Below are 72089 nucleotides of genomic sequence, written 5' to 3'. Positions count from 1 at the left end.
GGAAATGGAGCCTTGATGGAAGTGAAAGGCAAAGGAGATGTGGTGATACACACCACTAAAGGTATCAAAACTATCCATGATGTTCTCTATGTACCTTCTTTATGTGAGAACTTACTTAGTGTAGGTCAAATGCTTGAGAACAAATATGCATTACACTTCTCAAACATGACATGCACTATAGTTGATCCACATGGAAATGAATTAATGTGTGTTGGAATGAAGAACAAGAATTTTAGGTTGAATATGGATGAAAATGGTGCATCGGTTGCATTGAACACCAAAGTTGAGAAAACCTCTCAACTTTGGCATAAAAGACTAGGCCATGCTAGCTTTAAGTCATTGGTAGGCACACATGAACTTGTTAGAGACATGCCATTGGTGGAGAAGCAAGAACATGTGTGTGAAGTGTGTCAAAAAGGAAAGCATACTAGGCTAGCATTTCAATCTTGTTCTTGGAGATCAAAGGAGAAGCTAGGACTTATACATTCGGATATTTGTGGTCCTATGAGTGTTCCATCCTTAAATGGCAGCAAGTATTTCATAACTTTCATTGATGATTACTCAAGAATGTGTTGGGTGTATTTCCTTGAAAGAAAATCACAAGCTTTGGAGAAGTTTGTAGAATTTATGAAGTTAGTGCAAAATCAATCCGGTTGCACTATAAAGGTGTTAAGGACGGACAATGGTGGGGAATACACAAGTGAGGCTTTCAAACAACTTTGTAAGGATCATGGTATAGTTCATCAATTCACTACACCATACACACCACAACAAAATGGTGTATGTGAAAGAAAAAACCGTACCATCGTGGAGATGGCTAGATGTTTGTTGTTTGAAAGTGGCTTGCCAAAGAAGTTTTGGGCCGAAGGAGTTAATACATCCATCTACATCCAAAATAGGCTTTACTCCAAGTCTTTGAGGAGTAAAATCACATTTGAGCTTTGGTTTGGATATAAGCCTTCTCTTGATCATCTAAGGGTATTTGGAAGCATTTGTTACATCCTAGTACCACAAGAGAAGAGAGGAAAGCTTGATGAAAGGTCACAAGTTGGTGTTTTGGTTGGCTATAGTGATGTAACCAAGGGATATAGAGTGTATAACTTGGAAACCAAGAAACTTGTGATAAGTAGAGATGTGAAAGTTGATGAGGAAGCTAAATGGGTTTGTAGTAAGGAGGAGTTGGCTAGTATGGATGAAGATAATCGGCTTGAAGCTCATGATAATGATGAGGAACAAGGAAATGATGAAGGTGCTGCCCATGATGATGAATATGATGAGAATGAGCTAGAAATCTCCATAGGGGCTGATTTGGAGATTGGTGATGGTGTGAGAGGCACAAGACCTCTTAATGAGATTTATGAAAGGTGTAATGTGGCATTGAGTGATCCAATCAATGTCCATGAGGCTATGGCAAGAAAAGAGTGGAGACAAGCCATGCAAGATGAAATCGATGTGATAAACAAGAATGACACTTGGAGCTTGGTAACAAAACCGAAGGGAAAGAATGCTATTGGGGTGAAGTGGATCTTTAGGACCAAGTACAATCCGGATGGGTCCATAAATAAGCACAAGGCAAGACTTGTTGTCAAAGGATATGCACAACAAGCCGGTGTGGATTATGGAGAGACTTTTGCACCAGTTGCAAGGATGGAAACCATAAGACTTCTTCTTGCAATTTCGGCACAAAAGTCTTGGAAAGTATATCACCTTGATGTGAAGTCAGCCTTCTTGAATGGAATATTGAAGGAGGAGGTCTATGTTGTGCAACCCGAAGGTTTTGTGAAGAAAGGAAGTGAAGAGAAGGTATACAAGCTACACAAGGCCTTGTATGGCCTTAAACAAGCTCCTAGGGCATGGTATGCCAAGATAGATGGTTTTTTGACAAAGCATGGATTTAGGAGGAGTCCTAATGAGCCTACATTGTATATTAGGACTCATGGTTGCATGGTGTTGGTGTCTCTTTATGTTGATGACCTTCTAGTGACCGGTGGTAATGAGAAAGAAGTGAGCAATTTCAAAAGTGAGCTAGAATTGAACTTTGAGATGTCTAGCCTTGGAGAGATGAAATACTTTCTTGGAATTGAAGTTGTCCAATCATCCAAGGGCATCTTCATCTCTCAAGAAAGCTATGTGAAGGAGTTGCTCAAGAAGTTTGACATGGAGGATTGTAATAGCGTTGCCACACCTATGAATGAAGGCACCAAGTTGGTGAAGGATGATGATTCTCCAAAGGTAAATCCTTCCATCTATAGAAGTTTAATTGGTAGCCTTTTATATGTATGCTCTACTAGACCGGATATCATGTTTAGTGTGGCTGTTTTGTCAAGATTTATGCATAGTCCATCACAAAATCATCTTAGTTGTGCAAAAAGAATCCTAAGGTATTTGAAAGGTACTAGTGATTTTGGTATATGGTACAAGGATGGCATGAATGAAGCTTTGCTTGGTTATAGTGATAGTGATTGGGCTGGTTCTTTGGATGATAGCAAGAGCACATCGGGCTACATTTACACTCTTGGAAATGGTCCTTTCTCATGGAATTCCAAGAAGCAACAAACCGTTGCACAAAGCACCGCGGAAGCCGAGTATATTGCTTGCTCAAGTTGTGCTAATCAAGGTGTTTGGCTTAGGAAATTATTGGAGGACTTGAGCTTGAAGCAAGAGGAAGCCACAGTAATATTGTGTGACAATACTTCAGCAATAGCAATTGCACAAAATCCAGTCCAACATGGGAGGACCAAGCATATACCGGTCAAGTATCATTCCTTAAGGGAATTTGAAGCAAGTGGTGAAGTGAAGTTGGAGTATGTGACTTCCGAGGAGAACTTGGCGGATATCTTCACCAAGCCATTGGGAAAGAAGAGATTTGAGATATTGAGAGGACTTCTCAATGTCTCATACAAAATTGCCAAGGAGGAGTGTTGAAGTGTGGCAATTTTGCCACTTGATGGTGCATGTCATCAGCTAGCATGCACACCTTGGTATCAAATCCTTTCCTTTTATGAGTTTATATTTCTTTGTATGTTTTTAATTGATGCAAGGTATATTTTGATACTGTTTTGTGCCTAAGTTATGTATGCAAAATTATAGGCAAAATTATGCACAAAAGAGTAGGAATGTTATGCTTGAAATGCCTATGGTGCTGGATTCATAATTTCCAGCAACATAGCTCCACTATTTATCTTATATCTCAGGTTTTAAATGGATTTTTGGGCTGAAATTTTGAGGGATGTCTACAGACATATATAGAAGAATATGGTTCAAATTTCAGGTCCAAATGACATGGGAAAGTCTATTTTCTATTCCAAACAGATTGCTGTATCTGATGGGCCCAGTATGCAGAGTATGGGTCAGCTTTGGAGCTGTTTGGCCCATGATCCGGTTCCAGAACATTCCTAGCTCTTGGAACAATATTTATTGATGACCAAGGATGCTTCAAACCAAGTTTCATAAGCAGATACAAAGGGGAACTAAGTAGGTGAAGCTAGTTTGGTTGTTTACCCAAACTAGTTAAATAATAGGAACTTAGTTCAAAACCATGTGCCACTTTTTTCTATATTTGGAATAGACATGTTGCAGCTGGTTTTTGACTCTTTTGTGTATGAAAAGTTAGGTGTTGACCATTTTACTTTTTAAATTTCAAATATTTTACTCATTTTGTAAGCTCACATGCTTGGCATGTGTGAACTAGTTGTAATTTCAAGCTTATATAGTAAAATGAATGAAATGGCTACATATCCAAGCCTTATTTTCAAAAGCCAACGTGTTCCTCTTCTTCTTATCTCTTCTTCAACACCTTAGAACACTCTAGGAACCCTAAAAACCAGAAAATACCATAACCAAAACCTAAAAACACAACTCACACACAACCATTCCCAAGAGTATCACCAAAAGCTTGCTTGTTGCTAACACTTCAAGCTAGCTTGCTCTTGGTCATAACCTTCTCACCCCAACACTTCTTTCATATTGTTGCTCACTTAGTTTCTGCAAAATTATAAACACATATACATATTAGAAAATTAAATAATTAAGTATATTTTTGAGTAATTAATGACAAAATAATTATATATGTACTTAAATTTTGTGCATTTGATAAATACTTATAAATATATATTGAACTCTTCTGTCAATCTCTGTTTTAAAAATTCATTCAACATCTCTGGGACTATGAATTGATACATTTTGGATGGATGCTTAAATACTTCGGGTGTCTCAAAATATGGTCGACCTCATTACTTGATGATGATCTATCATCATCATTATATGGGAGGGCGTGTTGATCAAACGAGTCCATAAATCTACATCAAAAGAATAAGAACAAAAAATAAATTAAAACAATAATAAAAAAACCAAATTCATAAATTAAATAAGCACAACTAAATTTTGCACAAATTAATCGAAAACAATAACAAAAAAAAAATTAATTAAGCAAATTAAGCATTTGTGAATGTACACATAATTAACAAAAAAATATAATAACAATGGAAAACATATAATGACAATGGAACAAAAAATCAAATAAAATAATAATAACAAATATTATTATTTAAACATAAGTTAATGAATCTAATTACGAATTTGTTTAGTAGATGGTATGTTTTTTGTCCATATCCCCTCACAATCATTACGAACATAACCATTATCACATTCTTCCTCATTATCACTTTCAACCACACTTGTCAACTGAAAGACAAATGGTTGTGAACCATCGTAGAATCTCTAAGACCATCTTCTGCAACCAATTCATCGTCAACAAAAGTACCATGTTGTAGTGGATCTAGAATCAAGTTGATTCTCAACATAAACTACTTGTTGAACTTGTGAAGCCATAATGAATGGGTCAAATTTATATCCAATTTTATTTAAGTTAATACATATAAAGCCCATCTCATCAACTTTCACACCACTATTGTCAATCAAATCACACTTGAATATGAGAATTCAAAACACATTGTAATTGACATCCCAAAATTCTATTAGTGTCCTATAGTATGTCATCTCAGCTAAAATAAGGTTATTGTTCTAAGCACTAGCAAAATGCTCACTTTTAGCAACTACCTTTACCCCACAATTCTAGGTGACCCGCTTATTATCCCTATCCAAAGTGTTGAATCAAACTCCTTTAATCGCATATCCTTCATGTTTCGTTACCAACCATTGTGAACCATGTACATTCTATCTTAATGTTTTGGAAACTATATGATTTGGCTGACTTTGCATTTGTTCAATCTAGTAAATGGAAATACAAGTATACATTATTTACTCACTAAACCTAAAGTTAAAACCTTGATATTAACAGTTTATTTTGAACTTATTAAAACCTTGATATTAACAGTTTATTTTGAACTTACCTTATCATGTAATCAATACATAAATGTACGTTTGTGTTCATCTTGAAACCATTTTGCTTTTTTTCCTCGATTTTTTTTCTTAACGTCAAGGCTTCAAAATTAATTCTAAAACAAATAAAAGTTTTCTTATTTAATAAATATATTCAAAATAATTACTAATTTATACTTTAACATGGATATATGTATCTCATGTACGGTTCCACCTCCGGGACATTTGATAGTACACATATATGGACTTGCTCCTAAAGTTGTTGATTAATTGATTGGGTCTTTCCACCCTTAACAGGGGCACTGACATCGTCCTCATCATTTGGTTTTTGATACCTACCCATGATGTTTCCAATTACATCTAATCATCTTTGATATTCACTACAAAACTTTCTAGGCGATTTTTGTTCTACACATAATCTTTCAATACTTTAATATACTTCTCAAATGGGTACATTCGCCTTAAATATATTGGTCCACACAATCTAATCTCTCGTACTAAATGCAAGTTAGATGAACCATTACATTGAAAAATGATGGTGGGAAGAATTTCTCTAACCGGCACAAAGTTGTACCAATATCATTTTGAATTATGTCCAATTCAGCAAGAATGATGGACTTCTTGCAAATGGCATTAAAGCAAAAACAAAGTCTTGCAATTGTATGTCTCACATTTCTAGGAAGGATTGAGCAAATTGCAAGAGGCAAGAGTTGTTGCATCAGTGTATGAAAATCATGAGATTTCAATCCTACCAATTTTAACTCCTCCATGGAAACCATTACAACTCAAATTTCCCGCGGATATTATAACAACTATACCTTTAATTTAAAATTATAAACATATAATAAAAATATACAAAATGAATATTTTTATCCAATTCAGACTCATATAATAATTCAATTTCATATTATCAACCAATAAAATAAAATTAAGGGTACATTTTTCAATGACGCCAAATCTGACACAATCCCAATAACTAAACCCAAACACAACTTGAGGCCAAGTTGATCACCCAATGGAGCAAACTTCGGACGATGTGCTAACCCAAACCACTGCATAAAGAGTGACCAAAATCAAAATGAAAACCCAAGCCCAATGCAAAATCAAGAACAAAACTCTAATTCTAAGCAAAATCGCGACAAAATCCCCAATCCCAAGCAAAATCACAAACAAAATATCAACCCTAAAAATATTTAGAAAAACCTCCAATTAAATTTGAAAAAAAACCCACTACCTAAGTTTTTTCCACCTACAACCCGTGCAACACAGCAATACAGCAAGCATTAACCTAGCAATCTAGCAAAACAGCAACCCTGCAAACCAACAACAAACACACCAAGAAACCCAGCAGTGACAGCAACCCAACAAAAAAAAAAAAAAAAAAAAAAAACAAAAACAAAAACAGAAAAACAAAAAATGGCTGAAAAATATAACTCACCAGTTGATATGAACCTAGGTCGACTTGCTCTTAAACCCATATTATATTAGCCCGGATCAAAATTAAGTTCAGATTCTAATGGCCACCTTGACCCCTAATCAATTTATGATTAAAAATATTGGTATATGTCGAAGATGCCACAATAGGTTCTGGATTGTCCTATTGGTAAGTCAAACTAAAACACTCACTCTCTATTCCATTGTTCTAGGTGTTCTAAAGAGAGCAAAGAGAAATCTTTTTCACAGTAATTTTTATGAATGAATGATGTAGTATCATTTATTGAGAAATAAGCCATTAAATAAGCTAAAGTGACAAAATCAAAAAGGTAAAACAATAGGTAAAAACCACCCAATAAAACTTAACAAAAAGTGTGGTTGAGTTTTATATGTCTTTTCTAATCTAATTTGTATTAATTCATTTCTTAACTTTTAAAGAGGAATTAATTAATTTACAATCACAATATTAAAATTTAGCCTTCCTAAATTAATTTGTCCACCAAATAAAAGACTATTTCCTAAAAAAAAAAGTCAAATTTTAATATTTGGAAAATAGTTTATTAATTTTCCAAATAAGCTGTACTTGTCCAATCTCCTGCTAATTTAGGCTCCAAATCTGATTTGATTAGTTTTCCAAATAAGTTGTACTTGTTAAATCTCCAACTAATTTAGGCTCCAAATCTTATTCAACATGCCATGTAGGATGCCTAGTACGATTAGAACTGGTCCCCACACGTTGCCATTGATTGAAATTATCAAAGCATGCTTGAAATGCAAGTGAGCTCCTTCCCAACGCCAAACTAGCTAAATCCAGCCAATGTGGAAGCTTGGACGCTAATGACATACTTGGGCGCCCTTGCTCTACGCTGATATGATTTCATGGCCTCTTAGTGAGCTAAAACACATTCATAGGCTAACAAACTCGCCCTTTACTGCTTAGTCCTTAAATGCACCAAAACAGCTTCCCGGGTCCATTTCTGCCTTCACAAGTTAGATGCTCAGCACGGGCTTAGAATCTTCTGATACTAATATGCCCTCTTGAGATTTAATTACATTTTGTATGAAGCTAACAAGATTGTCCTTAAACATCTTATCTTGAGCCTTAGTAATTGGCCTGATCTTCAGTTGTACAGGATCAGCACCCCAGCAAATAGTTAATTGTAGGGTACGGGCGAATTCTCATCATTCCCCTCCTTTTAAGAATGATTTGTCTTCAAATCAAAATCATCACTTGTGGAAAAAAGAAGATAAATTAGAAACATTACAAGTAGCACTCACGTTATACTCAACTAGCAAATCATGCTTGTTGGCGTTTTCATTGACCCTCCCCAAAACTTGAAAAGGTCTATCTCCTTGAGACATAAGCTTTGACTTGCGTTGTTCAAAAAACCACTCATTTCTCAAGTATAACCAAACCCAATCTCCTGGTTCGAACACTACCTTAATCCGACCTTGATTAGTAGCTTTAGCATACTGTATAGTCCTCCTATCAATGTTTACTCTAGTCTTTTTATGAATTTGCTTAACAAACTCAGTTTTCTATTTACCATATAGATTAGCATGTTCATGTAAAGGAAAATGTGTTAAATCTAATGGAGTTAAATGATTAAAACCATAAAAAATTTTGAATGGTGAATATTTAGTAGCAGAATGTATGGTTCTATTATAAGCAAACTCAATATGAGGCAAACATTCTTCCCAAGTTATCAAATTTCTACTAATTAATGCTCTCAACAATGCAGACAAAGTTCTATTCACTACTTCATTTTGTCCATCAGTCTGTGGATGACAAGTAGTGAAAAATAAAAATTTTAGTACCTAACTTAGCCCATAATGTTTTCCAAAAATAACCTAAGAACTTAGCATCCTTATCTGAAACAATAGTCCTAGGCATGCCATGAAGTCTCACTACTTCCTTAAAGAGCAAATTAGCTACATGAGATGCATCATCAATCCTATTACATGCTATGAAATGTGCCATCTTAGAAAATCATCAACAACCACAAAAATAGAGTCCTTACCCATCCTTAACCTAGGTAACCCCAATACAAAATCCATAGATAAATCTACACAAGGATAAGAAGGAATAGGTAATGGCATATACAAACCATGTGGTTTTAGCTTAGATTTTGACTTTCTACACATGATATACCTCTCTACATCTTTCCTCATGTTCAGCCAATAAAAATATTATTGTAATATGGACAAAGTTTTTGCTACACCAAAGTGTTCTCTTAAACCCCCACCATCACCTTCCTTAACAAGTAATTCCCTAATGCTACAACAAGGCACAAAAAAGTTGACTTTCCTGAAACAAGTACCCGTCAAATATATAGAATTTACTATAACCATGTTTAGCACAATTTCTATATATTTCACCAAAGTCAATATCATGCTCATAAATTTCCTTACTTGTTCAAAACCAAACAATTTAGCATCTAAGGTTGAAAATAAAACATACCTTCAGGATAAAGCATCGACTACCATATTTTCTTTAACTTTCTTGTAGCGTATGACATAAGGAAAAGTCTCAATGAATTCAATCCATCTTCCATGCCATCGGTTAAGCTTCTTTTGGCCTTTAATATGCTACAAAGATTCGTGATCTGTGTTAATCCCAAATTTCTTTCGCATCAAGTAATGTTGCCATGTCTCACTAAAGTATGTTATAGGTCTTCGTTCCTGCATCAACACCGCTCCAATACCTACACCTGAAGCATACATTCAATCTCAAAAGTCTTAGAAAAATTAGGTAAAACCAATAAAGGAGTATTAGTTAATTTTTCTTTCAACAAGTTAAAAGACTTTTCTTGTGCCTCTCCCCGTTGGAATCCCACACTCTTCTTGATTATTTCGGTCAATGGTGCTGCAATAGTACTAAAGTCCTTGACAAATATCTTGTAAAAACTAGTCAAACCATGAAAACTTCTTACTGGGTAATAGTAACAGGCTTCGGCCAATCTTAGATTGCTTTGACCTTGGATTGGTCAACCTTGATTCCTACAGCATTCATAACAAATCTTAGAAACACAAGCTCATCTTGACAAAAATCACACTTTTTGAGATTAGCAAACAATCCTTCTTTCCTAAGTACTTCTAAAACTAATCTAAGGTGTTCTCATGTTATCTAAATTCCTACTATATACAAGAATATCATAAAAAATAAATAACCATAAATTTTCTAATGAGTTGGCGCATAATGATACGAACCTAGGACGACCTGCTCCTAAACCCGTATTATATTAGTCCGGATCTTAATTAAGTTCAAGTTCTAATGGAATTGACCTCAACCCCTAACCAACCTGTGGTTAGAAACCTTGGTATAATGTAGACGCCACAATAGGGGATGGAAAACCTATTGATAAGTCAAGCTAAAACAACCAATTCTCTAATGGTGTTTTAGGTGTTCTCAAAGAACAAAGAGATAATTAATCTCACAAGTATTTTCTCAATCAAATCAAAGTTTTCTTATTATTGAAAAATAAGCCTTTAAGTAGGCTACAAAGCCATGAAATAAAACCCTAAAAACAAAAGAAAAACCGGCCACACACATAAAGAAACCTAGTTGGCCGAAACTATACTTCCTTTCCTAATCTAAGTTTGATTAATTAATTCCTTTATATTAAATTAGGAATTAATTAATTTACAATGGAAAGAATAAAATAAAAACCTTCCTAAAGTTATTTGTCCAGAAAATAAATAAATAAAAGCCAAAAAGTAATGGTAGTTTCCTAAAACAAAAAGTAAAAACAAATTAGGAAACTAAAAATGCTAGCCTTTTGATCAAGTTGACTTTGATCAATCTTTGACCTCTTTGAGCTTCAAATCAGCTTCTAGATTCTTTTTAGAATGCCAAATAAGCTGAATATGAAGTCCCACACGTTTCCCATGCTTGGAAAAATATGAAAAGGCTAATACAGTAAAATACAGTAAAGCCAGCAAGTAATACAGCAAATTCGACCAAATTGTTGATGCTGTTCATACAAGCCCTTTTTGATTGCATTTGAGGCTGATTTAACTTGATTCCATGACCTATTAGGCATATGTATTTAACCCATAAAGAATTGGAGCCATTTCATGCTTCCCGGACTCCAAAAATGTACCAAAACCGTCACCCGGGTCCGTATCGGCTTCCACCACATGGATGCTTAGAATAGGCTTTGTATCTTCAAGTATGGACAAGCTCTATTGAGATTGATTACCCCCTGTATAAATACTCCCAGGTTGTCCTTAAATCTCTTAATTTGAGCTCTTGTGATTGGCCTAGTCTTCATCCATGTCGAGTCAGCACCCCAGCGGGTTATCTGTTGAGCGGGCTCGGGCGGAATCACATCATTCCCCTCCTCTTGAAAAGGATTTGTCCTCAAATCAAGATCATCACCTACAGAAAAAGGAGTTAAATCATGAACATTAAATGCAGCACTCATGTTATACTCAAACGATAAATCAAGCTTGTAGGCATTCTTGTTATTCGGCTCGAAAACTTGAAAAAGTCCATCCATAGGCGGCATGAGCTTTGACTTTCTTTGTTTATGAAACCTTTCCTTTCGTAAGTGCAACCAAACCAATTCTCCTGGGTCAAACAATATTACAACAAAATCTAGAAATACATGCTCATTATGGTAAAAATTACACCTTTTAAAGTTAGCAAACAATATTTCCCAAATTTTCAAATTACCACTAAGTAAAGCTCTCAACAATGCAGATAAAGTTCTATGCAATAAAGACATCTTTAAATAAGTATCTTTAAGAATCATGGTCAGCAATGATTTCTTATTCATAAATACTTTATTAACATCACCAAAGCTAAGATAAAAATTTATATTTTTCCTTTCTTGTCTTCCTTTTCCTTTCTCACTCACGGCCATCTCACCTTCCTCATTCTCGGCTTTTGCACCAAATTTCTCACTCTTGGTTTTATTAAAATTTTTCCACACAACCTGAGTATTAGAAGACTTACCTTGGACAGCAAGCTCACCTTTTCCCTCTTGATTGGATGGTAGTCCACTTGGAATTTCATTTGGGAAGACATCTCCAAATTCCTTCAAAGAGAAATCATTGAACTTGGCAATTCAAGTTCTTCAAAGTTAGTTTGATCATTAAAATAATTTTCTTTATAAATCATGACCAGAAAAGGTTTCTTACACTCAATAACCTTATTAATATCCCCTAAACTTAAATAAAAGTTGCTACTTGACCTTTCTTTTCTTTCTTTTTCCTTTTTGCCCTTGGATTGGTGCAAACCTTCGGATTTCTCTTCCTTCTCCAAGCTCTCGGGTTTGCCACTTTCTTTCCCCTCTCTTTCGGCTTTTCCTTGATCTTTCCACTCAATATGAGTCTTAAAAACCTTAACTTGGTCAGCAACCTCATTCTTACATACTTGAAAGGATGGTGAAGCCGTTGGTGCCATACTTGCTTTTTCCTTGAGCTTTTCGGCTTTTCTCCTTTGCTGCATTTGTAATTGGTCTTTGTAAACCTCTTTAAAAGATAATGGTTCCAGCTTGACCTTCTTCCCTTTAAACCTGAAAACAATACTATGTTCTCGACCAAAATGAGTAGCATCTTTGTCAAATTGCCATGGTCTACCTAATAGTATATGTCCAGCAATCATGGGTACAATATCACATAAAACTACATCCTCATATCTACCTATATTAAATTTTACTTTGGCTTGTTTATTCACTTTTATTTCACCACTATCATTAAGCCATTGTAATCTATAAGGTTCTGGATGTTTAATAGTTATTAAGCCTAATTTATCAACTACAATGTTACTAATTACATTTGTACAACTTCCACTATCAATAATCATACTACAAGTCTTACCTTGAATTTCACATCGGGTGTGGAAGATGTTCTCTCTTTGAATTTCATCCTCATCTTTGTATGCAGCAAGTACTCTCCTAGAAAGCAAGTTTAATTCAGCATTGGATGCTTGCAAGGTTTCGAGTTCATCCTCCAAGTCCTCCTCCTCTTGCTTGGCTTCATCCTCACTTTCTTCACTCTCCGATTCTAGCTCGCCATTGGCCTTTAACACCATGATTCTTCTACTCGGGCATTGGATAGCAATGTGTCCTTGTCCCTGGCACTTAAAACAAATAATTTCTCTAGATCTTGAAGGTTTAGGATCAGATTTTTACCTCATGTTTAGGTGCTTGGACAGATTCGGCTTTGGACTCCCTTTTTGGCCGAATGGAGCTTTCTTCTCCTAGTTTCAGTTTTTGTCTTGCTTCGAAGGTGGGATTGTTTCTCCAGCCACTTGAACCTGTCCTTCCACTGCTAGAAACTCCTCCAAACCGTGTACTAATACCCCTCCACTTGAATTGGTTCTCAAGCTTAATTGCTACATGCAACATCTCCTCCAATTCCAAGTATTGTTGTAATTCAAGCTGGTTAGCAATGTCACGGTTTAACCCTCCAAAGAATCTTGCCATTGTTGCCTCCCTATCCTCCCTCATGTTTAACCTCATCACGAGCATCTCCATCTCTTTGTAATAATCCTCAACAGACCTAGTTCCTTGAGATAAAGATTGAAGCCTTTGATGCAGCAACCTATGGTAATGGGATGGCACAAACCGTTTCCTCATAGCTCCTTTCATTTGACGCCATGTCGAGATTAAATCATCACCAACTCTCCTTCTGGTATTTTGCTCATTGGTCCACCATTGGAGTGCATAATGTCTAAACTCCATTGCTGCCAACTTCACCTTCTTACCTTCCGAATAGTTGTGGCAGCAAAAAATCATCTCCATTTTTTTTCCCACTCTAAATAAGCTTCGGGATCACTTTTACCCATAAAAGGTGGGATGTTAAGCTTGATATTTCCCAAACCATCATCTGTATCTTCCCTCCTATATCTTACACTGCCAGCTCTATCTTGAACAGAAAAAGTTTCGTCCATACCTTCCTCAAAGTCTCCACCGAATGGCTCCTCATCAAATCCTTCTCTCGGTCTCTCGCGACCTCCTCGTCCTCGGCCTTGCCCTCCATGGAATTCTTGCCTATTTCTTGTATTTGGCATTCCTTGTGAGGCTTCTAGTCTTCCCACCCTTTGATTCACATGCTCAACTTGAGCACTAACCCGCTGTATTGACTCCAAAACAGCTCTCATGTCCACTTGGTCTCCACTCCCGGTAGCTCGGGCATCTCCATGGAATGCTACGGACTCCTCCTCATTGATCCTCAAGGGTGGCTCTCCTCTCCTCATTCGTGATTCTGTCATGTTAGTATAATAATGCAATAGAAATAAAATAGGACCTTACAATTTCACTCCCTTACGTGTTTCACTCAAATGAGGACTCGACACTCGTGTTTGCACACTTGTTTCGGCTTTTACCCTCTTTTAAGCTCACACACTCTTGCCTTTTTCCACTCAATGAGTTATCTCAAAGTTCTAATTAAAACACCCATAAAATAGCAATTAGATCACTAGTATGTTTTAATTAAACTTATCAACAAACAGTAAGCAAACAAGTAGGCAATACCGAAAGAATCCAACAAATCCTAATTTTTCTGCTTTCTAGACAAGAAAACACAAAATAATGGGTAAACGTTGGAATTTTTGGAAATTGCACCAGATGGTAGTAGATTATGAGTTCAAGAATAAAATTCCAGAAAAAGAAATTCAAATACGAACAAGAATCAAATTGAACAAAAATATAGAATAGTTGTTGGTTGTTGTTCTTTGTAATTCAAGTTTTGTATCAAATCCTTTACCTGATTTTAATCCAAATAATTTAAGCACCCAAAATCCAAATATCCAGCAGCAAAAATAATTTCCCAGCAACTCAAATATTGAATAAAAAAACCAGTAGCTCTAACAAATTTCCAGCAAACAAATCAAACTCCAACAAACTGAAATATATATTTTTTTTATTTGGCTTTACCTCTTCTTTTTTTTTCTTTTTTTTTTCACTCACAGATCATAAACAACTGCAGTAGCAAGAATAATTACCAAAATTGCAATTCCAACTCCAAAACAAGCACCAAACCCGTGACCTCCCAATCAAAAATTCAAATTGTGTGATATATATATATATATATATATATTTTTATATGTTGCTGCAAACCCTTCTTCTTTTTTTTTTTTTTTTTTTGAATATATGAATGCAAATATCTAAGACTAAAACAGCAAAGAAAAATCAACAAAAACCAAAATTATCAAGAACAATGATGAAAAACAACCAACAAACTAGGAAACAAAAAAATACGGTAAAACTAGGAAATCCTAATTCAACTAGGAATGAATTTTTTTTTTCTAAGATGTAGAACGTGTATGGGATGGATGCAACCTTAACCTAATGCTAAAATTGCAGAACAACACAAAAAACAAATAAAGCAAATAAAGATAGATCAAACCTGAACAAAATTTAGCTCTGATACCAAATGATACGAACCTAGGACGACCTGCTCCCAAACCCGTATTATATTAGCTCGGATCTTAATTAAGTTCAAGTTCTAATGGAATTGACCTCAACCCCTAACCAACCTGTGGTTAGAAACCTTGGTATAATGTAGACGCCACAATAGGGGATGGAAAACCTATTGATAAGTCAAGCTAAAAGAACCAATTCTCTAATGGTGTTTTAGGTGTTCTCAAAGAGATAGTTAATCTCACAAGTATTTTCTCAATCAAATCAAAGTTTTCTTATTATTGAAAAATAAACCTTTAAATAGGCTACAAAGCAATGAAATAAAACCCTAAAAACAAAGGAAAAACCGGCCACACACATAAAGAAACCTAGTTGGCCGAAACTATACTTCCTTTCCTAATCTAAGTTTGATTAATTAATTCCTTTATATTAAATTAGGAATTAATTAATTTACAATGGAAAGAATAAAATAAAAACCTTCCTAAAGTTATTTTTCCAGAAAATAAATAAATAAAAGCCAAAAAGTAATGGTAGTTTCCTAAAACAAAAATTAAAAACAAATTAGGAAACTAAAAATGCTAGCCTTTTGATCAAGTTGACTTTGATCAATCTTTGACCTCTTTGAGCTTCAAATCAGCTTCTAGATTCTTTTTAGAATGCCAAATAAGCTGAATATGAAGTCCCACACGTTTCCCATGCTTGAAAAAATAAGAAAAGGCTAATACAGTAAAATACAGTAAAGCCAGCAAGCAATACAGCAAATTCGGCCAAATTGTTGATGCTGTCCGTACAAGCCCTTTTTGATTGCATTTGAGGCTGCTTTAAATTGATTCCATGACCTCTTAGACATATGTATTTAACCCATAAAGCATTGGAACCATTTCATGCTTCCCGGACTCCAAAAATGTACCAAAATCGTCACCCGGATCCGTGTCGGCTTCCACCACTTGGATGCTTAGAATAGGCTTTGTATCTTCAAGTATGGACAAGCTCTATTGAGATTGATTACCCCCTGTATAAATACTCCCAGGTTGTCCTTAAATCTCTTAATTTGAGCTCTTGTGATTGGCTTAGTCTTCATCCATGTCGAATCAGCACCCCAGCGGGTTATCGGTTGAGCGGGCTCGGGCAGAATCACATCACATAACATGGTTCATTAATCTCATGAAAGTACTAGGTGCATCAGTTAATCCAAAAGGCATTACTAACCACTCATAAAAATCATGTTTTATCTTAAATGCAACCTTCCATTCATCTCCCTCATTCATTCTTATTTGATGATACCCATTCCTAAGGTCAATCTTCGAAAACAAGCGTGCACCATATAATTCATCAAGAATATCATCTAATCTAGGAATAGGATTCCTATACTTGATAGTTATGTTGTTAATGGCACTACAATCTACACACATTCTCCACGATCAATCTTTCTTATGCATTAACAATCAAGGTATAGCATATTGACTCATGCTTTCTCTAATGGAACCTTTGTTTAGCAATTCACTTACCTGGCATTGAAGCTCCTTTGTCTCCTCGGGATTACTTTTGTATGCAAGCCTATTAGGAATTGTGGCTTCGGGGATGAAATCTATTTGGTGTTCAATTCCTTGAATAGGTAGTAAACCACTAGGAATCTTCTCCAGAAAAATGTCATCAAACTTCTGAAAAAGAGAAGAAATAGAGCTTGGCAATGCAGACTCTTCAGGGTTAGCTAGATGATTTAAAAATGCATCTTTATATATCATGACCAGCATAGGTTTCTTATTTAAAAATTCCTTTTTAACCTCACCTTGACTAAGATAAAAGTTGATCTTTTTCTTCTCTTCCTTTTGCTTCTCACTTTCGGGTTTAGAAAGCTTACCTAAGTGATGCGGCTTGGCCTTGCCCTCTTATTTGCTTATTGAAGTTGTGGGTGGGATGATGGTCTTCTCCCTTTGCTATTCAGCCTCCCTTCTTTTTTACTTTTGCACTTGATTTCTAAACACCTCCCTTGTGTCAACGGCTTAAGCTTAAATTTCTTACTTTTAAATAAGAACACAATGGAATTTTCCCGATTATAGTGTATGGTATTCTTGTCAAATTGCCATGGTCTTCCAAATAAAATATGTCCTACATGCATAGGTAGAACATCACATAAAACCATATCCACATAGTTATCAATACTAAACTTTATCTTAGCTTGTTTATTTACCATCTCTCCACTATCATTAAGCCATTGAAGTCTATATAGTTCTGGATGTTTGATTGTTGTTATCCCTAATTTCTCCACCACAACAGTGTGTAGAAAATATTTTCCCTTTGCACTTGCTCCTCATCCTTAAACACAGTCAAGACTCTACGTGCCAAAAAACTTAACTCAACCCTTGAAGCCTTCTGAGTCATGGGTTCATCATGCCTTCTTTTTCAGATTCTTCCTCAGAATGCTCAATCTCAGCTTCTGACTCCTCACTGTCTGATTTCAGCTCTCCATTATCCTTCAACACCATAATTCTTCTATTTGGACATTGGTTGGCAATATGTCCACGACCCTGACATTTAAAACACATAATATCATAAGCTCTAAATGGTTTAGGATCATTCTTACCTTTGGTTTTGGTTCTTGTATAGGTTCAGCCTGGTTGTATCTCCTTGGCCAAATGGCACTTCTTTCCTCTTGCTTCAGCTTTGGTCTTGGCTCGAATGCGGGATTGCTTCTTCCCTTTGATCGCTACGTGCAGCATCTCTTCCAACGCAACATATTGTTGTAGATTCACTTAGTTTGCAATCTCTTGATTAAGCCCTCCAAGAAACCTAGCCATTGTTGCCTTTTAGTCTTTATTCAAACCCAACCTCATCATGAGCATTTCCATCTCCTTGTAATAATCCTCTATCGACCTGCTTCCTTGAGATGAAGATTGTAATCTTTAATGCAACATCCTATTATAATGGCTTGGTACGAATCTTTTCCTCATTGCTCTTTTCATTTGTCTCTAAGTTGTTACTAACTCATCACCAACTCTCTTTTGGGATATTTTGTTCATTGTTCCACCACTGTAAAGCATAATGTCCCAATTCTAAGGCTGTCAACTTAACCTTTTTTGCCTCTGAATAGTTATGGCAATAAAAAATCATCTCCGTGCATTCTTCCCATTCCAAGTAAGCCTCCGGATCACTCTTTTCCAAAAATGGTGGTATACTAACCTTGATATTACCTAAATCATCATCTTCCTCCCCATTGTGCCTACTACACATTTGCCTTCCTTGGAGTGCAAATATGTCTTTGAAATCCTCCTCAAAATTGTCTCTAAAGTCTCATTCTCCAATTTCCTCCCGATAATGTCCACGGTCACCTCTTCCTCGACCACATCTTCCTTGTGGTTGCATCCTAGGGTTCGACCTTCTCTATTGGTTCTAAAACCTATCCATCCTTTGATTGAATTGATCAAACAGAGCATTCATCCTTTGCAATTGCTCCAACACCGCCTGCATGTCAGTAGGTTCTGCATAAGTCCCTGATGCTCTAGACTCTCCCTTGAACCCCATAGAATCCTCTCCAAGGTCTCTTAAAGAATCACCTCCTCTTTGTAATCATGAATATTTCATGTTAGTGAAATAATGCAAGAAATCTCACTAAGTTCACTCCTTCATGTGTATCACTTAAATAAGGTCTCGTTCACTCGTGTTTCACACTAATTTTGGCTTTTAACCCTGTTATAAGCTCACAATCTCTTGCCTTTTTTCATTCCAAAGATTATCTCAAAGTTCTAATAAAACACACTTAAAACCAGCAACTAAATCACAAGTATGTCCTAATTAAACCTATCAATAAACAGAAGCAAGAAGCAAGCAAATTTCGAGTGAATTAGAAAACCTAATTTTTGGCTTTACTATCCAAAAACAAGGAAAATTTTAAAGCAATTTCCATATTCAATAAGGAATCAAACCAGAATATTAAAAGACCATAATTCAAGGATAAAATTTAGAAAAGGGTTCAAAAATTTAATAAGAACACAATTCGAACAAAATATGAGATAGACGTTGGTTGTAGTTCTCATAATTTAGGGTTTTGTTTCAAATCCTTAAACCAAATTTAATCCAATCAATTAGCACCAATATTCCAATATCCAGCAACCAATATTGAATAAACAGCAACTCCAACTATCACAATTCAATTTTTCCCAAATCCGAACAAACTCAAATTTGCAATTCTCAAAACCGGCCTTTTGCGCAATTTTTTTTTTTTAACTTCGGATTTTTTTTTAATCACAAATCGAATAATATCACACAACTTCCAGCAGCACAATCACACAAAAATGCAACTCCGATGCCTAACAATTTCTCAAAATCGAATACACCTTCCAAACAAAACAAATTGAAAAAATTTAGGATTTTGCAATATATTTTCCGAAATTCCTTTTTTTTTTAATATATAAGTGCAACTAATTACAATTAAAAACAACAAAGGAAAATCAACAATATACCAAATTACTAAGATCTAACATACAAAACCAACCAACAAACTAGGAAGCAAACAAAAATTTAACTAGACAAAAAGAAACCCTAATTAGGCTATGAATATATATATATATATATATATATATTTTAAATATGCAGCACATGTATGGGTAAAAAAAATCTTAATCTAATGTTAAAATTGTAGAATAACACAAAAATAAAATAAAGCAAATATGATAAATCAAACCTAAACAGAATTAAGCTTCGATACCAAATGATACAAACCTGGGTCGACTTACTACTAAACCAGTATTATATTAGCTCGGATAAAAATTAAGTTAAGATTCTAATGGCCACTTTGATTCCTAATCATCCTGTGATTAGAAACTTTGGTATATGTCGAAGACGTCATAATAGGTTATGAATTGTCTTATTGATAAGTCAAACTAAAACACTCGCTCTCTATTCAATGTTTTAAGTGTTCTAAGAAAACAAAGAGAAATATTTTTCATAGTAATTTTTCTGAATGAATAATGTAGCATCATTTATTGAGAAATAAGCCTTTAAATAGGCTAAAGTGACAAAATCAAAACCCTAAAACAATAAGCAAAAACCGGCCAATAAAACTAAACAAAAGGTGTGGCCGAATGTTATATGTCTTTCCTATCTAATTTGTATTAATTGATTCCTTAACTTTTAAAGAGGAATTAATTAATTTACAATCACAAATATTAAAATTCAACCTTCCTAAATTAATTTGTCTAGTAAATAATTAAATAAAAATTAAAAATTAAAAACTATTTCCTAAAATAAAAGTTAAATTTCATATTTGAAAAGTAGTTGACTAATTTTCCAAATAAGCTGTACATGTCCAATCTCTAGCTAATTTAGGCTCCAAATCTGATTCAACATGCCATGTAGGATGCCTAGTAGGATTAGAACTGGTTCCCACACGTTACCATTGATTGAAATTATCAAAGCTTGCTTGGAATGCTATTGATTGAAATTATCAAAGCTTGCTTGGAATGCTAGTAGGCTCCTTGCTAGCACCAAACTAGCTAAATCCGGCTAATGTAGAAGCTTGGATGCTAATGACATACTTGGGTGCCCTTGCTTCTACCCTGGTATGATTTCATGGTCTTTTGGTGAGCTCAAACACATTCATAGGCCAACAAACTCACCCTTTACTGTCAGGAGTCCTCAAATGCACTAAACAGCTTCTTGGGTCCATTTCTGCCTTCATAACTTAGATGCTCAACACGAGTTTAGAATCTTTTGATATTAATACACCCTCTTGAAATTTAATTACAATTTGTTTGAAGCTAACAAGATTGTCCTTAAACCTTTTAGCTTGAGCCCCTAGTAATTGGCTCGGTCTTTAATTGCACAGGATCAACACCCCAACGAGTAGTTGATTGTATAGATATGTGCGGGGTCTCATCATTAGTGAACCCAGTACGGCTGATGATAAAAAATGGAAGAAATATCAGTGATATGTGCTCGTTGACGATGACAAAGGTGAAAGAAAGTAGAAGCCCAGAAACGCAACCAACCCGACCATTCAACTCTTTTTATTTTACTTCGTATTGCTAATTTATATATTTAATAATATATATATATATATATATATATATACATATAAATAAAACATAAAATTAAATATAATTTCAAAAATTAAGAGAATATGCGATGCTTTTGATGTTAAAAGCATCGTCTAGCTCTTTTAAATTAAAAAATAATTAATTTTGCCAAAATTTTATTAGTTCAAAAAATAACTAAATAAGAAATGAAACACAAAAAAATTAAATAAATATATTAATTATTTTGCTTCATATTGCTAATTAACATATTTAATATTTATATACATAAAACAAAAAATAAAATTAATTAAAACACAAAATAAATAACTTAACAGCAACACTTTTGATGTTGAGAGCTATACCTGATTATTTTCAATTTTAAAATAACTAAATTTATCAAATATTTTGTTAAATTAAAAAAATCATTAATTTAAAATTGACACACAAATAAATTAAATGGATAGATTAATTATTTTGCATTATATTACTAATTAATATATTTAATATTTATATGCATATGAATAAAAGTTAAAATTAAATAAAATTCCAAGAATTAAGACAATAGAAAATGCTTTTGATGTTAAAAGCGTCGTATAATGATTTTCAATTACAAAATATTTAATGTTGTCAAACTCTTATTAATTTAAAAAAATTAATTTCAAATTGAAGTGTAAACAAATTAGACGAATAGATTAATTGTTGTGCGTCATATTACTAATTAATATATTTAATATCTATATACATATGAATAAAACAAAAAATTAAACACAAAAAATTAAATAGAATACCAAATATTAAGACAATAGGCGACGTTTTTTATGTTAAAAGCGTTGGCTAATCCTTTTAAGTATAAAATAATAAATTTTATGAAACTTTTTATTAATTTAAAATCAAAATACAAATAAATTAAATGAATAGATTAATTATTTTACTTCATGTTGCTATTTAATATACTTAATATTTATATACATAATATTAAAAGAAAAAACTAATTAAAATACTAAAAGTTACACAACAGGTTACGCTTTTAATGCTAAAAGCGTTGTCTAATACTTTTCAATTTTAAAATAATTAAATTTATCAAACTTTTTATTAATTTAAAAAATCATTAATTAAAAATTGAAACATGAATTAATTGAAAGCATAGATGAATTATTTTACTTCATAATGCTAATTAATATATTTAATATATATATATATATATATACATGAATAAAATATAAAATTAAATAAAATTTCAAAAATTAAAAGAATAGGCGATGTTTTTGATGTTAAAAGAATTACATAGCGCTTTTAAATTATAAAATAATTAATTTTGCCAAAATTTTATTAGTTTAAAAATAATTAATTTAAAAATGAAACACAAAAAATTAAATAAATATATAATTATTTTACTTCATTTTGCTAATTATATTTATTTCATTTTGCTAACTAATATATTTAATATTTATATACATAAAATAAAAAATAAAAATAAAAAAAATAAAAAAAATTAACTTAACAGCGAAACTTTTGAAGCTGAAAGCGATGCCTGATTGTTTTCAATTTTAAAATAAATAAATTTATCAAACATTTTATTAATTTAAAATTGAAACACAAATAAATTATATGCATTGATTAATTTTTTTGCTTCCAATTGCTAATTAATTTATTTAATATTTATATCCACATGAATAAAACATAAAATTAAATACAATTCCAAAAATCAAGACAATAGATAATGTTTTTTATGCTAAAAGCGTCGCCTAATGTTTTAAATTATAAAATATTTAATTACATCAAACTCTTGCTAATTTAAAAATAATTAATTTTAAATTGAAGCACAAATAAATTACATGAATAGATTAATTGTTTTACTTGATATTACTAATTAATATACATATGAATAAAATAAAAAATTAAATAGAATTCTAAAAATTAAGACAATAGGCAATGTTTTTTTATGTTAAAAGCATCAGCTAATCCTTTTAAGTTATAAAATAATTAATTCTGTTAAAAGTTTTATTAATTTTAAAAATAATTAACTTAAAATCAAAATACAAATAAATTAAATGAATAGATTAATTATTTTTCTTCATGTGGCTATTTAATATACTTAATATTTATATACATAATATTAAAATAGAAAATTAATTAAAATAGCAAAAGTTAACACAACAGGTTACGCCTTTGATGCTAAAAGTGTCGTCTGATGCTTTTCAATTTTAAAATAATTAAATTTATTAAATTTTTAATTAATTTAAAAAATCATTAATTAAAAATCAAAACACAAATTAATTGAAACATAGATTAATTATTTTGCTTCATATTGTTAATTAATATATTTAATATATATGCATATGAATAAAACATAAAATTAAATAAAATTTAAAAAATTAAGAGAATAGCAATGTTTTTGAAGTTAAAAGTATCATCTAGCGCTCTTAAATTATAGAATAATTAATTTTACCAAAATTTTATTAGTTTAAAAATAATTAATTAAAAAATAAAGCACAAAAAAGTTAAAAAGATATATTAATTATTTTACTTCATATTGCTAATTAATATATTTAATATTTATATACATAAAATAAAAAATAAATTTAATTAAAATACAAAAAATTAACTTAACAGTAATACTTTTGATGCCTGATTGTTTTCAATTTTAAAATAATTAAATTTGTCAAATATTTTATTAATTTAAAAAATAATTAATTTAAAATTGAAACACAAATAAATTAATTGCATAGATTAATTTTTTTGCTTGAAATTGCTAATTAATATATTTAATATTTAAATTCATATGAATAAAACATAAAATTAAATACAATTCCAAAAAATAAGACAATAGACAATGTTTTTTCTACTAACAGCGATCTCTAATGCTTTTAAATTATATATTTAATTTTATCAAACTCTTATTAATTTAAAAATAATTAATTTAAACTTGAATTACGGATAAATTACACATATAGATTAATTGTTTTGCTTCATATTACTAATTAATATATTGAATATTTTTATACATATCAATAAAATAAAAAATTAAATAGAATTCCAAAAATCAAGACAATAGGCAACATTTATGGTTGTTTTCAATTTTAAAATAGTTAAATTTATTAAACATTTTATTAATTTAAAAAATTATTAATTTAAAATTGAACACAAATAAATTAAATGCATAGATTCATTATTTTACATCATATTGCTACTTAATATATTTAATATTTATATGCATATGAATAAAATTTAAAATTAAATACAATTCCAAGAATTAAGAAAATTGGCAATGCTTTTGATGTTAGAAGTGTCGCCTAATGATTTTAAATTATAAAAATTTAATTTTGTTAAATTTTTATTAATTTAAAAATGAAGCACAAACAAATTATATGAATAGATTAATTGTTTCGCTTCATATTACTACTTAATATATTTAATATTTATATACATATAAATGAAACAAAAAATTAAATAGAATTTCAAAATTTAGGACAATAGGTGATGTTTTTAATGTTAAAAACGTAGGCTAATCCTTTTAAATTATAAAATAATTAATTTTGTGAAAATTTTTATTAATTTAAAAAAGAATTCATTTAAAATCAAAATACAAATAAATTAAATGAATAGATTAATTATTTTGCTTCATGTTGTTATTTAATATACTTAATATTTATATACATATTATTAAAACAAAAAATTAATTAAAATACTAAATATTAACACAACAGGTTACGATTTTGATGCTAAAAGCATGCTTGATGCCTTTCAATTCTAAAATAATTAAATTTATTAAACATTTTATTAGTTTAAAAAATCATTAATTAATTGAAAGTATAGATTAATTATTTTACTTCATATTGCTAATTAGTATATTTAATATACATATGAATAAAACAGAAAATTAAATAAAATTTAAAAAATTAAGAGAATAGGAGATGCTTTTGATGTTAAGCCTAGCGCTCTCATATTATAAAATAATTAGTTTGTCCAAAATTTTATTAGTTTAAAAGATATTTAATTTAAAAATAAAACATAAAAAATAAATTAGTTATTTTATTTCATATTACTAATTAATATGTTTAATATTTATATACATAAAATATAAAAAATCAACTGAACAGGCGGCAATTTTGATGCTAAAAGCGATGCCTGATTGTTTTCATTTTTATAATACTTAAATTTATTAGACTTTATATTAATTTTAAAAAATCATTAATTTAAAATTGAAACACAAATAAATTAAATACATAGATTAAGTATTTTGATTTATATTACTAATTAATATATTTAATATTTATATGCATATGAATAAAACTTAAAATTAAATAAAATTTCAAAAATTAAGACAATAAGCAATGCTTTTGATGTTAAAAGCGTTGTCTAATGCTTTTTAATTATAAAATATCTAATTTTGTCAAGCCCTTATTAATGTAAAAAATATTTTATTTAAAATTGAAAAACAAATCAATTACATGAATAAATTAATTATTTTCTTTTTCATATTGTTAATTAATATATTTAATATATATATCTATATATATATACATATGAATAAAATATCAAATTAAATAAAATTTAAAAAATCAAGAGAATAGGCGATGCTTTTTATGCTAAAAGCGTCGTCTAATACTTTTAAATTTTAAAATAATTAATTTTGCCAAAATTTTCTTAGTCTAAAAAAAATTAAATGAATATATAATTATTTTATTTCATATTACTAATTAATATATTTAATATTTATATACGTAATAATAAAAAATAAAATTAATACAACAGGCGACACTATTGATGCTTAAACCGTCGCCTGATAATTTTCAATTTTAAAATAATTAAATTTATCAAATTTCGTTATTAATTTAACAAATCATTACTTTAAAATTGAAACACAAATAAATTTGATGCATAGATTAATTATTTTGCTTCATATTGATAATTATATATGTATATATATGAATATAATATAAAATTATATAAAATTCTAAGATTTAAGACAATAGACAATGCTTTTGATATTAAAAGTATCGTCTAATACTTTTAACTTATTTAATTTTGTCAAGCTCTTAATAATTCAAAAAATATTTTATTTAAAATTGAAAAATAAATAAATTACATGAATACATTAATTGTTTACATATTGCTATATAATATATTTAACATTTATATACATATGAATAAAGCATATAATTAATTAAAATTTCAAAAATTAAAACAGTAGGCGACGCTTTTGATGTTAAATGTGTTGCCTAATCCTTTTAAATTATAAAATATTTAATCTTGTCAAAATTTTATTATTTTAAAAAAGAATTAATTTAAAATTATAACAAAAATAAATTAAATGGATAGATTAATTACTTTGCTTCAGATTGCTATTTAATATGCTTAATCTTTATATACATAATATTAAAACATGAAATTAATTAAAATACTAAAACTTAATAGAACGGGCTATGCTTTTGAAATAGTTAAACTTATGAAAATTTATAATAATTTAAAAAATCATTAATTTAAAATTTAAGCACAATTAAATTAAATGCATATATTAATTATTTTGCTTCTTATTGATAATTAATTTATTTAATATTTATATGCATATGAATAAAACATAAAATTAAATAAAATTTTAAAAATCAAGACAATAGGCAATGCATTTGATGTTAAAAGCGTCGCTTAATACTTTTCAATTTTAAAGCAATCAAACTTCTCAAACTTTATTTTAATTTAAAAAATCATTAATTTAAATTAAACACAAATAAATTAAATGCATAAATTAATTATTTTGCTACGCTTATGTATGTTAATAAATTTAAGGCATTAAAATGAAAAATATATATTGATCTACATCTATATCATGTGTGTACCATTGTGTGGTAATGTTAAAAATTTTAGTAATGATAAAAATATCAAAAGCTCAAAATATAGAAATATCTATAAAAATGATCAAATATCAAGAAAAATAAATTAAAAAAATGATGGAAATTGATAGAAATTTATTTAGAAAATAAAAATTTAATTGAAAATTTAAATTTAGCTTATTTAATTAATTAATTAATTATCAAATTGACTATTAAAATTGTAAAAATATTGGATGGATATTATATTATTTTTAATCAATTAATTAATAATAAGCTTTAATAGTTAAAAATATACTATTATTAATAAAAAAAATGCAAAAGTGCATATTTAATAAAATTATTTATTAATTAAGATATAAAAAACAATTATTACAATTACATTATATTTTATAAATGTCATTTCAATACTATAAATAACTCCTAAGTGGTTGAGAATTGTTTCCATCTTCTTTATTCATTTTAAAATGTAAAATGTATGAAGTAATAATTAAAATATGTAGTTTCTTGATAATTTTGCATGTAGTTATTAATACACCATCGGTATGAATATTTGAGAGTTAAGTTTGCATGTATCAAATACCATCAATACCAAATTTTGAACCTTGATTTACAGAAAACATATTTCTTGTATATCTTTCAATTTTTGTCTATGTTATAATTTTTATCTACTTTGTAATATTTATCTACTATGTAATATTTATACAAATATTAAAATTATTATTGTAAAAAAAAATAATAAATAGGAAAATTTGTAACTTGTAATACTAATTTTCCTTAAGAATATGATAGGTAGAATTGTCTAATGTAATTTTTGAATATTGATTGTTAAATGTGAACTTTTTTATTTTTATTTGCCTAATTATTAGAAGAAAATTAAAAGTTAAAAAAGAACTATCAATAATATTAATGTTGCAAAAAGTTTTACTAACTATCAATAATATTTATAAAAATTTTTGAAAAAATATTTAATAAAAAATCATAGATATTTTCAAAATTTCTATAGAAATTTATGAAAATTTCAAGGACATTTTGAAAATATCATTGGAAATTATGGATTTTTTACAAAATTATGAAAGATTTGATATGGATATTATGATAAAAATTCCTATGAAAATTATGAAGAAATATCATAAATTTCGGTGGATATTGTGGAAATTATATCTGTTTCTACTTGGAAGCTAAATTTTCTTTCAATATTCCTAAAAAATGAAAATTTCGAGGAAATTTTAAGAAAAATTTCAATATTTTAAACTATGATGTATGGTAGGTGTGGAAATTTTGCTGAAATGAATTAATTATCTAGCCACTGGGGCCGAATCCAAAGTTTTTTATTTGTGAGCATATACATTAAACTATTTTCTTGGTACGTACTAAAAAATATAGTAACTAAGCTAGCACATCCAAGGCATGGCCACTCGCGGTATATTCACATCTGGCCAAATTTTTAATGGCATTAGACAACTTATAATGTATAATGGGCAGCACCATGATTGCTCCGATGGCACTGAAGATGTTCCATACCCACCAGATGTTAGCATTGGAAAGCGGCATTCTCAGCATTGATTAATCATTTGCTCATTCATCAGGAAGCTTCATCTATGATGGCGTGAATGATAATAGAAGACCGATTCAATGGATTGTGGCATGTGACAATACAATCAATGTCCCAAAAAATCAAATAACTATATAATTAAGCTAGCTAGCTAATATATATTATATTTAAGTTAATATTGTATTGGTTTACTTCTCTATTTGTCTATATATATGTATATAAAATCATGCATGCATGCAATTAGCATTTAGATTTATGGTCACATGATGATATGAATATATGCTATTAGTTTTATGGTCTTTCAAATGAAATATTATTAAATCGTGTTATCCTTTGGTTTGCGAATATTTGAGAACCAAATTTTCTTACGGATGTTACCAGGGATGGAACCTTGCGGGCAAAGATTTTTTTTTTAAAAAAAAAATTTACAATAAAAAATTGTAATATACAACATTTGATCATAATGAAAAATAAAAATAAAAATAAAAGCCATATATTTTAAATTTAACAAAACCATATAAAAAATACATGTAATAAATAAATAAATTATTTAAAATAATTTTCTAATTTTTCTTTTCAATTTTATAAATAACTTATCATTTTATTCTTTTTATAGATTCTTTTTATTTTATTTTTTTGTTGAATAACAAAGATGCATAATTCATAGTTGCTGAACCGTGGTACGTATGTACATAATTGATATTTTAGCAAGAGATATATTATTTTAGTATATTTTTATTCACAATATGTATTTTTTTGTTTAAATATAATATAAAATATTATATGAGATTGAATCAGTTAATAAAGTACTTACATCTATAACTTAGAAGTTTAAAATTTAAAATAGTGAACTAAGAAGAAATATTATTTTATATAGTTAAAAGAAACACAGTATAAGACCGAAGAAAATTTCAACATAATTTCTTGGACACCTCACACACATGCACTCCACTGCTCCTCTGGCAGTCCATAATTTAATGCCATGTGTATTAATTTTTTTGTCCATGTTGTTGATGTCATGCACCATGATGTCATATACTAATTGGAAACTAAGTTGCTCATGGTAAACATAAAAGAAATACTAAAGAGTTTGCAGTCCTCTATAGCAAACAAAATTTTTTCAATTTAATTAGTCTTAGTATAATATTTTGTTAGCTAATGTGTCGATGCAACTATCTCAAAAACTTATATAGAGTAATTAAATTATTTAATCATGCAATCGTCAATTGAAAAAGTAATGTATCTAATTTTAGATATGAAAATAAAAAAAATTAAAAAAATAAAATATATCTTTTGTATGTTTTTTCGTTGTTAACAAAGATGTACAAATCATCATTATTAATTTTTTGTTGAATAATAGAGATGCATAAGTTTTAGTTCCTGAATCGCGGTATGTATGTATGTAATTGATATTTCATTACATAAAAAAAAATATATTATTTTAATATATTTTTATTCATAATATATATATATATATTATTTAAAATAGTATAAAACGTTAAACAAAATTGATTCGATAAATCATTTATATTTATAATTTAAAAATTATAAATGTGAAATATGAGAATGAAGGAGAAAATATTATAAATAGTTAAAAGGACCACAATGTGAGATAGGAGAAAATTATATCATATTTTCTTGGACACTACTCACCACACCTCATATGTATGCACTCCACTGCTCCTCTGGCACTCTATAATTTTAACATATTTTCTTGGACGCTACTCATGACACCTCACACATGCATGCCACAACTCTTCTGACACTAATTTTAACATAATTTTAAATTAATTTTTCAATTTAATTAATTTTAGTATCATATTTTATTAGCTAGTTTGTTGATGCAACCATCTCGGAAACTTATTTCTAGAAAAATTTAGGGAATTCAAGAAGTTGGTTAAAAATCAAAGTAGGTCCACTTTGAAGTGCTTAAGGACCGACAATGGTGGTGAATATACTAGCCTAACTCTTGAAGATTTTTGCAAAGAAAATGGAATAATTCATTAATTTACCACACCCGACACACCACAACAAAATGGTGTGTGTGAGAGAAAGAATAGGACATTGATGGAGATGGCTAGGTGTATGATACATGAAAAGAAAATGCCAAAGAAATTTTGGGTTGAGGCTATCTATACTAGTTTCTACATTCAAAATCAATGCTTCACCAAATCCATTGAAGGCAAGATACCCTATGAGTTGTGGTTTGAAGAGAAACCATCTTTAGAGAATGTTAAAGTGTTTGGTAGTGTGCGCTTTCTCCATGTTCACTCATACATGAGAGATAAGTTTGACAAAAAGGCTAATGTTGGTGTCTTGGTGGGATATAGTGAGGTTACCAAAGGTTTTAGGGTCTATAACCTAGAGACCAAAAAGCTTGTGGTAACAAGAGATGTGAAGATTGATGAGAATGAAAAATGGGATTGGCGTAATGAGAATAAGGATGAGCCGTATAATTTCCTTTGGGTTGAGCTGACATCTGTTATGGCCGTCGTTCGATTCAAAGAATCTCCGTTTCAGAACCATACATGAGATTTTCATCTCATATTGCTCCTCCTTTATGTGCATAATGAGAATAATACATGGAATCCACAAAGATTGAAATGAAATAGTCTCATTATAAACTGAGTGGGCCTAGTGTTCTTACAAGAAATCTCTAGCCAACCTTCTTGTAAAAAACCTTTCCTTAACATCAAGAATGTTGGTACTGGATAAAATAAAAAAGGGTGACTCCAACAATTTCTTTGTCTTCAACACCTCTTAATTTCCAGGAATTAGTCACTTCAACAGTCTTCGATGGTTATATGGGTATCCAAAATACGAACAAGATGGATGTTTGTTGTCCCAACCATGCTTGTTAGTCCCGATCCTAATAAAGAAAAGGTATAATTTATACCAAAGTTTTCATGTTGTTGATTCCTAGGAGTAGTGCCTCTTCCCCCATGCCCCCTATTGGTACTAGTGGAGTAGGTTTGACCTAACCCATAGGGTAACCTTTCGCTCAATACTCTAAAATCGACAATTGAAGCATTTGAGGCTGCATTAATCGGGGATACACGTCAGAAAGGCTTGTTTTATTTACAAACTTCACCTTCAACATGCGTAGATTTATTTCAACAATATTTTTTTCTTTCTATTATGAATGTCTTTCTCCTAAGATTGAGAGCGGTAAAATAAAAAAAGTATAACTATAAAAAAGAAAAAATTAGAAAATATATAAAAAATATAAAATTGATTTATAACTTTATAATTGATAATTGTAATTTATTATAATTATATAATTATTTATAATTATAATAAATATATTATATATATATATACAAAAAATAAATATATTATTTATTAATTATAATTTATTATAATGTAATTAATTTATTTATAATATAATTAATTTATTATATATTTTTATAATTTATTATAACATAATATTTTATAATATAATAACTAATATAATAACTAAATAGGAAAGAAAATAATAATAACTAAATAAAAGAATCAAATCGCACCATCTCGGTAATAGGTGAATGCCTCTTTCTCTCCTGAAGTTGTCGGAATTATTTGCAATAAGATATTGGCTACAATTGAAAAGGTCTTATCAATAAAATTTCCATTTATTCCAGATCTAGACATAGGTAGAAATCCATTCTATAATTTCTTTGAATTACCCTTCGTGTTGTGAGAAAATAATCCCTAAACAAAGGGAATTGGATAATACGAAATAACATAAAAACAGACTCATTAAAAAAGAAGACCTTCTACTCAAAATTCTTTCTTTTTCTTTTTAATAGGGATCAATAAAAACTAAGAAATATTTGAATCTGATTATATTTCATTCAAATGTAAATATATAAAAATATACTAATAAAAATATAGTAGTAATATAATAGTAGTAGTAAAGAATGAAAGGAACTATTCCTATTTCATCGAAGGTGAAGAATCAAAGAATTTTTCCTTTAGATTAGGATAATTAGAGAAGTTTTGATCAAATTATAATCCAAAGAGAGAAGAAAAAGAAGCGAATAATCATTCTATGATGGATGAAAATAGACTAACCATCCATTTTGTGTTTTGTGTATTATGTATATAACGGGTATACGCTATACAATCAAATATAAAAACCCCAGGATGTTGCCTGAATTTGGAATAAATCTATGGGTCCAAAGTTAGGATAAGGGGTTGAAAGATCTAAAACTAGATTTTTAAGAAAATGGACGAATAATCTAAACTAAATATAATAATGACCTAAAAGTATCCATTAAACATAGTCAAAAAATAGATTGCTCGGTGTATTCGTTCCAATTCAGTGATTTAATCCTATATAAAGATTAGAAAAGGGCGGGAGTGCCGTCTTCGCAAACATAAATCTTTATCTATTGGTTTTCACAAAAAAAAAAAAAATTCTTTTTCCCCAGCGTCGAAGGAAAGGTTTATCTTTAATTTAATAAAAGTATTTCTATTAAAAAAAAAAAATAGAGTGTACATACCTATCCAAAAATCGAATATGAATAACTCACTATTCACTTGGTTTCTGAACCGTAATCGTTATGTAGGAGAGATGGCCGAGTGGTTGAAGGCGTAGCATTGGAACTGCTATGTAGGCCTTTGTTTACCGAGGGTTTGAATCCCTCTCTTTCCGTACCCTTTACCTAATTCACCAATGTTACTGATCGCAATAGCAAATAACAATGGATACCATTATTTAAACAGTTAGCCCTCTCTTTGATATAGATTCTCTATTCCTAATACTAATTTCTATGGTATGGAAAATACTGTAATGTAAAGAAGGGACAATGAATGAAAATTGCCCTACTAATCTATGATACATGAATGGGAGAAAAATCCCCGGATCAAAACCCCTTAACTCGGGTCTTTTTACTTAGCAGGAGGTGTCCGAACCCCTGTTCTTGTTATTTTAGTTCGGTTTAAGTCTGAGGAGAATAATATTCTACAACTAGCAATTCATTTATTTTCAAACCGACCCATTTACTATCTATTATTTGATTGATTAATCCTTTATGTTGAAATGGGTGAAGTGTCAAATGTTTTGGCAATTCTGTAGGGAAGGCTGAATCAAGATAATTTTGAACCAGAGCCCTAGATTTTTGTTCATCCCTTACTGTAATAATATCTCGGGGTTTGCAGCGATAACTTGGTATGTCTACTATACGAACATTAACTAAAATATGTCTATGGTTAACCAATTGGCGAGCTTGGGGAATAGTCGAAGCCATACCCAATTGAAAAAGTATGTTATCCAAATGTATTTCAAGTAATTGTAGTAAAACCTGACTCGTTGACCCTTTGGGTTTTCCAACGATACGAACGTATTTAGGTAATTGCTGTTCTATAAGACCATAGTGAAAAGCGCAATTTTTGTTTTTCTTCTAAATGAATACGATATTGGGATTTTTTACTGGGGCACGATTGGTTTCTAAGATTGCTTTCCGCTCAAGGTTTTGACTAGTTAGTCCCGGTAAAGCCCCTAGATGACGTATTTTTTGAAATGAGGTCCTTTGTAGCGCGACATAAAGACTCCTTATTTTATTGAAATTTCATAAACCTAAATGCATTTAAAACTAAACTAAATGATAAATGAAGTGAAATTTACTGAAGTCTTGGACTACAAAGAATAATTAGATGAATAGTATCAATATCCAGACCGTATTGTATTGTATTGTATATATAATATATGTGTATATAAATATGATTTATTATTGTGTATAATTTTTATACAATACAATAATAATTTTTATTATATATTTTATAAAAAAATATAAATAAGCAATATATAAATAAATAATAAATGTTCTTTTCTTTTCTTGATTTGTTTTACAGAGATCGAACTTCTATTTTTTTTTTTAAATAATTGGGAGTTTCTATGAGATAATAGAGAGATAATAGATTGGTGACTCTTGGTAAGATAAAAGGGTACGAAGCCTTTTCAATATTCATATTATCAATTTTATCAAAAAAAAAAAAAATTCAAACAGATGGAGAAAAGCCAGCTATCGGAATCGAACCGATGACCATCGCATTACAAATGCGATGCTCTAACCTCTGAGCTAAACGGGCTCGCATAACACAAATTGTACATGCATAGGAATTTAGTAAACTACTAGAATCTTAGCTATTAACTATTCATAATTCATATGACTGGAGAGAAGAATCTAGAATAGAAGTTCAAAGAAATATTGGATATTTGAATATTATAAAACATAGCAATTAACATATCAATTAATATAGCGCTATATAATTTCGATTTTTTTTATCAACTATATGTTTATCAATAATCAATATCTTGATTAGATAGTAAGATTTTTTTTGTGAATTAAAAAATGACTTTGTAATTATTTTTGAATATTATAATATTAATGTTTATAATATGAAAAAGATTAAAAAAGATTATAATTATTATAATAAAGAATTAATATTATAATAAAAAATTTCCTTTTTATGTTATTTATGTTATTGTTATAAAAGGTCTGCCCTAAGAAAAAAGGAAGAGGAAGAAAAAAATGGAAAAGAAAAGTGCAATCCAATCTATATAAACGCAATCCAAATCATAATGAAGCATTCCGGTGTTTTCATGGAAAGGTGAAAGCTAAAACGAAAAAAAAAAAATGAATCAATCGTTCAAGTATTCAAAATTACATGCTAAAAATGATAGAAATAGGGGCATAGCATGTTAGCTTCTACATCTACCACATATATATTTATGTATAATATTATTATGTATAATAAATATACATAACATATATGTGGTATATATCCATATATATATATATATTGTATATTGAATTTAATTTTATATTGAATTTAATTTCAAATATAGAACTGATAGAATCTTTTTTGATTAGACCAAATATGAGTATCCGATAGAGATGAAAGAAGATAGACAACAAATCCAAATTAGGAGAAAACGCCTTTTAATATGAAACTGCTATCTAATGAATTCAACAGTTCCGACCCAATATAAATAAATGAATAAAGAAGAGTGGCATCAAGACCCTAATAAAAAAAGGAGGGGTGGATATGGCGAAATTGGTAAACACTACGGGCTTAATTGGATTGAGCCTTGGTATGGAAACCTACCAAGTGATAACTTTCAAATTCAGAGAAACCCTGGAATTATAAATGGGCAATTCTGAGCCAAATCCTATTTTCTAAAAATAAACAAGGATTCAGAAATTGATAATAAAAAAGGATAGGTGCATAGACTCAATGGAAGCTGTTCTAACAAATGGAGTTGGCTGCAATGCAATAGTAATGGAATCCTTCTATCGAAACTCCAGAAAGGATGAAGAATAGACCTGTATATACGTATACATACTGAAATACTATTATATACGTATACGTATTGAAATACTATCTCCAAGCCAAATGATTAATGATGACCCGAATCTTTTTTTCTTTATTTATATGTTTATATGAAAAATGAAAGAATTGCTATAAATCGATTCCAAGTAAAAAAAATGGAATATTCATTGATCAAATCATTTACTCCATCGTAATCTGATAGTAAAAGGAAAATCCGTCTACTTTAGAAATCGTGAGGGTTCAAGTCCCTCTATCCCCAAAAAGGCCCATTTGATTCCCTAATTTTTATCCTATACTCTCATTTCCTTAGCGGTTCAAAATTCGTTATGTTTCTCATTCATTAATTTTTTTTCTTTTCACAAGCCTTGTGATATATATGATACATGTACAACAACATCATTGAGAAAGTAACCCTGATTGTAAATTGGAATGATCATATTATCGCTCGTACTGTACTGAAACTTACAAAGTCTTTTTTTTTTTTTTTTTTTTTTGAAGAAGGCCTGGATAAGAGTTTGTACTCCCTTTTTCATCTTTTTAATTGACATAGACCCAAGTCATCTATTAAAATGAGGATGATGCATTGTGAATGGTCGGGATCGTTTAGCTGGTAGAGAAGAGGACTGAAAATCCTCGTGTCACCAGTTCAAATCTAGTTCCTGGCACATGGATTGTTTGTATGATTATGGATTCTACAAATTGGTCGACATACATATTCATTAATTAATAGTATAGATCATGATACATGTTTATCCATCTAAGCAGCTGGAGAGATACCCCTTCTATTTAAGAAATAGACAATATTTATAGATGAGTATTTATAGATTAGTAAAGCGTATCTAAAGATACAAATAGATTTTGTTTCCTCATTTTTTAATTTATTTGTTCATACAGTGTCTCCTCTTGTTCCCAAAGAATGGTACTACTTCTTCTATATTACAAGGGGAGTTGAGGGGTATGAATAGCCAAGTTTCATTTCAGATATAATACAAATAGAATATGATCCCTTTACATTCATTTCTTTCGATTTTATTTTCATATTCTATTTTCCCATTTCCCCTTATGTTGTTACTTTCTGGAACCCATCTAAGTGATGTGCACAATACATAGTTCTGCATCATTAACTCTTTCATCCTATTGACTCAGCTCAGCTCATGTGGAAAAAGTATCTTTCAAAATTTGAAAATCGTATTGAATCCCTCAAATTTAATTATTTTTATTTTTTTATTTAGGAATTTTTTTTTTAGCCTATCCTTTTTTTAACTTATACATAATATATGAAATGAATGAAACTTCAGCTCTTTGATCTATAAAAAAAGTACAAATATCTTTGAATATCTGGAGTTGTAGAAGTGAAAATGAGTTCTGATTATTCAATGAGCATCTTGTAGTTCATAAAAATTAGGGGCAATATAATCCTTACATAAAGGCCATCCTATCCAACGTTTTGGCATTAAGATACATTTTAGACGTGGATGATTATTATAAGAGATTCCCAACATATCATAAGATTCCCTTTCTTGAAAATCCGCACTTTTCCAGACCCAGAAAACGGACGGAATTCTAGGATTCCTCCTTGGGGCAAATACTTTTATGCATACTTCTTCTGGTTGATCTATACCATACTCTATTCGCGTAAGATGATACACACTGGCTAATAGTCCACCTGGTGCTACAATAGGCACATTGGGAGCATACATAATTGTAACCGTATACATATAAAATGACAACAATGGAATGCCAATCCATGAGCTTTATTTGTAAAGTCTCTATTCCTTAATAATCAAAGCCCAAAGATTTATGAACTAGCCCATGTTTGACTAACCAAGCAGACAAATGACCCTGCATCTTTTTTATCTCTCCTGCATTTTTATTTGTATTGTATTTTATTTGTATTGTATAAGTAGTTTATCTACATAGGTATTATAAATATTTGACATTTACGATTATGATGAAATTTATGAAGATTGGCTTGCTGTTTGGTATTCTATATGTGTACAAAAAAAAAAGGGTCCTGCCTAATTCACTAATTCGTGGGAAGATATTGAACTTTTGTATTTGAAAAATGTTTTAGAGGGGATCTCTGAAGTAGATGGTGTTTGATAGAGTAATCCTTGATTATAATTTCCTGTATGAGTGCTACGTCCAACACGAAACTTGTGGCTGGTAGTAAAACACTGATTCGACTGTTGAGATCTAATTCGATCTTCATAGATTTCTCGAGATATTTTCTTCCAAAGTTTTGTTATAGCATCTATAACGGCCTCTGGTTTAGGTGGACAGTCGGGCAAATAGACATCTACGGGAATTAGCTTATCGACCCCCTGAACAATACTATAAGAATCGATACTGAACATCCCCCCCTGTTATTATACATGCTCCCATAGCAATAACATATTTTGGTTCAGGCATTTGTTCATATAATCTCACTAAGGAAGGGGCCATTTTCATTGTTACTGTACCTGCTGTTAAAATTAGATCTGCTTGTCTAGGACTAGATCTTGGCACCAGTCCATAACGATTAAAGTCGAATCGTGATCCTATTAATGAAGCAAATTCAATAAAGTAACAACTGGTACCATAGAGAAGCGGTCATAAAATGGAGAGTCTTGACAAACTTGAAAGATCACTTGATGTAGTTGAAATAACTGAATTTTGGATTGTTCGATAAAGGAAGGGAAACTCAATAATGGAATTCATAATTGTTTCAATTTTTTTATTTTTTTATTGTCTGATGAATATTCAAGAGCTAAGACCATTCCAAAGCTCCTTTTCGCCATGCATAAATTGAACCAACAATTAGGATAAACACAAAAATTAAAGCTTCTATAAAGACTAATCCCCCAAATACATCAAAACTCATTGCCCATGGATAAAGAAAAACCATTTCAACATCAAAACATAAAAAACGAGAGCAAACATATAATAACAGATTCAAAATTGTAACCAAGCATCCCCCATTGGTTCTATTCCTGATTCATAACTTGAAAGTTTTTTGGGTCCTTTGCTAATCAGGGCTAAAACTCTAGAAATTAGAAATGCCCAAATAGGAATAACACTTGATATTATTAGAAATGCCCAAAAAATATCATATTTGTAAAGTAGAAATATAAATGTACTCCTATTAATAATGTGGAAAATATACCGGATTAATTGATGCGAATTGGAATTAATTGTCAAGTCATCTATAATTGTTCAGTGTTGTGGTATATGTCTCATTTCGAGATTATCCACATCCACTATAAACTATAATTCTAATTCCATTTTATTTCTATTACCTATTACATTTATTTCGATATAGATAGAATACATATTTGTTTATATTGCTCTTATACAAATAAACCTCTCTTGGTTTTGCCTCACTTCAGATAATCTGATTAGATTATCTATCTCTAAATCTAACTAAATCTAAAGAATTAATTCTAAATTAGAATATAGAATAGTATATAAATTATTAAAAATTATTAATATTTTAATATTCTATAAATATTAATTTTTTTCATTTTTATATTATAATTATAATTAGAGGTTTTAGGTTTATAGGGCTATACAGACTCAAACCATAGACCTTATTGGTAAAACAGATCAAACTTATTATTATCAAAATGATTTGAACTGTTTCAAAGACCTAACATGCATTTTTGAGCATTAGGCTCTTTCATTAACCGATATAAATATCGGTTAGTCTACCATATTTTTTGAATGATAGAGAAATAAAAAGATGGCTCCATGTGCTCCAATTCATTATGTGAATTCCAATTCGAGAGCACTACCAAAGTGTTTCAAAGAAAGGTTATTCTGACGTAGGTTTGCTTTTGGCCTAGATCAACTTAAGCTGTGGCCGGAGCGGGATCGGTCAAATCGTCTGTCGGTACATAAACTGTTTGAATAGAAGTTATGGACCCCTCTTTGGTAGAAGTAATTCTTTCTTGTAAAGAACCCATTTCGGTACTAAGAGTGGGTTGATATCCCACAGCGGAGGGCATTCTACCCAACAAGGCCGATACTTCGGATCCCGCTTGGACAAAATGAAAGATATTGTCAATAAATAGAAGTATGTCTTGTTCATTAACATCTCGGAAATATTCTGCCATAGTTAGGGCAGTTAAACCAACTCTCATACACGCTCCCGGATGTTCTTTCATCTGACCATAGACTAGAGCCACTTTTGATTCTGAAATATTTTTTTCATTAATTACTTTAGATTCTTTCATTTCTATGTTAAGATCATTTCCTTCATGAGTACGTTCACCTACTCCACCAAATACGGATACGCTCCATGAGCTTTGGCAATGTTGTTGATCAATTCCATAATGAGTACTGTTTTGCCCACTCCCGCTCCCTTGAATAGTCCTATTTTTCCTCCTCGGCGATAAGGGGCTAAAAGATCTACTACTTTAATTCTTGTTTCAAAAATTGATAATTCTGTACCTAACTATATAAAGGCATGCGCAGATCTATGAATAAGAGATGTTGTGCGAGTATCTACAGGACCTAAATTATCAACAGGTTCTCCAAGCATGTTTAAAATTCATCCTAGCGTCGCTCCAACAACTGGAACACTTAGAGGAGCTCCTGTGTCAATCACTTCCATTCCTCTCGATAAACCATCTGTAGCACTCATAGCTACCACTTTAACTCGATTATTTCCTAATAATTGTTGTACTTCACTAGTCACATTAATTTTTTTAGGAAATATGAATATTAAGTAATAATAGCATGGCACTTCGAATTCAATATAAAAAGAAAAATTTTTCAAAATACTTACATTATGTATCGAAAGAGTAGTATGAGATAAAGAAAGGGTATTTCCAATTTTTTAGGAGACTTATTTCAGCATCACAAACTTTTTGGTTTTCACACCGAAGATACCAATATTTATGTTATGAAAGAATACGAAACATAAAAATAAAAATAAAAAAACATAAACAAATAAAAAAAATCTTATTTATTAGTATTGAAAAAAAAAAAGAAACGTTGGGATTGCTAAATAACAGACGAAATAATAAAGCAACGGAGCCATCATAGTATTTTTTTTAACTACTCAAAAGGAAGGGTGATTGGTGGATCATTTACCTATGTGAATCTGACAGACTCTATATATATATGTATATTTTCTATTTTTTTTCTATTTCCTCGATGTAAGGTAAAAAAGGTAAAAGGGAATTCCATTGTAGAGCCGTATACAATGTGCAAAAGATGCCTATATGGTTGTTCAATTCTATCTTCTTTTTTTTGTACTATTTATTTTATTATTCTTTATCTCTTCGACTTTCATCATGCAAGATAGAGGAACTATCTATATGTTATATTATCAAGGTAATGATATATCAACCTGCTAGCACTTTTTATGAGGCACAGACGGGAGAATTTGTCATGGAAGCAGAAGAACTACTGAAGCTGCGCGAAGGGTTTATGTACAAAGAACAGGCAAACCTTTATGGGTTGTTTCTGAAGACATGGAAAGAGATATTTTTATCTCAGCAACAAAAGCCCAAGCTCATGGAATTGTTGATCATGTAGCGATTAATAAAAATAACAAAAATTAAAACTAACAGAACAGGGGTTTCACGCAAATCTACGATTTACGATTTTATCGTCTTACCGAGTTTAATATTCTATTAATTAATAATTAATCTATTAATATATATAAATTAATCCATTAATATATAAATGATTCATAATCATCTGGTTAGGATCGATCTAAACCAGCTCATTATGTATATGATTCAACATGCCAACTATTAAACAACTTATTAGAAACACAAGACAGTCAATCAAAAATGTCACGAAATCTCCTGCTTTTCCGGGATGTCCTCAGCGGCAAGGAATATGTACTAGGGTGTATGTGTGACTTGTTCAAATAATGTGCTAGGCCAAAAGAAAGAAAACAATTGATCCAATATTAGCAATTAGGACTAATGAATAGGATAGAATGAAAGAAGCCCAAGCCCATTTACTATCTAAAACTAAAAAAGGTAAATCTAAAAGTAAAAAAGATCTATCATATCTTTCTATTTTGTTATCAAATTTATGGTTTTCATTGGTACCAAACCCAATCATTTCAATTTTTAATTTACGATGAGAAAGAATTCCCCATTGGTAGAAAATGGTATCCATTAAGCAGGGAAATCCGATTTAAAAGGCAGAAAGGTTATGCCTTTATTCTTGACTCTTGCAAGAATGGACTAACAGGGTCAGCTACTCAGCTAATCTTCATAATTAAATACCATTACTGTATCGGTGGGTTTCGTTGTGAAAGACCTATTACTAGATAATTATGGGTAGAGCCAAAGAGTGTGAACTGTATAAGTTAACAATAACATTCATTAAATGAAAGAAAGGGCTCCGGTGTATACAAAGGACCTCACCGTTTACGAAGAAACCATAGAAACAATGGAACCCACTATACCCATTTATATTTACTACTTTTGGATTTACTATGTTTTTTTGATACTAGGTATCAAAAAAATTTATTATTTCGAGGTGAAAGCCTATAAAAAAATCATGGTCGCGAAGGTTATAGTAGTAAAAGCCATTGGAATTTTGTTTTATACATTGGAAGAATCCGTTTTGTTATTAATAGACTAGGAAAGGGGAAGAAAATAATTGAAAGAAAAGAAATCAATTAGTTATTCATCAAAGTTTCATTTATTCAATGACCAGAATTAAACGGGGATATATAGCTTGAAGATGTACAACAAAAATTCTTTTATTTGCCTCAATGTCAGGACCCGTCCAAAATTCCTCATCAGAACCTTAGACAAGCCCTGATCCCAGGGAAACCCTACCAGACCTTCCAATGGAAAATCCGGCAGAACCTCCCCTAAGGGTTGGACTTACCACAAATTTCCTGCACTAAAGACACACTTCTATATACATCCCCTTATTCCTCCCACATTACTACAATTTAATTCCACAAATTTGCAGCACTCCCAATGAATAACAGTAATTCAGTGCATAATTAATACATAAATGTCCAAGATAGTATACAGAGCTTCATGAAGTATTATTAAGTATAGAAATTATACAACAAGGATGAAAGAAATATTACAATTGAAATAAATGAAGACAAAGGTAACTTCTCGAACTATGACAGCGACGGAGATTAGGTTCGCTCCGGAAGAACGTCTACTACCCCTTGCACCTAAGGGAACGGAATTTAAAAATATGAGGTGCTAATCATCTCAGTGAGTGACCCTATCTACTGTACACTTTTAATATTAATAATATAACAAATAAAGGAATTTACTTACTCAATACCAAACAATTAAATAAATAAATAAATAATAATTCATTGAAAATAATATTTTCTCTCAAAACCTTTACTATTCACTCTGTTGGAAAGGTTTCCCTTTTAAAACATTTTCGCAAAACCCGTTATTCGTATGCCCAAAAATCAAGGAATCGTTAATTTAATAAATAATAATTAAATAATCCAAATATAAATAAAATGTAATAAAATATAATAAATAATTTTAGAACACTTTAGGGTTTGAAATTTCTATCTGAAAATTTATACTTGACGCACCACACCATATACCAGTGATGCCCTCCGATACCCAGCATCTCGAGCATCGACTGGCCGGGGGGTTAAAGAGAGAAACTTGCGTACGGTCGCTTCGGCGTCCCGACAGCGCCGTTGCTAAAACTGTCATCCCGACCATGGAGGGGGGCGGCTGATGCCCATTACATAAGACTTGCCTGCCCTTGGTCTAATGGCAACTCATGGGAGACATTATAACTTGCGCGCTAATCCACATATACAGTACAGAACACCAGTACTGTATGAGTGCGTCTAAAATAAATAACCAAATTTTATTATAAAAAGATATGCAAACTTTTCCAAAATCCACCGTGGGAATTATACCATTTTTTGAACTCAACCTCCCACATTTTTCTTTAACATTTCCAGTACAAATCCACCGATAACAATATACAAATAATTTTTCTTGTATCACAAAGTCCATCAATTAATATTCCACGGGCATAATTAAAAAATTTGAAACCACCAAACTTAAACCAATATTTTCCTTAAAATATTTAAAATCAAATCATGCCCAAAAATAATATTAAAATCCAAATACAATTAATTAATGAAAGCACCTTGCTCATGCGTAATAAATACAATTAAATCGTAATAATAATAATCGAGAATTTCTTACTAACCCAAACTTCCGTTTAGCATCAATGGGTATATATATATATAAAATAATATTTTTTCCCCAATTATTTTTAAATTCCACCACATGGGCATATTTCTAAATATCAAATACATAAAACATATTTATCAAATATTTAATTATAAAATATTCCAACAATGAAATTTGATAATAATTGCCAAAATCTCAAATTCCTTAAAACCAAAATATTTTATAATTCACAAATATTTAATTCCATTCAATTTTGGCACCAAAATTCCAAATATAAATTTACTAAATATTCAACACATCAAACATATTTTTCAAACAACCAATTTACACAAAATATATATATTTTAACATCCAAAAATAATTTTGAAGGTGGGTCACTTACTTGTAGTACGCAATTAAATCACGATCCACCATAGGATCGATTCGTCAATCCACACGTGCTCCTAAAATAACAATTTACACACAGTCAAATAAAATAATATTTTATTCGGGTAAATAATACCTAGTACCCGGGGGGTTAAACACAAACGTTAACCAAAATTGACGAGTAATATACCGAATCGAAGCTTGAGTGACGAGGATTACGAATCTGGTCTTACTTCCTGGAGATCGGACTGGTGGTGGCCGGAATCTCGCGGGAAAGTTCTCAGCCTTTAGAGCCTTGATTCTCCCAAACCATCGTGAATTGGAGGAAATGGACACCAGATCTGGGTTCAGGGGGTCGGAATTAGTGGGGAGGGACTGGCGGTGCAACTGGGTACTCGCCGGAATAGTGATTTCTTAAGCAAGCCGTCGCGATCACCGGCAACCGTCGCCGCTGGCGCGTACGATGGCTGGTGGCCAAGATTTTTGGGGGTTTTGTAGATCGAGGGGAGAGGGTTCCAATGGGACCGGCGGTGAGGCAAACGGAGGCCGGACGGCGAAGAGATCTGGGTTTGAAGATTTTCGGCCCCTCGCCGGAAAATACTCCGATCCCGGCGCGTCGGAGGTCCGGTAGCTGTGAAATTTGGTGGGCTGGCCGGAAATGAGGAGGTGGTGAGGGGTGGCTGGCACGTGTGGCCTGAAAATGGCCGGAAATGGGTCAAACGGCGGTGGCCGGTGGTGGAGGAGAAAAATGGCTGTCGCCAGAAAACGTTCCGATCCTGGTGCGTTACTGGCCGGTTGGCCGTGAGATTTGGGTGGCCAGTCGAAATTGAAGAGGCGGAGGCAATGGGGTAGCGTAGAGGATGGCCAACTGGTGGTGGCCGATTTTTCTCCCCCTCTCTTTCTCTCTCCTCCTCTCTCCTCTCTCTCCTCTCTCTCTCTCTCTTCTCTCCCACCTCACCTAAGAAAAACCACGTGGGTGCCACTGTGCACTCACAGGAACGGCTGAGATCGCGACACGTGGTGTTTTACTGTTCACCGATTCAAAAATATTAAAATATTACGGTATTTGGAAAACTTCGCATGTCCATAACTTTCAAAACACATGTCCAAATCGGATGTGCCGCTTGTTTATGGACTCGTATCGACGAGTACTTCACAACCATGCATGAGTCAAAGCTCAACTTTGCATGAATAAAAAGTCAACTCCGGCACCCCTTGGACAGTTTGGATCTCAACTTGTTTTGCTCATAACTTTCAAACCGTAGCTCCGTTTTCAATGTGCTACTAGTCTACGAACTCGTGTCAACGTGTACTTTGTAACGGTACCTCAGTCAACCTAGAATTTCATCTGAGTCAAAAAGTCAACTTTTGACCCCTTCGATCAACGGTCAACGGTCAACCTCGGTCAAAGTTGGAAAATTTCCGTTGTACTTTGGGACGGGGTGTTACATCAAGCTTTCAAGGGGCTCATTCAAGACTTACTCAGACTATTACTCAACAGAAAATAAGAGCTTTGGTTTCAGCTCATCGGGATAGAGATAGGCAAAAGAAAGATTTTCGACATTTATGGATCACTCGGATAAATGCAATAAGTCGAGACAATAATGTATACCATAGTTATAGTAGACTAATACACAATCTGTACAAGGGGCAGTTGCTTCTTAATCGTAAAATACTTGCACAAATAGCTATATTAAATAGGAATTGTTTTTATATGATTTCTAATGAGATCATAAAATAAGGAGATTGGAAGGAATCCGTTGGAATGTTTTAAATGGAGTCCCCTAGATAATGAACTCTGGGAAGGTAGAGTAGAAATTAGTATGATAAAATATCATCCTATAAGAAAGTTGTCAAAATGAACAAACATGTTCAATAAAAAAAGATTTGTTCTTCTTTCCCAATTATTTTTTTTCTTACGACACGATAATTAAACCTGGATTCTCAAAGTTTTCAAACAAAATGTAAATTCGCATTTGAGTTCGGATTGGAATTTTATTTTGATTCAATTGAAGAGTTATTTATTTTTAGTTCTCAGACCAGCAGTTTGAGTGGTCGACTCACTTCTTTCAAATTGTTTCTCATTATAAAGAAAAGGTAATGAAGATAAAATATGAGGTTGTTTTATAGCGATGATAATTAATCATTGTTGTTTTAAAGTCAATTTATTCACCTGTCTAGATAATATTTTTCCTTGTTAACTGATAAACCGACTAATTAAACCCATGTTTTGATAATCAATTCGATCCCCTAATTGGATCGGGGGCAAACATCTATGAAAAGATCACTTGGATTTAAGAAAGAATCGCTTGGATTTATCCATGGTTTGTTTATTCCTTATCCCGAAAATCCTACTCTTATTTCGATCGGATAAAAAAAAAAAACGATAAAAAATGATTTAGAATTAATTAATAAATAGGATTTGTTTATATTTAATATATGTTATAGAAATGGTTATGTTATATATAATATGTCATTTTTCACCTTCCTTGGATTGGAAGGTGGACACGGAGGTGATTGGTTCGATCTATTTCTTTATTTCACTGTGAATCGTATGTTTGTAACAAAAGGTACAGAATTTTCTCAATTCCAATCGACCGGGTGTATTATGTCGATTCTTTTGAGTAATATATCTGGAAATGCCCATTGATTTTTTATTAACATAGTTTCGAACACAAGCGGTACATTCCAAAATAACCGTTACTCGTACATCTTTACCCTTGGCCATGAACCTCCTTTGGGTTTTTGAATGACTCCATTTTTCTATTTTCCAATCCAAAGGGAAGAAGAAAGTAACGAAAAAATAAAATAAAATAGAAGTTGCTAACATTTCCTTTCAATTTCAATCAATCAATAATCATTATAATAACATTAAGAAATATAATTATTTCTAACTATTTTTAATTTACACTTCATAATAAATACAAATCGCTGTACAGTATTTCATTTAAGTATCTTGTATGATATTGTTGCTATAGCCATCACACTTCCGTTTACTAAAAAAAAAAAGAAGAGAAGGAGACGGATTAGTCATAGATATTTGATTGTATCTCTAATCTTCTTCACCCCCCCCCCCCCCCAATCTCACTAACTAGAATGAAAAAAAAGAAGAAAATATCAACGCATCTGGAAATAAACGATTGATCTCTATCAATATCCAAACCATAGAGTACTTACCCCCGATGCCACGGAGAGGTATGTTTTTAGATCTTGCATTGAAAATCCCACCTTCTTTATTCGTTATTGTAATTTTATTCCAAAATGTATTACATAACGGTAATACATATACGACCAGATGTGATACGAACCTAGGACGACCTGCTCCTGAACCCGTATTATATTAGCCCGGATCTTAATTAAGTTCAAGTTCTAATGGAATGGACCTCAACCCCTAACCAAACTGTGGTTAGAAACCTTGGTATAATGTAAACGCCACAATAAGGGATGGAAAACCTATTGATAAGTCAAGCTAAAACAACCAATTTTCTAATGGTGTTTTAGGTGTTCTCAAAGAACAAAGAGATAATTAATCTCACAAGTATTTTCTTAATCAAATCAAAGTTGTATTCTTATTGAAAAATAAGCCTTTAAATAGGCTACAAAGCCACGAAATAAAACCCTAAAAACAAAGGAAAAACCGGCCATACAAAGTAGTTTCCTATGGTGGCCGAAATTCTCACTCCTTTCCTAATATAATTTGGATTAATTAATTCCTTTATTTTGAATTAGGAATTAATTAATTTACAATGAAATAATAAAATAATAACTTTCCTAAACTTATTGTTCCAGAAAATAAATAAATAAAAACTAAAAATTAATGGTAATTTCCTAAAACAAAAAGTAGAATCAAATTAGGAAACTATAATACTAGCTTTTTGACTAAGTTGACTTTGACCAATTTTTGACCAAATTGAGCTCCAAATCAGCTTCAATATGCTTTTTAGGATGCCAAATAAGCTGAATATGAAGTCCCACACGTTACCCATGCTTGGAAGAGGAACAAAAAGCCAACTCAGCAAAATATAGTAAAAAATAGGCCAAATTTGAAGCTGTCCGTACAACCCCTTTTTGAATGCCTTTGAAGCTGGATTGACTTGATTCCATATCCTCTTAGACATATGTATTGAATCCATAACGAGTTGGAACCATTTCATGCTGCCCGTTGTCCATATTTGTACAAAAACTGCTACCCGGGTCCGTATTGGCTTCCACCACTTGGATGCTTAGAATAGGCTTTGTATCTTCAAGTATGGACAAGCTCTATTGAGATTGATTACCCCCTTGTATAAATGCTCCCAGGTTGTCCTTAAATCTCTTAATTTGAGATCTTGTGATTGGCCTAGTCTTCATCCGTGTCGGATCAGCACCTCAGCAGGTTATTAGTTGAGCGGGTTCGGGCGGAATCACATCATTCCTCTCTCCTCTTTAAAAGGATTTGTCCTCAAATCAAGATCATCACCTGCAGTAAAAGGAGTTCAATCAGCAACATTAAATGCAGCACTAACACTATACTCACCTGTAACATCCCACATCGGTTGGAGAGGGGTACGAAGCGGTCTTTATAAGGCTGTGGATACCTCTCCCTTCAAGTCGCGTTTTGACAAAACCTTAAGGCCAGGGGGGAGAGAGGGAGTGAACCCTGGGCCAAAGAGGACAATATCTTGATGCGGGTAGACTGGGCCGTTACAGTGGTATCAGAGCTAGTACTCGGATCGGTGTGCCAGCGAGGACGCTGGGCCCTAAGGGGGGAGGATTGTAACATCCCACATCGGTTGGAGAGGGGCACGAAGCGGTCTTTATAAAGCTGTGGATACCTCTCCCTTCAAGACGCGTTTTGACAAAACCTTGAGGCCAGGGGGGAGAGAGGGAGTGAACCCTGGGCCAAAGAGGACAATATCTTGATGCGGGTGGACTGGGCCGTTACAGTTGTAACACCCCGTCCCGAACCATGTCAGAAATTTTGCACGTTGACCGAGGTTGACCGTTGATCGTTGACCAAGGGGTCAAAAGTTGACTTTTTGATCCGGTTGGAATTCTAGATTGACTGAGGTACCGTTACGGAGTACACGTTGGCACGAGTTCGTAGATTGGTAGCATGTTGAAAACAGAGCTACGATTTGAAAGTTATGGGCAAAACAAGTTGAGGTCCAAACTGTCCAAGGGTTGCCGGAGTTGACTTTTTATTCATGCAAGGTTGAGCTTTGACTCATGCATGGTTGTGAAGTGCTCGTCGATACGAGTCCGTAGACTAGCAGCACGTCCGATTTGGACATGTGGTTTGAAAGTTATGGATCTGTAGAGTTTTTCAAATACCGTATTATTTTAATATTATTTTTAATATTATTTTTGAACGTATAACGATGTGCCACGTGTGACTTACTGAAGGTGACCATGTGTCACCATGGTGAAATGCCACATGTCAACCATGTGTAAAAATCAAATTATTTTTATTATTATTTTAAATAATAATAATATTATTAATATTATTTATTTATTTAATTATTTTTATTATTTTATTTTATTTTTTCTTTTTCTTTTTCTTTTTATTTTCTTTTCCCCACGTGGGAAAAAAGGGCCAGGGGCCCGATTCCTTCTCTTCTTCTTCTTCTTCTTCTTTCTTTCTTTCTTTCTTTCTTTCTTCCCTCCCACTGACCGTCTCTCTCTCTCTCCTTGCTACACTTTTTGCAGCGACCGGAACTATGCACGCGTCGGCCGACGTGAAAGCCTACAGCTGGGCGACACCGGCAGCCAAATTTCTGGCCGAATGGCCAGCCGACGCACCGGGATCGGCCTCCATAGCCGGCGGCCAGTGTGCCGCTGGTTTGGCCATTTTCCGGCAGCCACCGGTCGTGCAGCCGGTCCTTTCCCACTAATTTGGACCCTCTGAGTCCGATTCTGAGCTCCAATTAACTCAACTCCCGTCGATTTGCAAGATACGAAGGGATTAAAACCGGCCGAATCTTTCCGACCAAATTCCGGCCACCGCCGGTCAAATTGAACTCAATGGAGGTCGGTAATGTGATCCTCATCTCACAAGCTTTCCATAGACATATAATTTGTCAATTTTGGATAACGTTTGTGTTTGACCCCCCCGGGTACCGGGTATTATTTACCCGAATAAAATATTAATTTGTTTGACTGTATGTGAATTTTGTTCTAGGAGCACCGGTGAGTTGTGAAATTGATCCCATGGTGGATCTTGGATTAATTGCGTGCTCCAGGTGAGTGACCCACCTTCAAATTAATTTTGGGAATTTAATTGGTGAATATATTATGTGTGATTTAAATATTTGGAATTTAATTCCTATGTGCCAAATATTTATTTGATTTATTGTGGAATTATTTGTGAATTTATTGGATTTAAGAAAGTGTGCATTTTACAAATTATGCCATGTGAAATTATTTTATGGATTTGAGAATTTTGGAATTTTTGTGGTTTTAACATTAAATCGGGCATGATTTGATTTTCAAATATTTCAAGGAAAATATTTGCTTATGTTGGTGATTTCAATTTTTATAAAATATGCCCATGGAATATTATGAGATTTGATTATTATATTTCGAGAATTATTTATGCTATTGGGAAAATGTGGATATTTGAATTGATGGATTTGGGAGTTGGTGGATTTGAAAATCATGGAATTTATGGTATTGATTATAAAGAAATTGTGGAGAATTTCCCGGTTCAAGCGGATGGAATATACCCGCTGTGTTTATGCAAAATGTGAAATTTGTTATATAATTTAAATTTGTGGATTTTATGATTTTTAGATGCATCGTGCACGTACTGGTGTTCTGATTTTATGTGATATGGTTAGTGTGCACACGGTTGTGATTAGCGCGCAGGTGGGTGTGAGTAGCGCGCAGGTGATATTATGAGGTTGTCCTGTGGTTGCCATTGGATGAGGGTGGCCACCCCCCATGGCCGGTACACCAGGTTAGCAGCGGCGCAGTGGGACGCCACGCAACCGTATGCCGGTTTCTTTCTATAACCTCCTGTCTGGCGGTACCTCGGGACGCTGGGTACTGTTAGCGCCACTGGTATATAATGGGTGCATCAAATGATTTTCAGAACTGGTTTTTAAAAATAAAATGTTTTAAAGCTGTATTGGAATTTAAAATATAATTATTACTGTTCCTGGTATTTATCTGATGTCTTGGGTTTTCGGGAAATACGAATAAAGGGTTTTGTGAAAAGGTTTTAAAAGGGGAACCTTTCCAACTGAGAGAATTGTAAGGGTTTTGAGAGAAATTATTATTTTCCCATCAATTATTATCTATCTACTGTATTACCGTGGTATTATATTGTATAGTAGATAGGGTCACTCACTGAGATGATTAGCATCTCACACTCTTAAATTCCGTTCCTCTAGGTACCAGGTTGTCAGTGTTCATTCGGAGCGGACTCGATCTTCCTCGCTGTTTTAGTTCGTGAATTACCCTGTTCTTCTTTTATTGCAGTTGTAATATTTCTTTCACTCTTGTTGTATTTATTTTGCACTGGATTACTGTATTTATTTTGAAGTGCTGAAATTTGTGGAATCAAATTGTAGTAATGTGGAAGGAATAAGGGGATGAATTTTTGAAGTGTGTTTTCAGTGCAGGTAATTTTTGGTTAGTCCTACCCTTAGGGGAGGTGCTGCCGGATTTTCCGTTGGAAGGTTCAGTGGTATTTCCCTGGGATCAGGGCTTGTCTAGGGTTCCGTGGAAGGAATTCTGGACAGGTCCTGACACACCTATTAAATTAAGTTTGTAGGTATTCTTGTTAATCCGCTCCAAAACTTGAAAAAATCTGTCCGCATGCGGCATAGGCTTGGACTTTTTTTGTTCGGGGAACCTATTCTTCCTTGGTTGAAACCAAAACCAATCTCCTGGGTCAAACACTATCACAACAAATACTAGAAATACAAGTTCATCACACTTTTTTAATTTTAGCAAATAATCTCTCCCAAATTTTCAAATTTCCACTAAGTAAAGCTTTCAATAATGCAGATAAAGTTCTATGCAACAAAAACATCTTTAAATAAGTATCTTTAATATTCATAACCAGCAATGATTTATTATTCACAATTACTTTATTAACATCACCAAAACTAAGATAAAAATTTCTATGTTTCCTCTCTTTTCTTTCTTTTCCTTTCTCACTCACGGGTTCATTGAATTTTGCATCACTCTCGGGTTTCTCCATTCTTCTCACCCCACTTTCACCCTTCTGAAGGTTTTTCCACTCAATTTGTGTTTTAAAATGCTTACCTTGGACAGCAAGCTTGGACTTACCTTCTTGGATGGATGGTGAAGCCGTTAATTCCATACTAGCCTTCTCCTTGAGTGTTTCGGCCTCCCTCCTTTGTTGGATTAGTAATTGGTCTCTATATACTTCCTTTGGAGTTAATGGATCCAGCTTGACCTTCTTCCCATTAAATTTAAATACAATGGAATTCTCTCTCCCATAGTGTATGGCATTCTTATCAAATCCCCATGGCCTCCCCAATAAAATATGACTAGCATGCATAGGTACAACATCACACAATACAACATCCACATATTTATCTATACTAAATTTTACCTTGGCTTGTTTATTCACTTTTATTTTACCACTATCATTAAGCCATTATAATCTATAAGGTTCTGGATGTTTAATAGTTGTTAAGCCTAATTTATCAACTACAATGTTACTAATTACATTTGTACAACTTCCACTATTAATAATCATACTACAAACCTTACCTTGAATTTCACATCGGATGTGGAAGATGTTCTCTCTTTGGATTTGTTCCTCATCTTTGTATACAGCAAGGACTCTCCTAGAAACCAAGTTTAATTCGGCATTGGTCACATTCAAAGTTTCGGGTTCATCCTCCAAGTCCTCCTCCTATTGCTTGGTTTCATCCTTACTTTCTTCACTTTCCGATTCTAGCACGCCATTGGCCTTTAACACCATGATTCTTCTATTCGGGCATTGGCTAGCGATGTGTCCTTGTCCCTGGCACTTAAAACAAATAATTTCTCTATATCTTGAAGGTTTAGGTTCAGATTTTACCTCATGTTTAGGTGCTTGGACAGATTCGGCTTTGGACTCCCTTCTTGGCCGAATGGAGCTTTCTTCTCCTAGTTTCGCTTTTTGTCTTGCTTCAAAGGTGGGATTGTTTCTCCAGCCACTTGGAATTGATCTTCCGCTGTTGGAAACTCCTCCAAACCATGAGCCTACACCCCTCCTCCTAAATTGATGCTCTAATTTAATAGACACATGCAACATCTCTTCTAATTCTACATATTGTTGTAATTCTAATTGATTGGCTATGTCACGATTCAAACCACCAAGAAATCTTGCCATGGTTGCTTCTCTATACTCAATCATGTTTAACCTCGTCATAAGCATCTCCATCTCCTTGTAATAATCCTCCACAGATATATTACCTTGAGATAGGGATTGAAGCCTTTGATGTAGCAACCTATGATAATGTGATGGTACGAACCATTTCCTCATGGCTCCTTTCATTTGTCGCCATGTTGTGATCAAGTCATCACCAACTCTCCTCCGGGTGCCTTGCTCATTTGTCCATCATTGGAGTGAATAATGGCCAAACTCCATTGCTGCCAACTTCACCTTCTTACCCGCCGAATAATTGTGGCAGTCGAATATCATCTCCATCTTTTCTTCCCACTCCAAATATGCCTCGGGATCACTTTTTCCCATGAATGGTGGGATGTTGATCTGACGCGAATCCACCCGAGACAGCTCGACCAACAACCCGCTGGGGTGCTGACCCATTACAAATGAAGGTGGGGCCGATCACTAGGGCCCAAGCCAAGAAGTTCAAGGACAATCTTGCTGTCTTCATACAAGGAATAAGTCATAGTCAAGAGGGGTTGGCCATATCTAAAGAACAAAGGCCTGTTTTACTCATACAAGCAATAAAAGCCAAAACGGGGTCGGGTGACGTTTTTGGTAACAATAAAGAGGCCGGGTTGTATGAATTGGAACCCCATCTTTATGGGTTTAATTTATATGGAGGATGAGTCATAGAAACCAGCCAAAGCAGCTTCAAAGCCAACCAACAAGGAGGTTTGCGCACAAGGAGAAGGAAAGGCCGGATTTGCTGTATTCTTCGCGGGCTTTACTGTATTTTACTGTATTAGCCTTTTCTCTTACTTCCAAGCAAGGGCAACGTGAGGAACTTCACAATAAGCTTATTTGGCATCCTACAAAGCATATTGAAGCTGATTTGGAGCTCACTTGAGTCAAAGAATTGGTCAAAGTCAATGTAGTCAAAAAGCTAGTATTTTAGTTTCCTAATTTTATTCTACTTTTTGTTTTAGGAAACTACCATTATTTTTAGTTTCTATTTATTTATTTTCTGGACAAATAAGATTAGGAAAGTTATTATTTTATTATTTTCTTTGTAAATTAATTAATTCCTAATTCAAAATAAAGGAATTAATTAATCCAAATTAGATTAGGAAAAGGAAAGTTTCGGCCAGGGTAGAATTCTTCATTGAGTGGCCGGTTTTTCCTAGGGTTTTTAGGGTTTATTTTGTTTCTTTCAAAGCCTATTTAAAGGCTTATTTTTCATTAATAATATAACTTTAAAACTTTGATTTGATTAAAAAAATACTTGTGAGATTAATTATCTCTTTGTTCTTTGAGAACACCTAAAACACCATTAGAGAATTGGTTGTTTTAGCTTGACTTATCAATAGGTTTTCCATCCCCTATTGTGGCATCTACATTATACCAAGGTTTCTAACCACAAGTTGGTTAGGGGTTGAGGTCCATTCCATTAGAACTTGAACTTAATTAAAGATCCGGGCTAATATAATACGGGTTTAGGAGCAGGTCGTCCTAGGTTCGTATCATTTGGTATCAGAGCTAAGTTTTGTTCAGGTTTGATCTATCTTTATTTGCTTTATTTGTTTTTGTGTTATTCTGCAATTTTAGCATTAGGTTAAGGTTGCATCCATCCCATACACGTTCTACATCTTAAAAAAAAAAAAAAATTTCATTACTAGTTGAATTAGGTTTCCTAGTTTTATCGTATTTTTGTTTCCTAATTTGTTGGTTGTCTTTTATCATTGTTCTTGATAATTTTGGTTTTTGCTGATTTTCCTTTGCTGTTTTAGTCTTAGAAATTTGCATTCATATATTCAAAAAAAAAAAAAAAAGTTTGCGGCAACATTAAACAAAAAAAAAAAAAAAAAAACTGCACATTTGTGTTTATTTGGAGGTCACGGGTTTGGTGTTTGTTTTGGAGTTGGAATTGCAATTTTGGTAATTATTTTTGCTACTGCAGTTGTTTATGTTCTGTGAGTGAAAAAAAAAAAAAAAAGAAGGTAAAGCCGAATAAAAAAAAAAAAGACAAAAAAAAAGAAGAAAAAAAAAATATTTCGGTTTGTTGGAGTTTGATTTGTTTGCTGGGAATTTGTTGGAGCTGCTGGGTTTTTGTTTATTTATTCAATATTTGAATTGCTGGGAAATTATTTTTGCTGCTGGATATTTGGATTTTGGGTGCTTAAATTATTTGGATTAAAATTAGTTAAAGGATTTGATACAAAACTTGAATTACAAGAACAACAACCAACAACTATTCTATATTTTTGTTCAATTTGATTCTTGTTCGTATTTGAATTTCTTTTTCTGGAATTTTATTCTTGAACTCATAATCTACTACCATCTGGTGCAGTTTTCAAAAATTCCAACGTTTTCCCATTATTTTGTGTTTTCTTGTCTAGAAAGCCGAAAAATTAGGATTTGTTGGATTCTTTCGGTATTGCCTACTTTTTGCTACTGCTTTGTTGATAAGTTTAATTAAAACATACTAGTGATCTAATTGCTGTTTTGTGGGTGTTTTAATTAGAACTTTGAGATAATTCATTGAGTGGAAAAAGGCAAGAGTGTGAGAGCTTAAAAGAGGATAAAAGCCGAAACTAGTGTGTAAACATGAGTGTCGAGACCTTGTTTGAGTGAAACACGTGAGGGAGTGAATATTGTGAGGATTTATTTTATTTTTGCAGTATTTTACTAACATGGCAGATTCTAGAATAAGAAGAGGGGATCCACCCTTGAGGATCAATGAGGAAGAGTCCGTAGCATTTCATGGCGATGACCGAGCTACCGGAAGTGGAGACCAAGTGGACTTGAGAACTATTTTGGAATCAATACAGCGGATGAATGCTCAATTTGAGCATGTAAACCAAAGAGTGGGAAGATTAGAAGCCTCACAAGGAAGGCCGAATACAAGAAATAGGCAAGAATTCCATGGAGGACGAGGAAGTCGCGAGAGGCCGAGAGAGGAATTTGATGAGGAGCCATTGGACGGTGACTTTGAGGAAGGTATGGACGAAACCTTTGTTGTCCAAGATAGAGCTGGCCGTGGGAGATATAGGAGGGAGGATACAGATGAAGATTTGGGAAATATCAAGGTTAATATCCCACCTTTTATGGGTAAAAGTGATCCTGAAGCTTATTTGGAGTGGGAAGAGAAAATGGAGATGATTTTTGACTGCCACAACTATTCGGAAGGTAAGAAGGTGAAGATGGCAGCAATGGAGTTTGGCCATTATGCACTCCAATGGTGGATAAATGAGCAAAGCACCCGAAGGAGGGTTGGTGACGACTTAATTACAACATGGCGACAAATGAAAGGAGTCATGAGGAAGCGGTTTGTGCCATCCCATTACCAAAGGTTGCTGCATCAAAGGCTTCAATCTTTGTCTCAAGGAAGTAGGTCCGTGGAGGATTATTACAAAGAGATGGAGATGTTAATGATGAGGTTAAACCTGAGGGAGGATAGAGAGGCAACAATGGCAAGATTTCTTGGAGGGTTAAACCGTGACATTGCCAACCAACTTGAATTACAACAATACTTGGAATTGGAGGAGATGTTGCATGTAGCCATTAAACTTGAGAACCAATTCAAGAGGAGGGGTGTTAGTACACGGTTTGGAGGAGTTTCTAGCAGTGGAAGGACAAGTTCAAGTGGCTGGAAAAACAATTCCACTTATGAAAACAAGTTGAGGCCGAAATTAGGAGAAGAATCAACCAACCGGCCAAGAAGGGAGGTCAAGACCGAATCTGTCCATGCACTTAGAGGTGAGATAAAATCTGATCCTAAACCTCAAAAATCTAGAGAAATAATTTGTTTTAAGTGCCAAGGAAGAGGACACATATCCAGCCAATGCCCAAATAGAAGAATCATGGTATTAAAGGGTGATGGTGAGCTGGAATCCACAAGTGAAGAAAGTGGCGCTGAAACCGAGCAAGAGGAGGAATGTAATGAAGATGAAACCGAACCTGTAGATACATCTAAGGCCGAGTTAAGCTTGGTTTCAAGGAGAGTACTTGCTGTCTACAAAGATGAAGAGCAGATACAAAGAGAAAACATCTTCCACACTCGCTGCGAAATACAAGGTAAAATTTGTAGCATGATTATAGATAGTGGGAGTTGTACTAATGTGATAAGTAATCTTGTAGTTGATAAATTAGGTTTGAAAATAATTAAACATCCAGAACCTTATAGATTACAATGGCTTAATGATAGTGGTGAGATGAAAGTAAACAAACAAGCCAAAGTAAAATTTAATATAGGTAGATATGAGGATGTAGTTTTATGTGATATTGTACCTATGATTGCTGGACATATACTATTAGGTAGACCATGGCAATTTGATAAAGATGCTACTCATTTTGGTCGAGAAAATAGTATTGTTTTCAGGTTTAAAGGGAAGAAGATCAAGCTGGAACCATTATCTCCTAAAGAGGTTTACAAAGACCAATTACAAATGCAACAAATGAGAGAAGCCGAAAAGATCAAGGAAAAAGCAAGTATGGCACCAACGGCTTCACCATCCTTTCAAGAAGGTAAGATTGAGGTTGCTGACCAAGGTAAGGTTTCTAAGGTTCATATTGAGTGGAAAGACCAAGAAAAAGCTGAGAGAGGGGAGAGAAAAGAGAGCAAACCCGAGAGCATACAAAATCTGGAAATTTCCGCCAATGAGAGCCAAACCGAGGGAAGAAAAAAAGAAAGAAAAGAGAGGAAAAATCAGAACTTTTATTTGAGTTTAGGGGATATTAATAAGGTTATTGAGTGTAAGAAACCTTTGCTGGTCATGATTTATAAAGAAAATTATTTTAATGATCAAACTAACATTGAAGAACTTGAATTGCCAAGTTCAATGATTTCTCTTTTGAAGGAATTTGGAGATGTCTTCCCAAATGAAATTCCAAGTGGACTACCATCCAATCAAGAGGGAAAAGGTGAGCTTGCTGTCCAAGGTAAGTCTTCTAATACTCAGGTTATGTGGGAAAATTTTAATAAAACCAAGAGTGAAAAATTTGGTGCAAAAGCCGAGAGTGAGGAAGGTGAGATGGCCGTGAGTGAGAAAGGAAAAGGAAGACAAGAAAGGAAAAATATAAATTTTTATCATAGCTTTGGTGATGTTAATAAAGTAATTATGAATGATAAATCATTGCTGACCATGAATTTTAAAGATACTTATTTAAAGATGTCTTTGTTGCATAGAACTTTATCTGCATTGTTGAGAGCTTTACTTAGTGGTAATTTGAAAATTTGGGAAATATTGTTTGCTAACTTTAAAAAGTGTAATTTTTACCATAATGAGCATCTATTTCTAGATTTTGTTGTAATAGTGTTTGACCCAGGAGAATTGGTTTGGTTGCACTTATGAAAGGAAAGGTTTCCTAAACAAAGAAAGTCAAAGCTCATGCCGCCTATGGATGGACCTTTTCAAGTTTTGGAGAGGATAAACGACAATGCTTACAAGCTTGATCTACCGGGTGAGTATAATGTTAGTGCTTCCTTTAATGTTGCTGATTTATCTCCTTTTGCTGCAGGTGATGATTTCGATTAGAGGACAAATCCTTTTCAAGAGGAGGGGAATGATGCGAATCCACCCGAGACAGCTCGACCAACAACCCGCTAGGGTGCTGACCCATTACAAATGAAGGTGGGGCCGATCACTAGGGCCCAAGCCAAGAATTTCAAGGACAATCTTGCTGTCTTCATACAAGGAATAAGTCATAGTCAAGAGGGGTTGGCCATATCTAAAGAACAAAGGCCTGTTTTACTCATACAAGCAATAGAAGCCAAAACGGGGTCGGGTGACGTTTTTGGTAACAATAAAGAGGCCGGGTTGTATGAATTGGAACCCCATCTTTATGGGTTTAATTTATATGAAGGATGAGTCATAGAAACCAGCCAAATCAGCTTCAAAGCCGACCAACAAGGAGGTTTGCGCACAAGGAGAAGGAAAGGTCGGATTTGCTGTATTCTTCGCGGGCTTTACTGTATTTTACTGTATTAGCCTTTTCTCTTACTTCCAAGCAAGGGCAACGTGAGGAACTTCACAATAAGCTTATTTGGCATTCTACAAAGCATATTGAAGCTGATTTGGAGCTCATTTGAGTCAAAGAATTGGTCAAAGTCAATGTAGTCAAAAAGCTAGTATTTTAGTTTCCTAATTTTATTCTACTTTTTGTTTTAGGAAACTACCATTATTTTTAGTTTCTATTTATTTATTTTATGGACAAATAAGATTAGGAAAGTTATTATTTTATTATTTTCTTTGTAAATTAATTAATTCCTAATTCAAAATAAAGGAATTAATTAATCCAAATTAGATTAGGAAAAGGAAAGTTTCGGCCAGGGTAGAATTCTTCATTGAGTGGCCGGTTTTTCCTAGGGTTTTTAGGGTTTATTTTGTTTCTTTGAAAGCCTATTTAAAGGCTTATTTTTCATTAATAATATAACTTTAAAACTTTGATTTGATTAAAAAAATACTTGTGAGATTAATTATCTCTTTGTTCTTTGAGAACACCTAAAACACCATTAGAGAATTGGTTGTTTTAGCTTGACTTATCAATAGGTTTTCCATCCCCTATTGTGGCGTCTACATTATACCAAGGTTTCTAACCACAGGTTGGTTAGGGGTTGAGGTCCATTCCATTAGAACTTGAACTTAATTAAAGATCCGGGCTAATATAATACGGGTTTAGGAGCAGGTCGTCCTAGGTTCGTATCATGATACCAAATGATACAGTAAAATACTGTAAAGCCCGCGAAGAATACAGCAAATCCGGCCTTTCCTTCTCCTTGTGCGCAAACCTCCTTGTTGGTCGGCTTTGAAGCTGATTTGGCTGGTTTCTATGACTCATCCTCCATATAAATTAAACCCATAAAGATGGGGTTCCAATTCATACAACCCGGCCTCTTTATTGTTACCAAAAACGTCAGCCGACCCTGTTTTGGCTTCTATTGCTTGTATGAGTAAAACAGGCCTTTGTTCTTTAGATATTGCCAACCCCTCTTGACTATGACTTATTCCTTGTATGAAGACAGCAAGATTGTCCCTGAACTTCTTGGCTTGGGCCCTAGTGATCGGCCCCACCTTCATTTGTAATGGGTCAGCACCCCAGCGGGTTGTTGGTCGAGCTGTCTCGGGTGGATTCGCATCATGATCTTGATATTGCTAAGATTGTCATCTGTTTCTTCCCTCCTATACCTTCCTTGGCCAGCTCTCTCTCGGACAGCAAAGGTTTCGTCCATGCCTTCCTCAAAGTTTCCACCGAAATTCTCCTCCTCAAATTCTTCTCTCGGTCTCTCATGGCCTCCTCATCCTCGACCTCGACCTTCATGGAATTCTTGCCTATTTCTTGTGTTCAGCATTCCTTGGGAAACTTCTAGCATTCCCATCCTTTGATTCATGTGCTCAACTTGAGCACTCACCTGCTGTAATTGTTCCAAAACAGCTTTCAATTCCATTTGCTCACCACTCCCGGTGGCTTGTGGATCACCATGAAATCCTACAGACTCTTCTTCATTAATTCTCAGTGGTGTGTCTCCTTTTCTTATTCTAGAATCTGCCATGTTAGTAAAATACTGCAAAAATAAAATAAATCCTCACAATATTCACTCCCTCACGTGTTTCACTCAAACACGGTCTCGACACTCGTGTTTGCACACTACTTTCGGCTTTTACCCTCTTTTAAGCTTACACACTCTTGCCTTTTTCCACTCAATGAATTATCTCCAAGTTCTAACTAAAACACTCTCAAAACCGAAATTAGATTACAAGTATGTTTTAATTAAACTTATCAACAAAACAGTAGCAAAAAAAAAAAGGCAATACCGAAGGAATTCAACAAAACCTAGTTTTTGGCTTTTCTAGGCAAAATAAAGCAAATTAATGAGAAAAATTTGGAATTTTGAAGAACTGGACCAGATGGTAATATATTATGAGTTCAAGGATAAAATTCTAGAAAAAGAAACTCAAATACGAACAAGAATCAAATTGAACAAAAATATAGAATAGTTGTTGGTTGTTGTTCTTTGTAATTCAAGTTTTTGTATCAAATCCTTTAACTAATTTTAATCCAAATAATTTAGCACTCAAACTCAAATATCCAGCAGCCAAAATAACTCTCCAGAAACTCTAAATATGGAATAAATAGTCAAGAAAGCAGCAGTTACAAGTAAATTCCAGCAACCAACTTCAACACCAATTTCAACAAACCGAGATATATATATATATTTTTTATATTCGGCTTTCTTCTTTTTTTTTTTCTTTTTTTTTTCACTCACTGAATATCAAACAAAACTGCAGTAGCAAGAATAAACAACAAATTTGCAATTCCAACTCCAAAAATTCACCAAACCTGTGACCTTCAAATAAACACAAATGTGCAGTTTTTTTTTTTTTTTTTTTTAAATGTTGCAGCAAACTCTTTTTTTTTTTTTTTTTTCTGAATATATGAATGCAAATATTTAAGACTAAAACAGCAAAGAAAAATCAACAAAACCGAAATTAATAAGAACAATGGTGAAAAACAACCAACAAAGTAGGAAACAAAAATATGATAAAACTAGGAAATCCTAATTCAACTAGGAATGAATTTTTTTTTTTTTTTTAAGATGCAGAACGTGTATGGGATGGATGCAACCTTAACCTAATGCTAAAATTGTAGAATAACACAAAAACAAATAAAGCAAATAAAGATAGATCAAACCTGAATAAAATTTGGCTCTGATACCAAATGATACGAACCTAGGACGACCTGTTCCTAAACCCGTATTATATTAGCCCCGATCTTAATTAAGTTCAAGTTCTAATGAAATGGACCTCAACCCCTAACCAAACTGTGATTAGAAATCTTGGTATAATGTAGACGCCACAATAGGGGATGGAAAACCTATTGATAAGTTAAGCTAAAACAACCAATTCTCTAATGGTGTTTTAGGTGTTCTCAAAGAACAAAGAGATAATTAATCTCACAAGTATTTTCTTAATCAAATCAAAGTTGTATTCTTATTGAAAAATAAGCCTTTAAATAGGCTACAAAGCCACGAAACAAAGGAAAAATCGGCCATACAAAGTAGTTTCCTATGGTGGCCGAAATTCTCATTCCTTTCCTAATCTAATTTGGATTAATTAATTCCTTTATTTTGAATTAGGAATTAATTAATTTACAATGAAAATAATAAAATAATAACTTTCCTAAACTTATTGTTCCAGAAAATAAATAAATAAAAACTAAAAATTAATGGTAATTTCCTAAAACAAAAAGTAGAATCAAATTAGGAAACTATAATACTAGCTTTTTGACTAAGTTGACTTTGACCAATCTTTGACCAAATTGAGCTCCAAATCAGCTTCAATATGCTTTGTAGGATGCCAAATAAGCTGAATATGAAGTCCCACACGTTACCCATGCTTGGAAGAGGAACAAAAAGCCAACTCAGCAAAATACAGTAAAGCCAACACAAAATACAGTAAAAAATAGGCCAAATTTGAAGCTGTCCATACAACCCCTTTTTGAATGCCTTTGAAGCTGGATTGAATTGATTCCATATCCTCTTAGACATATGTATTGCATCCATAATGAGTTGAAACCATTTCATGCTACCTGTTGTCCATATTTGTACAAAAACTGCTACCCGGGTCCATATCGGCTTGATAGGAACCTAGGACGACCTGCTCCTAAACCCGTATTATATTAGCCCGGATCTTAATTAAGTTCAAGTTCTAATGGAATGGACCTCAACCCCTAACCAACCTGTGGTTAGAAACCTTAGTATAATGTAGACGCCACAATAGGGGATGGAAAACCTATTGATAAGTCAAGCTAAAACAACCAATTCTCTAATGGTGTTTTAGGTGTTCTCAAGGAACAAAGAGATAATTAATCTCACAAGTATTTTCTCAATCAAATCAAAGTTGTATTCTTATTGAAAAGTAAGCCTTTAAATAGGCTTTGAAAGAAACAAAATGAACCCTAAAAACCCTAGGAAAAACAGGCCACACACATAAAGAAACCTAGTTGGCCGCAACTATACTTCCTTTCCTAATCTAAGTTTGATTAATTATTTCCTTTATATTAAATTAGGAATTAATTAATTTACAATAAAATAAAACCTTCCTGAAGTTATTTGTCCAGAAAATAATTAAATAAAAACCCAAAAAGAAATAAAGTCAATCGCAATTTAGGTAACGAGTTGACTTTGACATCTAGGTTGAATTATGTCTTCAACCGAGCTAACTTATGTCCGCCTGATGTCCCAGCTAACTTATGTCCGCCTGATGTCCGAGCTAACTTATGTCCGCCTGATGTCCGAGCTAACTTATGGCCTATCCGAGCTAACTGATGTTTGTCCGAGCTAACTTGTGCCTGGCTGAGCTAACTGATGTCTGTCCGAGCTAAGTTATGTCTGGCCGAGCTAATTGATGTCTGTGTGAGCTAAGTTGCATCCGATGTCCGAAGTCCAAGATCAGATGTCCGAGGCAAGGCTCCGATGTCCGAGATAAGGGAGTCCGATGTATGGGTATCCGATGTTTTAGCCTCCACCACTTGGATACTTAAAACAGGTCTTTTATCCTCAGGTATGGACAAGCCCTTTTGAGAATGAATTACTCTCTGGATAAAGGCAGCAAGGTTATCCTTAAACCTCTTAGCTTGAGCCCTAGTGATCGGTCCAGTCTTCATCCGTATCGGATCAGTACCCCAGCGAGTTGTCGGTGGTGTGAGCTCGGGCGGGTTCGCATCACGGCTTCCACCACTTGGATGCTTAGAATAGGCTTTGTATCTTCAAGTATGGACAAGCTCTGTTGAGATTGATTACCCCCTTGTATAAATGCTCCCAGGTTGTCCTTAAATCTCTTAATTTGAGCTCTTGTGATTGGCCTAGTCTTCATCCGTGTCGGATCAGCACCTCAGCAGGATATCGGTTGAGCGGGCTCGGGCGGAATCACATCACGATGTGTATATGTAGTTAACAACTGACTACTTATATTTGTATGCAGAATCCCTAATTCAAACTGAAATGCGCAACTTGACTTGAAATGTACAACGATTCAGTACAGTAGATAGTCGATATTCCTTTTCTTAAAAGAAAAAAATAAGTCCCTTTTTACTTCTATCTGAGAATTCTCAAAAAATATTCATTGTTTTTTACTTTACAGTGGGTTTTATCTTTATTTAATACGTATATAATATAAGTCTTTTATTATTGTATGTTATATGATATATGAGACAAAAAAGAAGAAATAGCAACACAATTTGTGTATATTAATGGAAGAAATAAAGATGTGGAAAACATGATAGAGATTCTCTACAATGACACTGTAGGCCAATTGAAAGAGATGTAGCGCAGCTTGGTAGCGCCTTTGTTTTGGTACAAAATGTCATGGGTTCAAATCCTGTCATCCCTACCTATTACTTATGGGCAGTAATGAGAGATCAATTGAAATTGATTAAACTTGGATATACAAAATCAATCTCTAATTTTATTATATTTTTTATGATAGTATATACATGCAAGACAAATTGGGTCACAAAATTATTTTTGTGATAATAAAGTGCTCTTAGTTCAGTTCGGTAGAACATGGGTCTCCAAAACACGATGTCGTAGGTTCAAATCCTATAGAGCGTGAATCCATTTTTGTTATTTGTTCGGCTGAAAATTACACTAAAATACTTGAATAGCAATCTTAATTTAACCTCTTGTAGATTAAAGAAAAAGAAAGTACGAGGTCAATAAAAAAAAAAAGAGATGTTAATTAATCAAAGGTCCATTTGATCACCATGTCTGTATTGTAAATATGCAGTTATGAATAATCCAGCCAAAGTAATAGGAATTAGACCTAAGACAATTCCAAATAGAAAAACTTCAATCATTTCAATTTCTTTGAATGGAGAAAATATATCTATTCTATCCATAAATATTAATCCGTATTACCCATGAATCTCAATGACCAAGAATTGGAAATTGACAGGGTAAGGAACTATAAAATATATGAACTACCTTAGAAGGGTTTTTTTTAGGAATGGTTCATGCAATTAGTTTCAAATAATCATATCTTGTTTAGACCAATAAATGGGGTTGAGGTTATAGTCAAAGCTGCTAGTAGAAAACCGAAATAACTAGTTATAGTAAGCATGAAGAGGATAAATTTAAAAACAATATGTTTTTTTTATACATATGTTTATAAAGCACTTCCTTAAGTTTCCATTTTTGAAAGATACGAGGATAAGCAAAAATACCAATTAAAAGGATAAATTCAATTGAAAGTTTTTGATTCAACAATTATTATAATTATAGACAGTAGTGACAAAAATAGAGTAAAATAGGTAAGAAATCAATTCATCATCTGGGACATCTAACCCTCATAAAAGTTGGAATCAACAGATTCCTTGAGCAACTCTTGAGTTAAGTAAATATCTATAGTATATAGATATAGAATATTAATTATTATTATAAATATTTTATTATTATTAATATTATTAATATTAAAGTAATAAGCTTTGTTTTAGAACTTCATTCAAAAAATGAAACTTTCTTTGAATGACTATGGAAAAAAAATGAGAAAATAATTTCTAGTTTGATCTTTTTTTATTGTATCGACGAATCCATTTTTTTAAAGAATGATAAGTAACCTTATCTTATAATGAAAACGCCTTTTATTTATATTTACTTTAAATTGAAATTGAACTTATTAGATTCAGTAGTAGGTTCATTCACATAATCTGTCAAATGAAAAGAAAAAAAGTCTCGTATGATCAGATCACTCAAAATGGGGTTTTACATTTTGTCTTTCCATATTACACAGCCCCATCCTTGTAATTAGATCAAGAAAGACCCTTTCTTTTGGGTCTAATACACCACCAATGCGTATATCGTGAGTATTTGTTTTTATTTTTTTCTTTATTCTTCCATTGAATACTATCTACTATTGTTATTTGTAATTGGATGACTAACCAATTCCTTAAAATGAAAAAAAAATTCCAACATAAAACATTTTCTCCAACCAAAAAAGTATTTTTTTAAATGGAACATCTAATTGAATCATGAGAATATGATAATCTCCTTCATAAATTATTGGAAACTAAGAAGCCATCACATTCACATTTTACCTGATCCTCAGTTTCGAGCCCAAAGCCAATAATAGAGAAAACCCTTATATTACAAGTACTACTATGAGTACTATAGGAATTTGACGTATTTTCTATTGAATAGTACATAATTCTACATGGACAAGCAATAAGAAAAGAAAAAAGAAATTATCTAACACTTCATTTCGATACGGATTATGAAATTTTGTTGCTGTGTCCAAAGAAGGATAGCTATACTGATTCGGTATACTCTAAAGACACCCTTGGTACAATATTGATGATCTCACAAAGAAAAGATTCAATTTTAGTAAATGGAAATTTACTGATTTCAACTTTTAGGAAATCGATCCCCCTTTGACTGTACAAGAATATGCAGAGCTTAACATGTCTGGAAGCATAGGAGAACGTTCTTTTTCTGATATTATTATCAGTTTTCGATACTGGGTCATTCATAGCATTACTATACCTTCCCTATTCATTGCGGGTTGGCTATTCGTCAGCACTGGTTTAGCTTACGATGTATTTGGAAGCCCTTGTCCAAACGAGTATTTTACGGAGAGCCAAAAAGTAATTCCATTAATAACTGGACATTTTGATCCTTTGGAACAACTTGATGAATTTAGTAAATCTTTTTAGGAGGCCCCAATGACTATAGATAGAACCCATCCAATTTTTATAGTGCGATGGTTAGCTATTCACGGACTAGCTGTACCTACCGTTTCTTTTTTGGGGTCAATATCAGCAATGCAGTTCATCCAACGATAAATATAATCCAAATCATAGAGCTACGATACAATCAAACCCGAATGAACAAAATGTTGAATTGAATCATACCAGTCTTTATTGGGGGTTATTACTCATTTTTGTACTTGCTGTTTTATTTTCCAATTATTTCTTCAATTAAAAGAAGAAAAGAGAATAGTAAAAATATAGTAGGAATTCTCTTATCTCATTCCAAAGGATATAATCTTATAATTATCTATGGCTGTTTATGTCTCTAGCATGACCCCCTGATGAAATGTGGAGGAAAGTAGGAAAAATGGCCGATACTACTAGAAGGATTCCTTTTTGGCTAATAGGTACTGTAACTGGTATTCTTGTGATCGGTTTAATTGGTATTTTCTTTTATGGTTCATATTCTGGATTAGGTTCATCCCTTTAGTAATCGGATGAACCAAGTTGTAGACATGATATGAAAGCATAAGAACTCAACGGTGCCCCTTCGAATTAGACAAAGAAAAAGGGGGTAGGCCCGTTGAGTTCTGAATAATCATAATAGTTTATTCGTCTAAATGGTAAAAAAAATGGATCACTTTTTCCGATGTGTCAAAAAACTCCGTTTCATTTTTTTATGATGTTTTTGGAAAACTCACTTCATTACTTGATTCAGAACATTTGTTCCTTGATAGTATCTAGCAATACTTTCAAAATCACGAAGGAATCACTCTGTTTCCTCTTTTTGGATGACACAACCACAATTATATCTATTTTGTTTTTAATAAGTTTTATAAGTTCATTGAAGAAGTTCTATTTGCTCACTAAAGTTTCCTATATTTTTTGTTTGTCCACTATCATTACTTATGTTCCTCTTGTTTCTCTTATACTTTGGTTTCTATTCTACGCTTATTTATCTCTTAATTTTTAGTATCCAATCGAATAGAAAACTATTGATTCATTCTATGACATTGAAATCTGATAATATTGAACTAATCATACCGCTTCAAATTGGTTTGAAAATACAAAGAAATAAGAAACAAAGAAATAAAGAAGAGGGGAGTAAACTCAAATAGTCTTCTTCACAGTATACATACTAGGAGTGTGGTCCAAGTAATTCAATTCCCAAACTCAGGTAGAAAAAACATAAAAAACAAGAAGCTTTTCAAAACTTTTTTGATCATCCATAATTACATAACATAATTGGCGACAAAAGTTGGATTCTTTTTAGAGCTTGGTGTGGATAAATCTTCGAATCTAGAAATTCATTTCAGAGAATTGAACCTTCTCAAACTGTTTCTTTTTAAGAACCAAAAATATTTGTGCCACAATAACAGATGCCAAGAATACCAAAAGTCCTTGGATGTGTAATGGATCTTGAAGTACTATTTCCCCATCCCCCTTACCAAATTCACTCACATTAGGATTGCTCGTTACTGGTTGATGGACTCTCCCCATGAAACAAGAAGTTCTGGTCTTGGAGGGATAATGTCAACCACTTGACGTCCATCCGATGCATCCACTGTGGTTATTTCGTATCTCCCTTTTTATTTTCATATGATTTTGTTTACTATACCTGACGCTGTAGGATTATAAACATTATTGTTACTCTTGCTTCCTTTAGGATAAATCTGACCCCATCCCCTGTTGCTGCCTACGTATGTGGGATATTTTAAGAAGTGCACATCTTTCTTAGTAGCGGGGTCTGGAGAAATAATAGGAAAGGTGATTTCACTATATTACTGAATAGGAACAGGACTTGTCATAAGAAATTTATTTTTGGTGGGATGATAGCTCTGAAAAGATAGATTGCCTATCTTTTCTTTAATCTCGGGCGAAATACAATTGGGAGGGGCAATTTAAACCCCTTAGGTAAAATAAGAACAGCTCCTACATTCAAAGCTCTTTTTCTACCATTAGCAAGAACTTGTTTCAGTTGCAGATCATAAGGAATTCGAACAACTGCTTCAAATACGATATCAGGAAGTACCGCTGGTGCCTCGATATCCATGGGCTTATTGGCTAAATGGCAATTGGCACATACAATATGGTCGATTGCTTCTCATGGATTTTCATAAACCTGCTATGCGAAAATGGGATATGCATTTGAAATGGGTGCCCAAGTTATTATATATATCATGAGCAAGATGGAAATAGATTGAGTAATCTCTTCCTTTATCCAAGAAAAGGTATTTCTAGTTTACATGGTCCAATCATTGATCCCAAAAAGTTCTACAATAAAATTAGATAAGTTGCTAGTATAGTTCTCTATCTATGATTCTGCTATTTACTGAAATAATTTTACTGGAACATTAAAGGAAGGCCCCATATGGGTAGAAATAATAAGTACAATTTTGAATGGGTTGCTTATGTACAAAGTAACAAGCATTATAATTGAATTGATCTATCATTTTTTAGTCATTCATTGAATGATAAATGACTACAAGTGATGGAGATACACAATTTAAATAACGAAAGATCCAACATTTAAAAATGGTATCTAAAATTACTAGAAAAGTAGAAATAAGACCTGATATAATTTGATCATTATGAGCAAATCCAAAATCTTTGTAGACAGAGCCAATCATTAGTTCCTAACCATGTAGTGAATGGAATCCTATACATAAATCAGTTAATAAAATAATAGAAAACGCTTTTATTATGTCCCTTAAGTTATATAGGAATTCTTGAACCTAAGAGTTAAGAATAACAAGTTCATCATTACCCAGAATAGATTAACCGTTTAGAATAACGAAAGAGATTATATTTGTCGAGAAATGAAAAAACATATTCATATGATTCTCATTGTGCATTTTGATCAATTGGATCCTTTCTTTGTAGATTACATGGTGAGGCTTTGGTAAATGTGTTTCCAGGTATTCCTTAATCATTTTGTCCAAGAGGGAGAGTTCTTTTAATTCTATGAATTTTTTTAGAATACTTTTTTCTTGAATATCATTCAAAAAAATTTCGGAGTGTCTAGTATGCCACCAATTAGTAACCCAAGATTCCATACTTTTATTAAATGAGAGAGAGATCCACCAAGGCAAAAATACTATAAATGAAAGATATATAAGGGAAATGAATGCTTTCTTTTTTGCCATTTTTTCATCTGGGAATTTTAAATGAACTCGCCTCATTTGTCAACTCAATACTACTGTTTCTATTTCTATCAAGCATCGGTTCTATTACATTAAAAGTTATAGAGCCCATGAATCTATTTCCTATTTTTTATTTGTGATTCAGTGATGCGAATCCACCCGAGACAGCTCGACCAACAACCCGCTGGGGTGCTGACCCATTACAAATGAAGGTGGGGCCGATCACTAGGGCCCAAGCCAAGAAGTTCAAGGACAATCTTGCTGTCTTCATACAAGGAATAAGTCATAGTCAAGAGGGGTTGGCCATATCTAAAGAACAAAGGCCTGTTTTACTCATACAAGCAATAGAGGCCAAAACGGGGTCGGGTGACGTTTTTGGTAACAATAAAGAGGCCGGGTTGTATAAATTGGAACCCCATCTTTATGGGTTTAATTTATATGGGGGATGAGTCATAGAAACCAGCCAAAGCAGCTTCAAAGCCGACCAACAAGGAGGTTTGCGCACAAGGAGAAGGAAAGGCCAGATTTGCTGTATTCTTCGCGGGCTTTACTGTATTTTACTGTATTAGCCTTTTCTCTTACTTCCAAGCAAGGGCAACGTGAGGAACTTCACAATAAGCTTATTTGGCATCCTACAAAGCATATTGAAGCTGATTTGGAGCTCACTTGAGTCAAAGAATTGGTCAAAGTCAATGTAGTCAAAAAGCTAGTATTTTAGTTTCCTAATTTTATTCTACTTTTTGTTTTAGGAAACTACCATTATTTTTAGTTTCTATTTATTTATTTTCTGGACAAATAAGATTAGGAAAGTTATTATTTTATTATTTTCTTTGTAAATTAATTAATTCCTAATTCAAAATAAAGGAATTAATTAATCCAAATTAGATTAGGAAAAGGAAAGTTTCGGCCAAGGTAGAATTCTTCATTGAGTGGCCGGTTTTTCCTAGGGTTTTTAGGGTTTATTTTGTTTCTTTCAAAGCCTATTTAAAGGCTTATTTTTCATTAATAATATAACTTTAAACTTTGATTTGATTAAGAAAATACTTGTGAGATTAATTATCTCTTTGTTCTTTGAGAACACCTAAAACACCATTAGAGAATTGGTTGTTTTAGCTTGACTTATCAATAGGTTTTCCATCCCCTATTGTGGCGTCTACATTATACCAAGGTTTCTAACCACAGGTTGGTTAGGGGTTGAGGTCCATTCCATTAGAACTTGAACTTAATTAAAGATCCGGGCTAATATAATACGGGTTTAGGAGCAGGTCGTACTAGGTTCGTATCATTTGGTATCAGAGCTAAATTTCGTTCAGGTTTGATCTATCTTTATTTGCTTTATTTGTGTTCGTGTTATTCTGCAATTTTAGCATTAGGTTAAGGTTGCATCCATCCCATACACGTTCTGCATCTTAAAAAAAAAAAAAAATTCATTGCTAGTTGAATTAGGTTTCCTAGTTTTATCGTATTTTTGTTTCCTAATTTGTTGGTTGTCT

General features: G+C 32.8%; 2 non-coding genes and 2 pseudogenes across 2 annotated transcripts; 1 reads left to right on the top strand and 3 right to left on the bottom strand.

Annotated features, from left to right (window-relative positions):
* The first annotated feature begins 33092 nt into the window (after positions 1-33092).
* On the top strand, positions 33093-33179 carry TRNAS-GGA (transfer RNA serine (anticodon GGA)). Its single transcript has one exon. It is a non-coding gene; the product is annotated as a tRNA-Ser (tRNA).
* A 286-nt stretch (positions 33180-33465) lies between these two features.
* Positions 33466-34621, bottom strand: LOC125420456 (small ribosomal subunit protein uS4c-like; annotated as a pseudogene).
* TRNAT-UGU (transfer RNA threonine (anticodon UGU)) lies at positions 34543-34615 on the bottom strand. The gene has a single exon. It is a non-coding gene; the product is annotated as a tRNA-Thr (tRNA).
* A 34131-nt stretch (positions 34622-68752) lies between the features above and the next one.
* On the bottom strand, positions 68753-69701 carry LOC132804507 (cytochrome f-like; annotated as a pseudogene).
* Between the last annotated feature and the right edge of the window lie 2388 nt (positions 69702-72089).

The sequence above is a fragment of the Ziziphus jujuba genome, chromosome 7 (assembly GCF_031755915.1).
Source record: "Ziziphus jujuba cultivar Dongzao chromosome 7, ASM3175591v1".
In the NCBI taxonomy this organism is placed as follows: domain Eukaryota; kingdom Viridiplantae; phylum Streptophyta; class Magnoliopsida; order Rosales; family Rhamnaceae; genus Ziziphus; species Ziziphus jujuba.
The sequence above is the reverse complement of the archived record's forward strand: the minus strand, read 5'-3'. Positions and strand labels throughout refer to the sequence as shown.